At 44.5% G+C, this 50,490-nt stretch overlaps 1 protein-coding gene and 2 non-coding genes across 3 annotated transcripts; 1 reads left to right on the top strand and 2 right to left on the bottom strand.

Annotated features, from left to right (window-relative positions):
- Positions 1-13,192: 13,192 nt before the first annotated feature.
- TRNAG-CCC (transfer RNA glycine (anticodon CCC)) lies at positions 13,193-13,264 on the bottom strand. The gene has a single exon. It is a non-coding gene; the product is annotated as a tRNA-Gly (tRNA).
- A 10,075-nt stretch (positions 13,265-23,339) lies between these two features.
- TRNAG-GCC (transfer RNA glycine (anticodon GCC)) lies at positions 23,340-23,412 on the bottom strand. The gene has a single exon. It is a non-coding gene; the product is annotated as a tRNA-Gly (tRNA).
- A 23,163-nt stretch (positions 23,413-46,575) lies between these two features.
- On the top strand, positions 46,576-49,942 carry CCL24 (C-C motif chemokine ligand 24). The gene is made up of 3 exons (XM_061401939.1): positions 46,576-46,780; positions 47,250-47,367; positions 48,857-49,942. Exons 1-3 carry the CDS (start codon positions 46,717-46,719, stop codon positions 49,023-49,025), a joined length of 351 nt encoding a protein of 116 aa, XP_061257923.1. The 5' UTR covers positions 46,576-46,716; the 3' UTR covers positions 49,026-49,942.
- Positions 49,943-50,490: the final 548 nt, after the last annotated feature.

Genomic DNA, 50,490 nt, shown 5'->3' with positions numbered 1-50,490 from the left:
AAAAAAAAACTGAGAAAGTTATGTATCAGTATGGGATGATATGTGAAATATTTTCTTGAGTGGAGAGGCAAGGTTAATATCAGTGGATATACCGTGCTACCATAAATATAAAGACTTGGGGAGAAAAAGATACCCTACTCTGTGTGGAATAATTCTGAGGCTTCCAGGGAGAGGAACTGCATGACTGGGGACTAAGTTTGGGAGGGCTCATTCCTTTGTAAACTCTTGGATATATTTAAAATTTTAAACTATTTGCCATGGCCTGAATGTTTGTGTCCCTCCGATCCATATGTGGGCTTCCCTGGTGGCTCAGACAGTAAAGAATCTGCCTGCGATGTGGGAAGCCCAGGTTAGATTCCTGGGTTGGGAAGATCCCCTGGAGGAGGGCATGACAACCCACTCCAGTAATCTTGCCTGGAGAATCCCATGGACAGAGGAACCTGGTGGGCTACGGTCCATAGGGTCACAAAGAGTTGGAAACGAATGAACCAATGTAACACACACTTATGCACCTAATGATTAACTGAGATCATTTCTCCTTTTTCCCTTTAAAAATTATCATGGCTGAGCAGAATCTTCAGGATTGGTCTCTGAACTTATCAGTTCACCCTAAGTAAAATAACTTTCTTCTTGACCAAAGCTTGCCTTGTTGGCTATGGAGTGGTGAGTGGCCCAATCTGAGTCCGGTTACAGACCTTCACCAAGGCTCATTTTGCCTCAGTTTTTCTCTCCAATCCTGCTTCCTTCCCTGGCATAGATATTGATCCCAAGAGCACTCCCCAATAAATGACCACTTCTCTCTCAGAGTGTGCCTCCCAGAAAACCCAATGCATAAAGATAGAGTTAATTTTAGGAGTTTTCCAAAGTGGTAGGGCTACTTTATACTCCTCCCGGCAGTAAAAATGAATTCCAGTTGATTCACATCTTTGTCAATACCAGGATGTATTCATTGATTTAATTTGCATTTCTGTGATGACTGATGATCGTGGCCATTTTGTGAAATGCTTAAATACAAAGAAAATGTTAAAAATGAAACAAAAAAGATGCCTTAGAGAGAGATGACCATGGCTGGACACAGCAGCTGAGGTGGAGAAAAATAAATGGATTTGGAATACAATCTGGAGGTGGCACCTGAGTTAGCTGATGGAGTGGGTATGCAGAGTAAGAGAAGGAGAAAAATCAAGGGCAATACTTCCATGAATTATGGTACCCCATAAAGATCTGGGGCTTCCCTGGTGGCTCAGTCGGTAAAGAACCCGCTTGCCAATGCAGAAGATATGGGTTCGATTCCTGGGTTGGGAAGATTCATTGGAGAAGGAAATGGCAACCCACCCCAGTAGTCTTGCCATGGAAAATTCCATGGAAAGAAGGGCCTGGCGGGCTACAGTCCATGGGGTCGCAGAGTTGGACGTGATTGAACACACACACGGTATTGGCCAAAGGACTGGTGAACAGTGGAGTAAGACAGAGGACCCATCATATATAAACCCTCACATGTGGGCTCAACTGATTTTTTTCTAAAGATTTTTGATGTGGGTCAATTTTTAAAGTCTTTATTAAAGTTGTTACAATTTATGTTTTGGTTTTTTGACTGCAAGGCACGTGGGATGTTAGTTCCCCGACCAGTGAAAATCTGCATCCCCTGCACTGGAAGGCAAAGTCTTAACCATTGGATCGCCGGAGAAGTCCTCGGTCAATTGATTCCTGACAGAGGCACCAATCCCATTCACGGGGGAAGGAATAATCTTTTCAACAAATGATGCTGGGAAAGCTGGATGCCACATGCAGAAGAATGAAGTTGAATCTTTTTTTTTAAACCTCAGCACACTGGTTCCATATATATATATATATATATATATATTTTTTAAGTTGGATCCTTATACCAAAAAAAAAAAACACACACACACAAAAATTAACTCAAACTGGATCAAAACCCTAAAACTATAAAAACACTTTGAAGAGAGCATGGAAGAAATCTTCATGACATTGGGTTTGGCAGTTATTTTTGGATATGATGCCAACAGCACAGGCTATAAAAGACAAAATAGATACATTGAACCTCATCAAAATGTGAAAATTCTGTGCATCAAAGGACACTGTGAAGAGAGTGAAAAGACAACCCACAGAATGGGAGAAAACTCTTTGAAGGCAATATAGGTGTAAATCTTTATGACTTTTGATTATGCACTAATTTCTTAGTTTTTATACCAAAAACCCAAGCAACCAAAGAAAATAAAGATAAATTGAACATCATCAAAAATAAGAATTTTTATGTGTCAAAGGACACTATCAAGAAAATGAAATGACAATCCACAGAATAGGAAACAAAAATGTTTATACATTACATATATGATTAGGGTCTAGTATTCAGTTTATAGGCTTCCTCAATTGCTCAGTGGGTAAAAGAATCTGTTTCCTGCCAAGGTAGGAAACACAGGAGATGTGGGTTCAATCCCTGGGTTGGGAAGATCCCCTGGAGGAGGAAATGACAACCCACTCCAGTAGTCTTACCTGGCAGGATACAGTTTAAAGGATCTCAAAGAGTCAGATATACAAATAACTTAAGAATAAAAAGACAACCCAGTTTAAAAACTGGGCAAAGGATCTGAATGGACATTTCTCCAGAGAAGATATACAAATGGGCAATAAGAAAATGCTTAAGATCATGAATCTTTTGGGAAATGCAAATCAAAACCATACTGAGATACCACTTTACAATCCCCAGGATGGTTATAATTTTTTTTTTAATGGAAATTGCAGTGTTACTGGGGATGTGGAGAAGTCAGAACCCTCGTAACTACTGAGGAGAATGTAAAATACTAAAGCCACTGTGGAAAATAGTGGTAGGTTTTCAAAAAGCTATGCATAGAGTTACCATATGGCTAAGCAATTTTAACCCTATGTACCTAACCTGAGAGAACTGAAAAACCAGCGTTCAAACAAGAATTGGTATAGGCATGAGCATAGCAGTATTATTCCTAATAGCTAAAATGTGGGAACAACCCAAATTCCCATCTGCTGGTAGATGAGTAGACAAAGCGTGGTAGACAAAATAAATACAGTGAAATATTCAGCTGTGAAAAAGGATGAAGTACTGAAACAGTTGTAACATAGATGAGCCTTGAAAACATTATGAACAAGTCCGAAAGTAGGTCATATTGTGTGATTCCCCTTTTTTGAAAAGCCCAAAGTAGGTAAATCCAGAGACAGAAAATATGTTAGAGGTTGCAAAGGGATGGGGGAGAGAGAGGGGATGAGGGAATGAGGTATGGTGTCTCTTTTGGGGGGTGATAAAATGTGTTTTAGAGTTAGTGGTGGTGGTTGCCTAACTCTGAACATACTAAACACGATTGAGGGAGTTCCCTGCTGGCCCAGTGGTTAGGATTCAGTGCTTTCGCTGCTGGGGGCCTGTGTTCAATCCCTGGTTGGGGAACTAAGAGCCCATAAGTCACATAGCATGGCCAAAAAATTACAAATAATTAAAGAATAAAGAACCAAAAATAACTGACCTCTATACTTTAAATAGTGAATGAATTTTATGGTATGTGAATTATATTGCAGGGAAGAAAGAACGTGCTCAAAAAATGCAAATGAAAAAATAAACTAAAAATGGATAGGATTGTATGCCCCCCCAAATAAGTTTTCTTGTGTGTAAACTTAAAATATAATTTTTAAGTATGAAAGAGTTTAGGTTTCTTGCGGGCAGATCCTATGTCTGCATCAAACCGATAAATCCCAGAAAGCTGAATACATTGCTTTATGCTTAGTAGCTGTGGATTAAAGTAAATGATTATCAAATCCAAGTTATTTTCTTTGGGCAAGCATCAGCATGTTTGGGGCAATTACTCTTAGATTTACGCAGTTTAGAGCTGACAAAAGGTTCCTCTTTCTCTGTAATTGACACGTCTTCAATTACAGCGAACGCACATTGACCTGCAAAGTCACTTTCCAAGGTGTTGCCAGCTGCCAACTCGGGTCAATGTACCCTAAGCCTTCCAGAGAAATGAACCTCCACCCACAACTTTCCTTCTATGCTGTCTAACCCAACTTCCTCATCTCCTCCCCAGATCCTATACATGTGTAGATACTCAAACCCACAGTGGATTGTGACATGAACTAGAAATAAACTTTCATTGGGTCTAACCACTGAAATCTGCTGGTCTGTCTTTCTTATCAAGACTCTGGAGTAAAAGGATGACAGACAGACTCAAAATGGGGCCATGAGGCTCTTGGGACTTCCTTGATGGTCCAGTGGTTAAGAATTTGCCTGCCAATGCAGGGTTCAATCCCTGGTCTGGGGATTGAGATCACACTTGCCTTGGGGCAACAAGGTCTGTGTGATGCAATTACAGAAGCTTGCATGCTTCTCTAGACAACAAACAAAAACCTCCAAGACTCTATTTTAAAAAATGGGACCCTTAAGGGAAACTTGGTAAAGGGACTATTTGTAAAGATGTGGCCAGGTAGGCAGGTAGGTACCCCAGGGCTGGGAATGACTAAGAGCCATTAGACCTGCAGAGCCTGAGAGGCAAGAGGTACCAATAGAGGGATGACCCAATATCCACAGCACAGGAATAGACCAATCTCCCCCCAAAAAAGCAAGGGGGGTGTTTTCTCTCAAAACCCACCTGCAACTTCCTCACCCCCAGAAGTAACCCTAACTCTGAACTCCTCACTGTTGGGTCGTAGGAACCCAAAGGAGAAATCCGAGAGAGATCTTGCTATACAGGAGATGGCAAAGGTACCCACTGGCTGGAGGAATACAAAGTCGTAAGTGAGTTGGCTGGGGGAGATGACAAAGGTCAATCTGATCTCATAGGAGGATTCAGACTTTGAAAAATGAAGCAAAGTAAGAGAGAAAGGGAAGCAGAAGGATGGCTTGGTTTGCAATTCTTTGGGCAGAAAGAGTAAGGAAACCCAAGAATTGATGCTTTTGAACTGTGGTATTGGAGAAGACTCTTGAGAGTCCCTTGGACAGCAAGGAGATCAAACCAATCCATCCTAAAGGAAACCAGTCATGAAAATTCATTGGAAGGACTGATGCTGAAGCTGAAGCTCCAATCCTTTGGCCACCTGATGCGAAGAGCTGACTCATTGGAAAAGACCCTGATGCTGGGCAAGATTGAAGGTAGGAGAAGAAGGGGACAACAGAGGGTGAGATGGTTGGATGGCATCACCGACTTGATGGACATGAGTTTGATGTAAGCTCTGGGAGTTGGTGATGGACACAGAAGCCTGGCATGCTGCAGTCCATGGGGTCACAAAGAGTTGGACACTGAACTGAGCTGAACTGAACTGAAGAAGGAAAAGGGAATGGGGGAGGGGAGAACCCAGGGAAATTCTCCTCCGGTTGCCCTGGTAACAGACTCCATCCCCACTCCTGGGATGAGTCAGGAGAGAAAACTCATGTAGATGAGGCAACAAGAATCGGGAGGGATCACAACTCACATGTGTTACCTTGGCTCCATCTTGGGGCAAATCTGGGGAGACTTTTGAAAAGGGTTTGTGACTCTGACCCACTCCCAGGCAGTAGGTTCTGGAATTGCATGTCTGTGATGGTTTCCTGCCACTGTGTCTGCTTTGCTGCCTGGTGAACGCAGACTCCCCTTCCAGGCCCCTGGGGTGGGTCAGCCTGACACTGGCTTGGCATCCTATGATCACATCAGCCAGGAGGCCATCCTCCAGGGACTGGGGCGTGGGCCTCATGCACTGAGACATTTAAGCCCTCGTTGGAGGAGACAGTGTGAAGCAGAGAAGAAACCCTGCATGGGAATTACAAGACAAGGGCTTATATCCCAGCCCAGCCTCCTATGTCTGGCTTTCAGGCATCATTTCAGCTCCTCTGGGCCTATAAAGTAAGCCTAGTAAGTCCCAGCAAGGCTGTTCTTATTCAGAATCAACCAATTTTCTTTATTTTTTTTCGGCTGATTTTTGGTTTCTTGAATGGCCCTTCTGGGGAGTGGACAGGGGATGGTTTAAAACTATATAGTCTCATCAAACACAAAGAGAAGGTTTATATGGAATCAGCAGATACAAATTTGGATACATGAAGGCACAGATAAAATGTTCTTCAAACCTTAACCTTCCTACCCAGATGGCAAATTCCTCTCCATGAAGCACAGTCTGGTCTCTCTTGCTCTTTTTAAAAAATATCTATTTGGTTTGATTTATTTAGTTTTGACTGTGCTGAGTCTTCATTGCTGTGGGCTTTCTCTAGCTGCAGAGGTTAGGGCTACTCTTTGTGGGCGTGCCCAGGCTTCTGGGTACAGTGGCTTCTCTTGTGGAGCACAGGCTTTAATAGCTGTGGCTCATGGGCTTAGCTGCTCTGTGGCAGCATGTGGGTTCTTCCCGGACCAGGGATTGAACCTGTGGCCCCAGGCGGATTCTTAACCACTGTTCTACCAGGGAAGCCTCCGGTCTCTTAGGTAGAAATCAGTTCCTCCCTCCCCAAAGTTGAGTGATGCTCAGCTGCCCACTTGGGACTTGAGTAAGTTACTGCTTTTCACCAACTTGTTTCCTCATCTGAAAGGTACTTAACTTCATAAGCGTTTCTTGCCTACTCCTGATGTTTCCCTCCACATGGTGGAAGTTCATTTGCATTACACTCCTGGCCTTCCTCTGTCTGTCCACTTACTCTGTTCCAGAGAAGTTGGAATAACTCAGTTGCCTGGAAAGTTTGAAGGAGAATTCACGTGTCTCCCCTCACCGCCCACCCTCTTTTCCTTTGCTTTAGAGCTGGTTCTTTCCCTTGGAATATATTTTCTGTTCTTCTAAGAACAGGTTCCCTGCCTAAGCCTGCCCCATCCAGCAAAGCAGCGACTGGGCAGCAAGGTTGTTAACTCTGGGCTTTTATATCTGATCCCATTATAGCTCTTATACCAAGCTGCCATTCTCCAATCTAGCCTATATTAGTGATAAAGGAGTCATCTAAAAATATATATATTTACTTATCTATTTGTCTGCACTGGGTCTTAGTTGTGGCATGTGGGATCTAGTTCCCAGACCAGGGATCGAACCCAGGACCCCTGCAGTAGGAGCTCGAAGTCTTAGTCACTGGACCACCAGTGGTGTGTGCTTAGTCACTCAGTCGTGTCTGACTCTGCAGCCTCATGGACTGTAGCCCACCAGGCTCCTCTGTCCATGGGGATTCTCTAGGCAAGAATACTGGAGTGGGTTGCCATGCCTCCTCCAGGGGATCTCCCCAACCCAGGGATCGAACCCAGGGATCCCATATTGCAGGTGGATTCTTTACCGTCTGAGCCACCAGGGAAGCCCAAGCCCCTAAAGGAGTCATTTTGATTGTCTATATGTTGTCTCCTTTGTCTTCTGTCTTAGTTCAAAACTCAGACAGAAGGAAGGTTCTGTTATTTACAAAACAGAAACAGACTCACAGACTTCGAAAACAAACCTGTGGTTTCCAAAGGGGAAAGAAGAGAGGGGAGGGATAAATCAGGAGATTGAGATTAACATACACACACCGCTACATATAAAATAGATAAGCAACATGGCACAGGGAACTCTACCCAACATTCTGTAACAACCTGCATGGGAAAGGAATCTGAAGAAGAAGGGAAATATGTGTATGTATAACTGAACCACTTTGCTGTATGTCTGTGGAAGTTGGGCTTTCCTGATGGCTCAGATGGTAAAGAATCTGCCTGCAATGCGGGAGGCCTGGATTCGATCCCTGGGTTGGGATAAATCAACCACAACCCAATGTAGAATAAAAATTAAATTTAAAACAGAAGGTTCTGGAACTTCCCTGGTGGTGCAGTGGTTGAGACTCCGTGCTTCCAATGCAGGGGCATGGGTTCAATCCATGGTCAAGGAACTAGGGTCCCATGTGCTGTGAGGGGAGGCCAAAAGAAAAAAGAGTTCTGTTCATTGGCCCCGTGGTGGGTTGTATTATTGTTCCAAAGATTTACTGTTTTTCCCTAGAGGAGATTATTCTCTCCGCACTCCTAAAGTCAGGATGTGCATTTATTGAATGTAGCTAATGAACCACGTGGGTACAAGACGCTTACTCCTTGGAAGGAAAGTTATGACCAACCTAGATAGCATATTCAAAAGCAGAGACGTTACTTTGCCAACAAAGGTCCGTCTAGTCAAGGCTATGGTTTTTCCAGTGGTCATGTATGGATGTGAGAGTTGGACTGTGAAGAAGGCTGAGCGCCGAAGAACTGATGCTTTTGAACTGTGGTGTTGAGAAGACTCTTGAGAGTCCCTTGGACTGCAAGGAGATCCAACTAGTCCATTCTGAAGGAGATCAGCCCTGGGATTTCTTTGGAAGGAATGATGCTAAAGCTGAAACTCCAGTACTTTGGCCACCTCATTCGAAGAGTTGACTCATTGGAAAAGACTCTGATGCTGGGAGGGATTGGGGGCAGGAGGAGAAGGGGACGACAGAGGATGAGATGGCTGGATGGCATCACTGACTCGATGGACGTGAGTCTGAGTGAACTCTGGGAGTTGGTGATGGACAGGGAGGCCTGGCGTGCTGCGATTCATGGGGTCGCAAAGAGTTGGACACGACTGAGCGACTGATCTGATCTGATCTGACCATCCCTATTTGTCCTTTTTCTCTGCCACGAACCTGACTTGTTCAGATATAAGCTGTTCTTGCAGCCTGGGATATGTGAGCATAGCGGAGTTGACCATAGAATAACATGTAAAGTGAGCACGAAATCGCCTTTACTTTTTTCTTTTGGTAAGCAACTGAAATTTATGGGTGGTTATTGTAATATTATAGTGAATAATGACCTGTACAAAAATTGGTACCTAGAAATACGAAAATCTAAAATTAATTGCATTGGCAGTCATTGGAGATCCAGGAAAAAAATGGCAGTTTGTGTTGCACAGTGGCAAAACCTTTGTCAAAACTATCACCTGAACTAACTGGGAAGGAAGTTGACTTAGCTAATGAATTTTTGGCTTTGGGATAAAGAAATGAGAAGACAGAATTTGGGGCCATGACTAGGTTTCTCTCGGTTGCATCTGACACATATTCATGAAGCTAACTAAATTTTTGAGAAAGTTGTAGCATCAAAAGAACCATCCATCTGAACTAAAACGGAAGTATTTCAGTATTTGAAATAATCCTGGGACGCTTCAACATTCTAAGGCAAGAAGGAAACTGAGAAAGCTACTCAGCTTCCACAGACAACTTGTGCTCCAAAGTTTTCTTCAAATAAGGCCGCTGGGTGTAATGGTGTAGACAGAGCTTCTTCAGGAGCAGATTCAAGAGCCGCAGGGAACAATGGACTAGGGAGACCCTTCCAGAGACAGAAACGATACCCAGTCAAAGAATTTTCCCCAAACCCAGGCAGGCAGCCTTCCATCTTTCTCCTGTTTGAGTGGGAGTGTATACCATGATTAACCCTTCCTGTTCTACCATTGTGTGTTGGTGAGTATTGGGTTAGGAGGAAGTCCAGACATCAAGGAATTTCCCCCTATCCCAGTTAGGGAACTTTTGCCAGGAGGATTTTAGAAATGACTTAATAAAATGCTATTTGATTATGAAATGAAATTTAAAAGTCATCTTCTTTGGGCAAACATGAGCAACTTTAGGGCAAATATTCTTCCACTCTCGTGGCCCAGTGCTGACAAGAGGTTCACATTTCTCAGTTACCTTCACTGACATGAACACATGTTGACCTGGATCCGCGTCTGAGATGCTGCCAACCAAGTTCACCGTGCCTTACAGAGAAACAAACTCTCAATCTGACTGTGTCCCAACCACAACTTCTCCAATACATTTTGATCCAACTTCCTCTTCCTTTACCTTCTTTCCAGCTGCAACTGAATTTCTCAACACACACACACACAGATACACAGACACTCACACCCTTATCGCAATCCCTTGACAACTCCCCAAACCAAAACACACACACACACACACACACCCCTATCTCAATCCCTTGACAATTCCCCAGACCAAAACATACACACACACACACACACACACACAAGCACAAACACAAACACACACACAAACACACCCCTATCTCAATCCTTTGCGAATTCCCCAGAGCAAAATGTTCCCTTTCCACTAGAGTTCAGCTCTGTGGTAAACCTCAACTCTGCTGACAGCCTAAATTTAGATAAATTTCATTCTTGCTAAAGAGTTGAGAATTCCTGTTCACAAAGAGAACCCATCTTTATTTCACAGGAAGTCCCCTTTGAATCATGGGCAGAAGCACCAGGCTCTTCAAGGCTGCCCTCTATATGGACAGGCTGGGAGAGAATGTCCAATCAGAACAGACTTGGCCAATAGTGAGCAGAGCTTGTTATTTTTACTCTAAGCTCTTTGCTTTAGACATCTTTGCCACAAGCATTTTCCCTGCAAACATTTTCAACTTATTTATTTGTTTTGCCACATAGGGCTACTCACTGGAAAATACCCTGATGGTGGGAAAGATTGAGGGCAGGAGGAGAAGGGGGCGACAGAGGCTGAGATGGTTGGATGGCATCACTGACTCAGTGGACATGAGTTTGAGCAAAGACCGGGAGATGGTGAAGGACAGAGAAGTTTGGTGTCTACAGTCCAAGGGGGTCACAAAGGCTTGGACGTGACTGAGAGACTGAAAAAGAACAGATCTGTCATCAGGCAATTTTGCTGTAAAAGATAAAACAGTGCAAAATGAAAGAGGGACATTAAAAAGGACACCCTGAGACACGAAACCTGAATAACAAAATCCAACTAAAAAAACTTTATTGCGAAATATAAAACACTTGAATGAATTGAACATGTGTGTAAGTTTGTGACAAAACTGCACAAATAAGTTTTTGGGATTGTGCCTAAACCCTTGTCTCTCATAGTGTCACGTACGTCACGTCGTTCCTAGCATCATGCATTTTTCTGCTTGTTGATTTGTATTCTCATTATACTTTTTTTTCCTTTCTCACTAAAATTTCTATTTTCAAGGGAGGTGTCAGTTTCCAGACGCTGGGGTGTGTGTTTGTAACAGCTCCAGACTGCACTGGGGAAGCCTCTGCACTGTTTTTGTTCTTGGTGCATTGTCCATATCCGGGTTGATAGATGTTCCAAAGTTCTGTGGGAAATGGGGGTTCAACGCTGAGCCTTTAAGGCCCTCAGCCTCTTTTTCCTCCAACATGGTATATTTAAAAATAAGAAACCAGCTGTTGGGGAACTCCTTGGTGGCCCAGTGTCTAGGACTCTGCTTTCACTGCTGAGGGCACGCAAGTTCAAGCCCTGGTTGGGGAACAAAGATCCCACAAGCTTTGAGTGGGGGAGAAGAAAAAAAACCCCAGCTCTTGGGGCCAATCATTGTCATCGATCAGCTTGATAAAGCCATCAGTTAACATCATTAACTGGAAGAAATACTAACACATTTCAGCCAATTGAAACCGAAGCGTCACCAGTTACAGTAAGTCCCCTATATACAAACTGTCATGTTGTGAACTTTTCAAAGAAGCAGACGTGCCTCCATACGCCAGCTGTTGTGCTATTGTGCTTTCCAAGATACTCCACGATTAAAAATATTTTCTTTATTTTTTTGTTTGTTTTTTATGTACATATTATTTGTTTGAAAACTATTATAAACCTATTATAGTACAGTATATATAGCTGATTGTATTAGTTGGTACCTAGGCTAACTTCGTTGGACTTACAAACAAATTGGACTTAACGAACATGCTCTCAGGACAGAACCCTTTGTATGTAGGGGACTTACTGTATTTTATCTTTCAAAGCCAATTATCGATGTGGTGGCTTTCTGGATGGCTCAGTGGTAAAGAATCTGCCTGCCAATGCAGGTTTGATCTCTGAGTTGTGGAGATTCCCTGAAAGAGGAAATGGGCACCCATTCCAGCATTCTTGCCTGGGAAATCCCATGGACAGATTTCCATGGCAAGTCTGGTTGGATACAGTTCATGGGGTCACAAAGAGTTGGAAATACTGTGACTGAGCACACACAGGTGTGTGGTGAAAATGTTTGTAGCAAAAATGTTTGTGGCAAAGATGTCGACAGCAAAGATGCTTGAAGGTGAAATTACCTAGAACCGTTTCGAGGATAGATGGAATTCTGACTGTGTCTGGCAGGTGTGACACTGGTCAGTGATAAGTTCTCCTTACTAGAAAGGAAGCCTAACTTTCCACTCTGGGCCCAGGCTGCCAACACCTCGGTACTGCTCTTTGGGCCAAACATGGGCACTAAGACACAGAGCTCAGGCGTACAAGGGGAGGGAGGGCTGACCTAGCAAAATAAAGCTATTTTCTGATCACATAGCTATTTTCTGGATGGCATCACTGACACAATGGACATGGGTTTGGGTGGATTCCGGGAGTTGGTGATGGACAGGGAGGGCTGGCGTGCTGCAGTTCATGGGGTCGCAAAGAGTCGGACACAATTGAGCGACTGAACTGAACTGAAAGCTAAAGTAACACACATCTGTTGGACGTCTACATTGTTCTACAAGGTTCTTCTGTGTATTGAGTCTAGCAGGAGGCTCCAAGCTGGTGAAAAACCAGTCCCCACAGCAGAGCTGAAATGAGAATAAAGATCACTCTGACTCAGTACTAAGGAAGTGTCCTTTATCAGCGTCAGTGGGAGCTGTGTTTCCTCTGGAAGGGGTAGAAATTCCATTGTAAGACAACCTGGAAAAAGGCCAGTCCTTGGACAGTAAATGGTGGTGGGGGGTGGGGGAGACAGGGCTCAGACTGATGGAGAGCAAAGGTCTCTCTCTGTTCCCTGGCCTCAGGCCCGCTGAACCTACGCTCTGAGGCTCAAGCAACGGAATGGTTCATTTTATGTGTCAACTTGGCCAGGCTAAGATGCCCAGGTGTTGGTTGAACTCCTGTCTAGATGTGGCTGCGGAGGTATTTTTTAGATGTGGTTAAGGGAGGGATTGGGGGCAGGAGGAAAAGGGGATGACAGAGGATGAGATGGCTGGATGGCATCACCGGCTCGATGGACTTGAGTCTGAGTGAACTCCGGAAGGTGGGGATGGACAGAGAGGCCCGGCGTGCTGTGAGTCATGGGGTCGCAAAGAGTCGGACATGACTGAGTGACTGAACTGAACTGAACATTTAAAAAAATACTTACTTACTTTTATTTGTTTATTTGGCTGCACCGGCTCCTAGTGGCGGCACTGGGATGTCCGATCTCTGCTGCAGCATGCAGGATCTTTAGCTGCAGCATGGGAACTCTTAGTTGCGGCATGTGGGATCTAGTTCCCTGACCAGGGATCGAACCTGGTCCCCTGCCTTGGGAGTGCAGAGTCTTAACCACTGGACCACCAGGGACGTCCCTAGCCATGATTAACATTTAAATCAGTGACTGAATAAAGCAGATCGTTCTTTGTAATGTCATGTTGCTGTTCATTTGCTAAGTCGTGTCTAACTGTGTGACCCCATGGACTGCAGCGCATTGGGCTTCCCTGTCCTTCACCATCTCCTGAGTTTGCTCAAACTCATGTCCATTGAATCGGTGATGCTCTCTAGCCATCACATCTCTCTGTCCTCCCCTTCTCCTCTTGCCCTCAATCTTTCCCAGCATCAGGGTCTTTTCCAGTGAGTCAGCTCTTCGCATTACAACGTGATGGGCTTCATCCAATCAGTTGAAGGCCTTAAGAGCAAAGCCTGAGGATTCTGGGAAAGAAGGAACTCTCCTTGCAATACACAAATCCTCTCTGAGCTTCCCGTCTGCTGCCCTGTGAAACTTCGGCTTGACACTGTGACATCAGCCTGAACTTCTAGCCTGCCATCTTGTCCTACAGATTTTGGACTTGTACAGTCATGTGAGCCAATTCCTCAAAATAAATCTCTATCTCTGTTTATATAGCTATAGATAAACACTCTATTGTTCTGTTTCTCTGAGAATCCTGATTAACGCACACAATTTCTCCAGAAACCAGCTCCTGCGAGGCTGAGGCTGGGAGTTGGGCAAGAATGGAGTTGGAAAGGAGGCTGTGGGTGGATTGACCCCTGTGGATTTGGGCTGCCGTCCCTTCCGAGGCTCAGCTGGGAGGGTGTGGATCAGGGTCAGCAGATGATGGCTTGTGAGCCAAATCCCTTGCAGGCCACTGTGTGCAGCCCATGGAGTTAAGATGGGGCTTTCCATGTTTCAAAGGCTGTCAAAACAAACAACCAGTCAAAAAGACTATGTGACACAGATTGTCCGTGGCCCACAGTGCCTAAAACGTTTATTATTTGGCCTTTTACAAAAGCAAATCTGCAGACCCTGCTATGGATTATCCATTAATGTCCAATATGCTATTTTTAAATGCTTATTCATTTATTTTATTTCTGGGTCTTCTTTGCTGCATGGGCTTTTCTCTAGTTGCAGAGAGCAGCAGCTACTCTAGTTGAGGCGTGAGGGCTTCTCATTGCAGTGACTTCTCTTGTGGGGGAGCAAGGGGTCTTGGGCACTTGGGCTTCAGTAGTTGGGGCTCCTGGGCTCTGGAGCACAGGCTCAATAGTTGTGACTCACGGGCTTAGTTGCTCCGAGGCACGTGGGATTTTCCTGGACCAGGAATCGACACCATGTCTCCTGCATTGGCAGGATTCTTTACCAGGGAAGCCCAACGTTCAATATACTAGTTTTGTTAGAAGTTACAGTCTGATCACAGCTGCTCTGTGGGGAACTGAGAGATATATGGGGTCAAAGAAAAATTGTATCTTCTCCGGGAGTCAGAAAGCTGAGAGCTGTGGAGAATACTGTCAGAAAAGGGAGCCAGGGCATGGTCATCTCCTAAGACACAGATGTGGTGAGAAGGCCAGAGGGCAAGAAACTGAGAAATTCACCTGAGTCATGAGAAGCAGCGCTTGAGGAACACACAGAAATGACAGGTGAATAATACGAGGGGAACTGGGTCCCTGTATTGGTAAAGCAAGCTCTGGGTAAATCTCATTTGGGGGTGTTTAACGAAATACATGGACTTCATTGGGGGACTTCCGAACTTTTTAAAAAGTGTTTATTGAATTCGTTACAATGCTGCTTCTGTTTTATGTTCTGATGTTTTGGCCTGCAGGCATGTGGGTGGGGTCTTAGCTCTATGAGCAGGGATCAAACCTGCACCCCGTATATTGGAAGGTGAAGTCTTAACCACTGGACCACCAGGGAAGTCCCTGAATTTACCTTTTTTGTGGATGGAAGATCAGAATTATTCAGCACGAAAACCAAGTTGGTAAAGTGAGGTGGTTGATGGGCAAGGACGTGAAGCCAAACGGTTTGGCTGGTCTTGTGTCATCCAGGCTCTGCAGAAATATTCAGACATAGTTCTGCTCCAGGAATAAGGATCTCTTTCTAATGATGAGATCCTCTTGTTCATCACAGAAATACAGCTTAAATGCTAGGATATAGCAAGACCACACCAAGTTCTTCTGAAGAAGCCTAAAATAAAGTCTTTTTCCCAACTTGAATATAGAAACTTTTAGGGAGAATGATGCTTGTGTATAATATTATACTTGTACTATTTATAAAATATTATTTATTAATGTAGGTATATGCTCATTTTTAAAACTGCATGTTATAATGTATATTATATAGCAATTTATTAATTTGCAAATATTGGACTTCCCACTCTCTGATTTCATGAAACTAATTTTTCCAAATGCCTTCCTGAATCTTTGACACCAGTGGCTTTATTATTACTGAAATCCTCCTCATAAACACACACACACACACACACACACACACATACCTTTCTATTTCAGAACATTTTAAACTTGTATCACATCAAGAGAACAGTACAGTGAAACCTCAAGTACCCATCACTAGCTCCAGTCATTAACAGTGCCTGGACAATCTCACTTTCTTTGTGTTCACCTGTTCATCTCTTCCATATCATCTTTTTCTCTTTTAAAAATTGAGATAAGGGCTTCCCTGGTGGTCCAAAGGTTAAGAATGCGCCTGTCAATGCAGCAGACACAGGTTCGATCCCCGTTCCAGGAAGATTCCACATGCCATGGGGCAAGCAGGCCCAAGTGCCACAGCTACTGAGCCCATGTAACCTAGAGCCCGGGCTCTGAAACAAGAGAAACCACTGCAGTGAACACCGCCTCGCCTGAGCACCACAGCGAAGAGTAGCCCCCGCTTGCCACAACTCGGGAAGCTCACACATAGCACCAGAGACCTGCTGCTGCTGCTGCGTCGCTTCAGTCGTGCCCGACTCTTAGCGACCCCATGGACTACAACCTACCAGGCTCCTCCGTCCATGGGATTTTCCAGGCAAGAGTACTGGAGTGGGGTGCCATTGCCTTCTCCAACCAAAGACCTAGCACAGCCATAAATAAATATCTTAGAAATTGAAGTAAAGATTACATAAGATTAACCATTGTGAAGTGTATACAATTCAGTGGCATTGGGCATATTCACAATGTACAACCACGCATTCTGTCTCGCTTCAAACTGTTTTCATCAGCCCCAGATAAACTCCTTACTCCCATTAAGCAGTCTCACCATTAACCACTAATCTGCTGTCTGTCTCTTTGGGTTTACTTTTCTGAATATTTCATACGATATGTGATCTTTTGTGTTTTGCTTCTTTACGTCTTTAATAAATAAAGCTTTTGGGGATAATGTAATTATAAAGGCAGTCTTCATTATGATATAATCATAATGACTACTACAACATCCTTCAAAATCAACAAGTTTTTAGAATCTCGTAAGTTATCAGTTTTCCCAGTTATCTCAAAAATATCTTTTTATCATTGATTCGTTCCAGTGAGACCCCTGAATAGGCCCACACAGTACACTCAGTTGCAATGCTTCTTAGGTCTCTCTTTCTTATAATATTTCATCTTCATGTAGTTGTATTTATTATAGAAAATAATATACTGACTAAGAATACTACTGGAATTCCATCACCTCCACTAGCTTTGTTCGTAGTGATGCTTTTAAAGCCCACTTGACTTCACATTCCAGGATGTCTGGCTCTAGGTGAGTGATCACACCATCATGATTATCTTGGTCATAAAGATCTTTTTTGTACAGTTCTTCTGTGTATTCTTGCCACCTCTTCTTAATATCTTCTGCTTCTGTTAGATCTATACCATTTCTGTCCTTTATCAAGCCCATCTTTGCATGAAATGTTCCCTTGGTATCTCTAATTTTCTTGAAGAGATCTCTAATCTTTCCCATTCTGTTGTTTTCCTTTATTTCTTTGCATTGATCGCTGAGGAAGGCTTTCTTATCTCTTCTTGCTATTCTTTGGAACTCTGCATTCAGATGCTTATATCTTTCCTTTCCTCCTTTTCTTTTCACTTCTCTTCTTTTCGCAGCTATTTGTAAGGCCTCCTCAGACAGCCGTTTTGCTTTTTTGCATTTCTTTTCCATGGGGATGGTCTTGATCCCTGTCTCCTGTACAATGTCTCCCAAAGAAAGGCAATGCCAAAGAATGCTCAAACTACCACACAATTACACTCATCTTACACGCTAGTAAAGTAATGCTCAAAATTCTCCAAGCCAGGCTTCAGCAACATGTGAACCGTGAACTTCCTGATGTTCAAGCTGGATTTAGAAAAGGCAGAGGAACCAGAGATCAAATTGCCAACATCCTGTGGATCATCGAAAAAGCAAGAGAGTTCCAGAAAAACATCTATTTCTGCTTTATTGACTGTGCCAAAGCCTTTGACTGTGTGCATCACAATAAACTGTGGAAAATTCTTCAAGAGATGGGAATACCAGACCACCTGACTTGCCTCTTGAGAAACCTATATGCAGGTCAGGAAGCAACAGTTAGAACTGGACATGGTACAACAGACTGGTTCCAAATAGGAAAAGGAGTCCGTCAAGGCTGTATATTGTCACCCTGCTTATTTAACTTATATGCAGAGTACATCATGAGAAACGCTGGGCTGGAAGAAGCACAAGCTGGAATCAAAATTGCCGGGAGAAATATCAATAACCTCAGATATGCAGATGACACCACCCTTATGGCAGAAAGTGAAGAGGAACTAAAAAGCCTCTTGATGAAAGTGAAAGAGGAGAGTGAAAAAGTTGGCTTAAAGCTCAACATTCAGAAAACGAAGATCATGGCATCCAGTCCCATCACTTCATGGGAAATAGATGGGGAAACAGTGGAAACAGTGTCAGACTTTATTTTGGAGGGTTCCAAAATCACTGCAGATGGTGACTGCAGCCATGAAATTAAAAGACGCTTACTCCTTGGAAGGAAAGTTATGACCAACCTAGATAGCATATTGAAAAGCAGAGACATTACTTTGCCAACAAAGGTCCGTCTAGTCAAGGCTATGGTTTTTCCAGTGGTCATGTATGGATGTGAGAGTTGGACTGTGGAGAAAGATAAGGGCCAAAGAACTGATGCTTTTGAACTGTGGTGTTGAGAAGACTCTTGAGAGTCCCTTTGGACTGCAAGGAGATCCAACCAGTCCATTCTGAAGGAGATCAGCCCAGGGATTTCTTTGGAAGGAATGATGCTAAAGCTGAAACTCCAGTACTTAGGCCACGTCATGCGAAGAGTTGACTCATTGAAAAAAACTCTGATGCTCGGAGGGCTTGGGGGCAGGAGGAAAAGGGGATGACAAAGGATGAGATGGCTGGATGGCATCACTGACTCGATGGATGTGAGTTTGACTGAACTTCGGGAGATGGTGATGGACAGGGAGGCCTGGCGTTCTGTGATTCATGGGGTCGCAAAGAGTTGGACACGACTGAGCGACTGAACTGAACTTAACTGAAGAATACTACTTCCCCCACTCTTACATTTCATGCAACAATTTTATTCCAACACAGCAATGCTTCTTAAGTCTCTTTTACTCTCTCTCTTTCTTACAATCCTTAATTTCCATGTAGCTGCACCCTTCATAGGAAAGAATATACTGATCAAGAATACTGCTTCCCTCACTCTCACATTTCATGCAACAGTTTTATTCCAACGTGTGTATATCTAGAGCAGTATTTTAAATCTTTCAGGAGGGTAGCTGCAGTACATCCACAGCACATACATATTTAGGATGTCTCAGGATTTTAATAGAGCACTTTTGGAAACTGTGTATGACGTCATCGTTGGAAATCTTATCACAAGCCAGAAGCAAGCATCTGTGACGTCTACAAAACTTCCATACTGTTTATTTTTGCAATATTTTTATCGCTAAGTACTGTATTGCTTTTGTCTTCCTTTGTATTATGGAATATTTTAAACATGTGCAAAAATAGAGAGAACAGCAGAGTGAGCTTTCAGTTACTCACCACCCAGCTCAACAATCGTCAGTTTATGACATCAAACTTCACATGTGTGTCCTTCCATCTCACCCCCTCTCCAGTCTGTAGTGTCTTGAGGCCATTCCCAGGCATCATATCATTTCAGCTGTAAATATTGTGTAAAAAATATAAGGACTCTCTGTAAAAGCACAACTATAATACCATTATAGCTGAAAAAATTATTAATTCATTAATGTTACTAAATGTCCAGTCCATGTCCAATTTATCCAATTACTCCATAATATTTTTTTTAATAGTTGGTTTATCAAGATTTTAACAAGGTACATACATAAGTGGTTGATATGTCTTTTTTGGGAGAAGTAAAGATTTTTTAAAATGAATCTTTATTGGAATATAGTTGATTTACAATGTGTGTTAGTTTCTGCTGTACAGCAAAGTGGATCAGTTATACATATACATATATCCACTCTTTCTTAGATTCTATTCCCATGTATTGAGTAGAGTTTCCCATGCTATACAGTAGGTTCTTGTTAAATATCTATTTTATATATAGTGTGTGTATGTCAATCCCATCATCCTAATTTATTCCTCCCCACCTCTCCCCTTCACGCAGATGTTTTCTGCATCCGTGCCTCCATTTCTGTTTTGTAAACAGGCCCATTTGTACCATTTTTTTTAGATTCTACATATAAGCAATATCATATGATATTTGTCTTTCTCTGACTTCGCATGACAATCTTTAGGTCTGTTCATGTCTCTGCAAATAATTAATCATTCCTGAATGTCATCAGATGGCCAGTCTGTGTGTCAGATTTCCCGTTAGCCCTTAATCTATATGCATCCATGCATATATCTTTTACAGTTGGTTTATTTGAATCAGTATCTAAGCAAGGTCCACACATCGCAGTGGTGATGTGTCTTTTAAGTCTCTTCTTCCGTCAACTACTGTTTGTCCTCCCTCCTTCTTTATTTTTTTCCCTTGGAATTTGTTGCTTGAAGAGACTCGGTTGTTGACCCTGTAAAGTTCCTACATGGCAGATCGACTACCTGGGGTACTATTAATATTTAATGTATCCCTCTGTCCCCTCTAGTTCCAGGAAACCTATGGTTAGTGGCTTAATCTGTTTCAGCTTTAAGTGTTTTGCAAAGACTACTTCCTGGGGTCACTGTGACCTTCCATTAGGAGGAATCTCATGCCCCTGTCTTTCTCTCCCTTTGTGATATTGAACGAAATGATTTTTGCCTGGATCCATTATTTCATTAAGAGGTTGAAAAATGGAACATTATGATCTCATCATTTCTTTCTTATTTATTAGGTGAAATTCATGGAGGGGAAGGTTCCCTTGGCAACTACTCGGTTGCCCTGGATACAGTTTGCACAGGAAAGCCAGATTAATTACTTGATTCGTTTTTTTGGTTTTTTTTTTCCTTTAGTTTTCTGGGTGAGTTTTTTCCTTTTTTCCTCATCCCTTAAATGACTGTTAGGGGTTGAATTGTATCCCACTGCCCAAAAGATATGTTCAAGTTCCAACCCCCCAAACCTTGTAATGTGAGCTGTTTTGAAAATAAAGTGAAAGTCGGGGTACTCTTTCTGCCCCCTTCTGATGCCTATGTCAGAAGCTTTCTCTATCTCCTTTATACTTTAATAAAACCTTATTACACAAAAGCTCTGAGAAATCAAGCCTTGTCCTGGCCCCGGATTGAATTCTTCTCCTCCGGGGGCCAAGAATCCTGGTGTCTTCGCGTGATTCAACAGCACCCTTTCATCTTGGGGGCTCGTCCGAGATCCTTCAGGACAAGATGGGAGCCAACAATTCCAGCCTCATTCCTTTGAACTGTATCCTGAAAAATTGGGATAGACTTGATCCCCAGGGCTTAAAGAAGACATACCTGGTCTTCCTATGTGATACTGCATGGCCATGGTATCCACTGGAGGACGGTGAACGGTGGCCACTTGGAGGGTCTTTTAAGTATAATACTGTTCTACAATTAGACCTGATACTGGAGCAACTTATTCTGTGCTTACTGAAGCCCCTGGCCCACTTTCTTCCTGATCCGCTTCCGTAATGGGACTGTCTGGACGAGCCAAAAGCTTGGGAGGATCTAAAGGATACCCCATTCGACGATCCTGACATGGAAATATTTACAGATGGCAGTTCTTTTGTTCGGGATGGAAAGTGTAAAGCAGGTTACGCCGTGGTGACTGCTAAACAGGTTTTGGAAGCAAAATCTCTCCCCCAGGGAACCAGTGCTCAGTTAGCGGAGCTTGTGGCTCTGACCCGAGCTCTAGAATTAAGTAAAGGGCAGCGGATGGGCCTGATAATCTATGTGAGCCTACTTCTGCTGACTCCAAAAATCCTGAGTCTGCCATTTGATCCTCAAGACAATGTCTTCCTGTCCTGGGCTCACTCCTATGCTGCATTCCACAATCGGTCTAACTGCTGGTCTTCGGAGCGCTCCCCTCTTCATCAGTGGAAGGCTTCCCGTGGTGGACATCCCCACTTCAAGGAAAAGACTTTCTCCAAGTCTGTGAATACCTTCGACAACAATCACATGCGATGCCTCTTCTTCATCTGATGACATCTACCAACCCTAAAATGGACTGATGCAACACGTTGCACTTTAACTATGGACATAATGTGACTTTTAATTTCGATTTTAACTTGTTTTAATGACTATGTTGCCTGCATCTGTAATTGTATAACTGGATTTGTTTCTAGCCGCATAAAGCTTTTAAGTTACAAATGGTTGCTCAAACCCCTGCTACTGCTGTAGCTTCCTCCAACTACTATTCGGGGCCCCTGGATCAGATATGCTCAATATGAGGATTAGGAGAATATGTTGCCTCACCAATTTAGGGACAACACCCCTTGTCAGCTCAGAAGCAGTTATGGAACAAGAACGACGCCCCTTTTCCCTAGGCAACATAAAAGAAAAGGGGAGAATGAGAGAGTCATTTCCTAGGCAGGTTGATAGGGAGTCTAGGGGTCCCCAAGGAGAGAGGGGTCTGGAATTCTCAAGGAGGAAGAAAGGACAAACTTTTTTTTCTTTCTTCACATTCCTTAGGATTATATAACAATAATGTATCCTGCCTAAGGACAGTCTCTGGATTAAACCTTCTGTTATCTTAAAATGTAAATTATGGGAGTAGACCTGGTCTTTACAAGGATGTATCCTGCTTGAGGACAGTGTTATCTTAAAATGTAAATCATGGGAGTAGGTCTGATGAGGTCTTTACAACCTCCAGACATTCTTTGGATTATATAACTTCATTGTTAACACTAGCAAGCGGGTACTCTTTCTGCCCCCTTCTGATGCCTATGTCAGAAGCTTTCTCTATCTCCTTTATACTTTAATAAAACTTTATTACACACACACACACACAAAAATAAAATAAAGTGAAAGTCACTCAGTCATGTCCGACTGTTTGCAGTCCATGGAATTCTCCAGGCCAGAATACTGGATTGGGTAGCCCTTCCCTCTCTAGGGGATCTTCCTAACCCAGGGATGGAACCCAGGTCTCTGGCACTGCAGGTGGTTTATTTACCAGCTGAGCCCCAAGGGAAGCCCTTTTTGGAAATAAGGTTGTTGCTAACCCTAGGACAAGCCCTTAATCCAATGTGACTGGGGTCCTCAAGGGAAGGAGAGAAGATGGCCATGTGGTGGTGGAAGCGAAGTGACACTCCAGCAACCCGAGGGGTACCAAGGAGTGCCGGCAAACACCAGAAGCTGGAAGAGGCAAGGAAGGAGTCCTCCCTACAGGTTGGAGTATGGACCTGCCAACACTTTCATTTTGGACAACTGGCCTCCAGAACAAGGAGACAAAACATTCCTCTTGTTTCGAGCCTCCCAGTTTGTGACACTTTGTTACGGCAACTCTAAGAAACTAATAGAGTAACTGATGAAGTTTTACATTTTTTAGATTATTTTATTTGTTTATTTTATTTTAGCTTTGGCTGTGCTGGGTCTTCAATGCTGTGTGGGCTTTTCTCTAGTTGCGGAGGGTGGAGGCTACTCTCTAGCTGTGGTGCGAGGGCTTTTTGCGGTGGCTTCTCATGTTGCAGAGCACAGGCTCCGGGGCTCGCGGGCTTCCGCATTTGTAGCACGTGGCTCAGTAGCTGCAGCTCCTGGGCTCTAGGGCACAGGCTCAGCAGTTGTGGTGCACGGGCTTGGATGCTCCGTGGCATGTGGGATCTTCCTGGATCAGGGATTGAACCTGTGTCTCCTACACTGGCAGGCAGATGCTTTACCACTGAGCCACCAGGGAAGCCTGAAGCTTTATTTTTTAAGTGCCACTGTGAACTCACAAATTTGACCATATTTTTTGTTTTAATCCGTAGCAGTTCATAATTTTTGATGCATTTCAAATTGTCCAATCTTTAGTCAGTGAGGCCCTCTTCACTTTGACTCCTGCTCCCCTTTAGCACAATTGCAGTCATCTTTGCTTTTTTGCTTATCTTGGATATTTCCAATCCCAGAACTGAAATAAGTCATTTTCTTCAAAGTTCTCTGGTTTCTTTAGTGGGAAATAGTATTTAGAGACCACATTCTGGGCCTCTTAGGATTGCTCATTGCTACGGTAAGTGGTCATTTTTCTGGGCCTTTTCAGTGGACAGAGCTAGGAAATATGAATTTATTTTTCTTTTTTCTTTATCAAAGAATAAAATCTTTACTGATAGAACAGTTGGTCTTATGATTTTCCTAGTACCACACATATTTCAAAAAATATATACAGACAGCTATGATTATTATTGTTATCAACTTCAGATATGCAGAGGATACCACTCTAAGGGCAGAAAGCAAAGAAGAACTAAAGAGCCTCATGATGAGGGTGAAAGAGGAGAGTGAAAATGCTGGTTTGAAACTCCATATTCAAAAAATGAAGATCATGGCCACTAGTTCCATCACTTCGCAGCAAATAGATGGTGAAAAAGTGGAAACAGTGATAGATTTCATTGTCTTGGGCTCCAAAATCACTGTGGATGGTGACTGCAGCCACAAAATTAAAAGATGCTTGCTCCTTGGAAGAAAAGCTATAACAAACCTGGATAGTGTATTAAAAAGCAGAGATATCACTTTGCCAACAGAGGTCTGTATAGTCAAAGCTGTGGTTTTTCCAGTAATCACCTAGGGATGTGAGAGTTAGAGGTAGAGAAAGCTGAGCACTGAAGAATTGATACACTGAAACATGTATAATGTTTCAAACTGTGATGCTGCAGAAGACTCTTGAGAGTCCCTTGGACAGCAAGAAGATCAAACCAGTCAATCCTAAAGGAAGTCAACCCTGAATATTCATTGGTAGGACTGATGTTGAAGCTGAAGTTCCAATACTTTGGCCACCTGATATGAAGAGCTGACTCATTGGAAAAGACCCTGGTGCTGGGAAAGATTGAGGGCAAGAGGAGAAGGGGGTGACAGAAGATGAGATGATTGGATGGCATCACCAACTCAATAGACATGAGTTTGAGCAAACTCCAGGAGATAGTGAAGGGCAGGGAAGCCTAGCAGGCTGCAGTCCATGGAGTCAAAAAGAGTCAGACACGACTTAGCACCTGAATAACAATATTCAATTACATGGGTATTTGTTGTTGTTGAGTCACTAAGTCATGTCTGACTCTTTGTGACCCCATGGACTATAGCCCACCAGGCTCCTCTGTCCATGGGATTTCCCAGGCAAGAATACTGGAGTGGGTTGCCATTTCCTCCTCCATGGGATCTTTCTGACCCAGGGATCATGTTTGTGTCTCTTCCTTGGCAGAAGGATTCTTTACCACTGAGCCACATGGGAATCCCTACTACATTTTATTTAACGATTCATCAGTTGATAGATGTTGGGTTGTTTCCACTTTGGAGCTATTATAAATAATGCTCTAAACATTATGTCAAAGTTTTGTGTTGATGTATGTCTTCATTTCTCTTGTTATATACCTTAGAGAAAAATTGCTGGGTTGTATGCTTGACCTTTTGAAGAACTGCAAGACTATTTTCCAAAATGGCAGTGCCATTTTACATTGCTACCAGCACTGCATGAAGGTTCAATTTTCCCGCATCCCCATAACACCTATTTTTATCTGTGTTTTTGATTAGAACCATTACAGTCAGTATGAAGTGCTATCTCATTGTGGTTTTGAATTGCATTTCTCTCATGACTAATGATGTTGGGCATCTTATCACATGCTTATCGGTCATTTCAGTACCTTATTTGGAAAAACATCTGTTCAGATCCTTTGTCTATTTTTAATCAGGTTATTTGTCTCTTTATTATTGAGTTATAAAAGTTCTTTACATATTTGAGGTCCAAGTCCCTTATCAGATGTATGATTCACAAATATTTTACCCTTTTCTGTAAGTTGTCTTTTCCCTTTCCTTTTTTATTTATTTGCTTGTTTTCTTAGTATACATATTTTATTGAAGTATGTCTCAGGTACACAGCAAGGCAATTCAGTTATACACACACACATATATTATTTTTCAGATTATGTTCCATTATAGGTTATTACAAGATATTGCCTATAGTTCCCTGGTCTTTTCACTTTCTTGATAGTGTTCTTCACAGCACAAACTTTTACATGCTAATGAAGTTCAATCTATCTGTTTTCTCTTTGGTGGCTTGTGCTTTTTTAAATATAATTTTATTTATTTATTTTTGGCTGTGCTGTATCTTTGCTGCACAGGCTTTTCTCTCGTGGCAAGCAGGGTCTACTCTCTCGTTGTGGTGTGCAGGCTTCTCTTTGCTGTGGCTTCTATGGTTGTAGAGCACAGGCTCTGGGGTAAGTGGGCTTCAATAGTTGTAGCACGGGGGCTCGGTAATTGCAGTTCCTGGGCTCTAGAGCACAGGCTCAATGGTTGTGGCCCTATGGCATTTGGGATCTTCCCAGATCAAGGACTGAACCGTTGAACCGGTGTCTCCTGCATTGGCTCTTTACCACTGAGCCGCCATGGAAGCCCTGTGCTTTTCGTGCCATGTCTAAAAACCCATTGCCAAATCCAGAAGATTTACCCCTATGTTTCCTTCCTATGTTTCATAGTTTTAGCTCTTATGTTTAGGTTTCTCATTCATTTTGAGTTAGTTTTTGCATATAGTATGAGGTAGGCGTTCAGTTTCTTTCTTTTGCGTATGGATATCCAGCTGTCCCAGTACCGTCTGTTGAAAAGCCTGTTCTTTCCCATTGAACAGACTTGGTACTTTTGTCAAAAATCAATTAACTGTAAGTGTGCTGTGTGCTTAGTCACTCAGTCGTGTCCCACTCTTTACGATCCTATCAACTGCAGTCCGCCAGGCTCCTCTGTCCATGGGATTCTTTAGGCAAGAATACTGGAGTGGGTTGCCATGCCCTCCTCCAGAGGATCTTCCCAACCCAGGGATCGAATCCAGGTCTCCCGCCTTGAAGGCAGATTCTTTACCATCTGAGCCACCAGGGAAGCCCATGAATACCAGAGTGCATACCTATCCCTTCTCCAGGCAATCTTCCCAACCCAGAAATCGAACCGGGGTCTCTTGCATTGCAGGTGGATTCTTTACCAGCTGAGCTACCAGGGAAGCCCTTGACTGTAAATATGACGATTTATTTCTGGGCTGTTAATTCTATTCCACAGATCTATACATTGATCTTTATACCAGTATCAAACTATCTTGATTAGTTTGTAGTAATTTTGAAATCAGGAAGTGTTAGTCCTCCAATTTTTTTTCTTCCTTTTTGGCTATTCTGGGCCCTTTGAATTTTCATATGAATTTTAGAGTCAGCTTGTCAATTTCTGCAAAAAAGCCACCTGGTATTCTGCTAGTAAATCAACTTCTGGAATGTTGTCATCGTAACAATAATAAGTCTCCAACCCATAGACATGGAATGTTTTTCCATTTATTTAGGTCATTTTAAATTTCTTTAAACAATGTTTTATAAAATAAAAAGAACATAATATTTTGTAGCTTTCAGTATATAATTCATTCACCTCCTTGGTTAAATGTATTCCTGGTTATTGTATTCTCTTTGATGCTACTGTAAATGGAATTATTTTTTAATTTCATTTTCAGATTGTTCACTCCTTAGTGTGTAGAAATAAATAATCTCCCCCCCACCTGCTGGGACATACCATCCAGAGTGTGGGACCTTAGTTCCCCAATCAGGGATTGACCCTGTGCCCTTGGCAGTGAAGGTGAAGTCCTAACCACTGGACCACCATGGAATTCCCAGAAATATAACTTTTGTATTTAATATTGCTCTTGTATCCTGAACTCATTTACTAGCTCTAGTTGTGTGTGTGTGTGTGTGTGTTGTGTTATTTAGGGTTTTCTATATATAATGTCATGTAATCCACAAATGGAGATGCTTTTATTTCTTGCTTTCCAGTCTGGCTTCCCTTTATTTCTTTTTCTTGCCGAGTTGCCCTGGATAGAATCTCCAGCAAAATGTCTAATAGAAGCGATGAGAACAGACACCCTTGGTTGTTTCTGATCTTAGGGAGAAAGCATTCAGTCTTTCACTATTAAGTACATTGTTAACTGTGGGTTATTTGTAGATGCCCTTTATCAGGTGAGGAACTATCTGCCTAGGTTTTGAGTGGTTTTTCATGGAGGTGTTGAGTTTTGTCAAATGCTTTTCCTGCATTTATGAGATGATCGTGTTTCTGCCCTTTATTCTATTGATATGGTGTATTACATTGATTAATTTTTTATGTTAAAATGACCTTGCCTTCTTGGGATAAGTCCTGCTTGGTTATGGTGTATAATAATTTTCTTATGCTACTAGATTCAGTTTGCTAGCATTTTGTTGAGAATTTTTGTGTCTATATTTATAAGAGATATTGGTATGCAATTTTCTTTTCTTGTGATATTTTTGTCTAATTTTGGTAGCAGGCTGATACTGACCTCATAGAATGGGTTGGAAAGTGTTTCCTCATTTTCTATTTCTTGGAAGAATTTGTGAAGAATTGATACTACTTCTTCTTTAAATGTTGGGTGAAATTCACCAGTGAAGTCATCTGGGACTCAGCTTTTCCCTGTGGGTGGCTTTTGATTACTAATTCAATCTCTTGTCATAAACCTATTCAGAGTTTCAAATTAGTCTTGAGTCAGTTTCGGTAGTCTGTGTCCTTCTAGGAATGTGTTAATTCTGCTTATCTATTTTGTTGACATATAGTTATGCGTATTATTCCCTGTAAGTACTACTTTAGTGGCAACCCGTAAGTTTTAGTGCAGTATGTTTTCATTTTCATTCATCTCAGAGTGTTTTCTAATGTTCCTTGTTACATCTTTTCTGACCCATTGGTTAATTTCCTTATGTTCTTAATATGTATAGACTCTGCAGTGAGAACACCTCTTTTGTTCTTTATCCACCTAGCTAGGATTACTATCAATTTTATTAATCTTTCTAATGAGCAACTTTGAGCTTTGTTAATTTACTCTACATTTGTTCTCTATTTGATTGATTTTTGCTTTTATCTTTATTATTTGCTTCTTTTTGTTCACTTTGGATTAATCTTTGTATTCTTTTTCTAGCTTCTAAAGATAAAAATCTGGGTCACCTATTTTAAACCTTTCTCTCTCTCTCTAATATAAGCATTAAAACTATAAATTTCTCTCTAATCGCTGTTTTAGTTGAATACCACAACTTTTGATGTGTTGTATTTTCATTATTATGAAATAATATTTCATATTATTTTTATCAATTCAAAATCTTTTCTAAGCTCCCCTGTAATTCCTTCCTTAATCTATGGATTATTAAGAAACATGATGTTTAATTTCCAAATACATTTTTCATGGATTTGTTATCATTACTGGTTTTAATTTAATTCAATTTTGGTCACAGGACATTTTCTTTAATATTTAAGTTTTTTTTTAAATTTATTTATTTTTGGCTGCTGTGGGTCTTCCTTACTGCAAGCAGGCTTTTTCTAGTTGCAGCAAGAGGGGGCTACTCTCTACCTGTGATGCATGATTTCTCATCACTGTAGCTTCTCCTGTTGCAAAGCAAAGGGCACTAGTTTTCAGGCTTCAGTAGTTGTGGCACATGGGCTTAGGTGCCCCGAGGCATGCAGGATCATTCCAGCCCGGGGATTGAACCCTTGTCCCCCGCGTTGGTAGGCGGGTTCTTAACCACTGTACCACCAGAGAAGCCCGTATTTCAGGTTTTTGAAATGTACTGAGCAATTGGCCAAGCACATTGTGTATCTCAACGGCCATATTATATGCATTTGGGAAAAAATATATTCTGCCTTTGTCGAAGGTAGTGTTCTATAAACGTCAGTTAGGTCAAAGTTATTAAGAACTTCTATGTCCATACTGATTTTGAATCTACTTCTTCTATCAATTACTGAGAGAACTGTGTTATAATCTCCAACTATAATCGTGAATCTGTCTGTTCCTCTCTTTAATTCTGGCAGTTTTTCCTTATGTGTCTTTAATTTCTTTTTATTTCTTTGGTTGTTCTGCACTGTATGCAGGACCTTCATTCCCTGACCAGGAATCAGACCCATGTTCCCTGCATTGGTAGTGCAAGTCTTAACCACTGGACCGCTAGGGAAGTCCTTTTTTTCAAGTATTTTTAAACTCTATTAACAGGCATATACATATTTATAACTGTTATGTCTTCCTGATGAATTATTACAAAATGTCCCTCCTTATATTTATATGTCTTCCCCCATCTATTTATTTTCAACCTATCTGTGTCTTTATATTTAAAATTCATCTTTTGTAGACAGCATGTAGTGGAGTCTTGCTCTTTTATCCAGTCTGACAACCTCTGCCTTTTAATTGGAAAATTTAGTCCTGTGCAGAAAAGAGTTACTCATAGCATGGTCAGCCTATCCTTAGACCTAGCCTTAGAAAGACCTGCTTATGAGTTTGGTCTTTGGTTGGCATCTGGGAACTTGGTCCTTGGAGTGCATGCACGCTAAGTCACTTCAGTCCTGTCCAACTCTTTGTGACCCCATGGACTGTAGCCCGCCAGGCTCCTCTGTTCATGGGATTCTCTAGGCAAGAATACTGGAGTGGGTAGCCGTGCCCTCCTCCAGGGGCATCTTCCCGACGCAGGAATCGAACTTGCATCTTTTATGTCTCCTGCACTGACAGACGGGGTCTTTACCATTACTGCCACCGGGGAAGCCTGGTCCTTGGCGTGTTTTCCTAGTCAATAGTTAACTGATAAGGAAGATTCATTCTGGCCAGAACATTCGTTCGAGCAGTATGGTTTATGCTGAACACCTGCCTTCCTTCTGGGATTCTAGAATTTGGTATGTTCCTGCCAAAGAGTGGGCTTCCCTGGAGGCTTGATGGTAAAGACTCCACCGGCAATGCAGGAGATGCAGGAGACATGGGTTTGACCCCTGGGTTGGGAAGATCCCCTGGAGGAGGGAATGGCAACCCACTCCAGTATCCCTGCCTGGAGAATCCTCTGGATGGTGGAGCCTGGTGGGTTGCAGTCCATGGGTTTACAGAGAGTCAGACACAACTGAGCAACTAAATACACACACACATCTCACACTTACTAACTCAGCTGAGTCTTTGACAATGCTTTTGGGCTGGCAAACAGAGTGGAGATCTCCATGCCCATCTTACAGGTGGGAAAACTGGGGTTCAGGGAGAATTAGTGAACTGTCTGCTCTCACTACGGAGAAGGCAATGGCACCCCACTCCAGTACTCTTGCCTGGAAAATCCTGTGGATGGAGGAGCCTGATGGGCTGCAGTCCATGGGGTCGCTAAGAGTCAGACATGACTGAGCGACTTCACTTTAGGAAATGGCAACCCACTCCAGTGTTCTTGCTTGGAGAATCTCAGGGATGGGGGAGCCTGGTGGGCTGCCGTCTCTGGGGTCACACAGAGTCGGACACGACTGAAGTGACTTAGCGGCAGCAGCAGCTGCTGCTCTCACTAAGCCGCTAAGTAGCAGAGCTGAAATCAAAATCTATCAACTGTTTGTCCAATGTCTTCCCATGTTGCTGCATGACTGCAAAATAGAACTGCTTGTGCTGTGCAGACAGAGTCTCCTCTTGGCATCATCATATTATGGGAGACTCTGTCCATCAGGAAGTCATTCCTTGTAAGAAGCCATTTGTTAAGGTCCTTGGTGGCAGAAACCAGGGGAAAGATGAGCAAAGTGGGCTTTCTCGTGTGCCCTGTCTTCCTGCTGAGGTTGTAAGCCTCCTGAGGACAGAAGGGGTTCACGGGCAGAGTGGTTTGTGCGGAAACTCTTTCCATCTCCTCTCTCAGTGCCATGATCTGTTTTGGTGCCTCCTACCTCTCCCAGGAGCTCATTTAGAACCCCATCTCCTCCAGACTCCCCAAACTTGCTGGTAGCTAACTACCCAACCCAACGAGGACTTCCTTCTGTGGCCTGAGCCACTGAGCCCATGAGTAGGAGCCACTGGCCCCACTCATGGTCTTGGATGGATTGGGCATCACCATAATTCCATCACTCATTTCTACTCTTGCTTTGCAATTTGCAAAGTGCACTTATAACTGTCATTCAAGCCTCCTACTGGTTCCAGGAAGTAAGACAAGCAAGTACATACCAGAAGCATATGATTTCCGATGATTCCAACCAATCCCACGAGATTTGAAGTCAAGCAAGTGGGAAAAGTGTGTCTGATCCCAGACCCACCTCTTCAGTATCCTTGGGCAGCCCAGTGAAGGAGCCGGGCCTCTGTGGCTCCAGCCTCAGTATCTTTCTGTCTTACGGAAGAAATCCAGCTGTGATAATCCTTCAGGAAGAATGCCCTTTCACTTCTCCTTTTACTGAGGTCCTTGACCTTGAGCTTTTGTGGATCAGCAGAATCTGATCCTTCCTTGACTTCCAATCAGGAGCTCTTTCTACAAGAGAAGGATGGGACCTGGCCTTGGGCAAGACAGGAAAACCGGGTGGCTATGGCTTCCTGTCCGCAAGCCTGGGGAAGCCTTGCCTTCTTAGGTGTGGCATCCTTAGCCGTGGCCCATCCGAGGGACCCTGTGCGCATGCCCAGAAGCCTTCCCTTCCTCCTGCACCCACCTGCTTTTGGTGAGCCTCCAGTTAGTAAATACCATCCAGCCTCCCTCTCAATACCACTGTTTCCCCTCCTTGCATCTCTCAGGACTTAAGGACCATGAGTCCCCTAAGTCTTCATTCTGCGTTCCACCCAGTAGTACACCGAAGCTAGCTCCTCCCACCTGGAACAGCATCTCTTCCCAACTCCATGTTCAGGTTGAAAGCCTGGAATCAGGCATGTGAGGAGTATTTACATCATGTGTTGTTATTGTTTAGTCACTAAGTCACGTCTGACTCTTTGCGACCCCATGGACTGTAGCCCAACAGGCTCCTCTGTCTATGGGATTTCCCAGGCAAGAGTACTGGAGTCAGTTGCTATTTCCTTCTCCAGGGGATCTTCCCGACCCAGGGATCCAACCCACATTTACCACTGAACCACCAGGGAAGCCCATTTACATCATAGGAATGAGCAAATGTTGCAAAACAGAGCTTTCCTCTCAGAGCCAGTTAAAGATTTACCAGTGCGTCACTGGGCTGCATCTCACCTGTCAACCAAGAGCTGCCAAAGTATTTGCTGATAACCACTGGTGTTGGTATCAGTTACTTCGTTGGAATTTCTGAGTCCCCTTTCCCAGCAGGTCAGCCTGACCTCAGGGGGCAGGGTCAGCCAGGTACTGGCAGATGGAAGCCAGGCCATGTGCCCTGAATTGATAAGAACTAGGGGATACGGGCAGACCACGAATAGTTTCACACACACACACACACACACACATACTCACTCCTGGTTTACTTTAATATTTGTGGGTTTATTTCAATGCATATTGGGAAAAAATATAGCCAGTACATTAAATCTGTGATTTCAAGGACTTTGTGTGTGTGCTTTTTTCTTTTTTTTTTTTGACTGTGCATGCAGCTTGAGGGATTTTAGTGGCCTGACCAGGGATCAAACCCAGGCCCCTGGCAGTGAGAACTCCAGGTCCTAACCAATGGACCGCTGGGGAACTCGGTTGTGGATATTTTTGGATGAGCTCAATTTCTGTTAGGTGTAAGATAGATTGGGTGGTGGGTAAACATTCTGGAGATGATGGAATGGTTGAAAGTTTAGTTGTTGGTGATGGGGTCCTAGTGAAGAAGTCTAGGCAGGGGAGTGAGCCGGGCAGTGTGCACTGTAGGAGGAGATTTCTCGCATCTGTGTGCAGAACAGATGGGACAGAGGCAAGTTGGGGGGCAGTGGGATGGGGTTGAGAAGGAACAGGTGGGTCTGGGAGTTAAATTGGTTCAATCAACAAAATTAGAGACATTATTAGATATGGGGAAGGGGACAATGGTGACTTGACTGGACGTTAAGAACAATACGTGAGTTGCATCTGGGGCAGGACGATTGAGGTATGTTTGTGTTATCTCTGCCGCCAATCTCCCAACCTCATCTCCTCTCATCACCTTCCAGAACTCAGTCAATCCGTTGCTCACCAGGCTTCCCATTGGCTTAGAATACCTTTGACCTCCTCATCCTGTGGGAGTTCCTGTTGTCTTCTTTTTGTAAAAATTAATTAATTTTTATTGGAGTACAGTTGATTTATAAAGTTGTGTTAATTTCAGGTGTACAGCAAAGTGAATCACTTACCTGTGTACATATACCCACTCCTTTTTTAAGATTCTCTTCCCACACAGGTCATTACAGAGTATCGGGGTAGTGTTTCCTGTGCTAAACAGTAGGTCCTTATTCTCTATTTTATATATAGTGTGTATATGTCATCCCTGTCTCCCCATCTACCCTTCTCCCTGTCCCCCTTGGTAATCATAATTTTGCTTTCTACATCTGTGACTCTATTTCTGTTTTATAAATAGGCTCATTTATACCATTTTTTTTTTTAGATTCCACATATAAGCAATCTCATATGGTATTTGTCTTTCTCTGTCTTACTTCACTCAGTATGACAATCTCTAGGCCCATCCATGTTTCTGCAAATGGCATTATTTCCTTCTTTTTTATGGCTGAGTAATATTCCATTGTATATATGTACCACATCTTCTTTATCCATTCCTCTGCCAATGGACATTTAAGTTGCTTCCATGTTCTGGCTATTGTAAACAGTGCTACAGTGAACACTGGGATATATGTATCTTTTCAAATTACAGTTTTCTCCAAATATATACCAGGAGTTGGCTGCCTTTTTTCCTGAAGCTTCCGCATCCCCCACATACAGCCATGTTTTCCTTTGTGCTCCCAGAGCCCTTTGTCTCTTTGTGCCTGGCAGGTCCTTGGCACTAGCGAAGACTCCCCCTTGTTAACATTTATTGCAGGTCAGACACCCTGCCAGGAACATTATGTACAGCTCATGGTTCACTCTCTTCTCCTAATACCCCTGGGAAGCAAAGGGTTTCATCCCCACTTCACAGATGACAAAATCGAGGCCAACAGAGCCAGGATCTGAACCCTCGCTTAATCACCGCTAATGTGCGTGCTCTTAATCTCTCTGCTTCCTATGCCTTATCATGCTCAAGTGTAATCATTCATTTGTGTGTTTGTCTTTGCACTGGACTTAGAGTTCTAGTGGCATTGAGTCTGAAATGGGTCCTTCCCTGGATCCCAGAACCTCAGCGCTACATGGGACTTCTTCATCTAAAGCTTGAATTTCCCACTAGGGAGGTCTGCCAAGAAGTGCTTGCATGGCCCACTTGTTGGGGAACTCGATACCATCCAAGATGTGCAGATTTGTCTCTATATGGCTCTGGCCACTACTAATATCTTCCTTTGTTGAGTTTTACCTCTTGACCCCTGCTTCTGTCTTCCTGGGACCTCCAGTGTCTAAGACAGAACAATGTGCCTGTATGCTCAGTTTTATCCAACTCTTTGCGACTCCCTGGACTGTAGCCCACCAGGCTCCTCTGTCTATGGAATTCTCCAGGCAAGAATACTGGAGTGAATTGCCATCTGCTACCCCAGGGGATCTTTCCAACCCAGGGATCAAACCTTTGTCTCCGGCATTGCAGGTGGATTCTTTACCATCGGAGCCATTGGGAAAGCCAGATTGTAGCACTGACTGAGATATGCCAGGGGATCTTCTAGTTCCCTTTGGTTTAGAGTTGTCCCAGTTCACTAGGCAGACTGGGCTAGCTGGTTAGCAGTACCACTGTCTCTGCTCCTGCTTCCATTAAGTTGAGCTCTGATCTCCAGTGCTATAAACATATGCGTTAGTTGCTCATTCGTGTCTTTGCAACCCCATGGACTGTGGCCCATGAAGCTCTTCTATCCATGAAATTCTCCAGGCAAGAATACTGGAGTGGGTTGCTGTTCCCTTCTCCAAGGGATCTTCCTGATCCAGGGATTGAACCCAGGTCTCTTGCATTGCAGGTGGATTCTTTACTGTCTGAGCCACGAAGGATTCCCTCCTATAAGCCTGATGTATGATAAAAACAAATAGAGTGAATGCATAAATTCATATCGCAAGAATGATTATTTTAAATTTATGAGACTTTAATATTTTTTATTTTTGAGTTCATTTTATGCACTGAGCCACTGACATAATCATATCTTTAGTTTTTATTCCTTGGTCAAGAAGCCTATTTTACCAGTATATTTATATACATCATCAATAAATAGGCCTACAATTAGATTTTTGGTTTATTACATAATATTTCCTAACCCTGTTTCAGTTGGAAACAAACATCTTACATATTGGTGTTGTGTGTTTGCTGAAAGACTCAATGCAGTTTATTTTATTCACTTTTGTTAAAGATTAGGGTTAAAGATGAGGGTTAATTTTGTTTCTCCTTCTTTTTCTTTTCAGGAAATGTAGAAAAATTTTTATTTTAAATTCCTGGAGTCAGAAGTAACCATTGTGAATATTTTGGAGTTTTTTTTTAAATTTATTTTTAATTGGAGTATGATTGCTTTACAAAGTTGTGTTAGTTTCTGCTGTACGACAATGTGAATCAGCTATAAGTATACATATATCCCCTCCCTCTTGAGCCTCCATCCTCCGACCTTCCTACCCCTCTAGGCCAACAGAGAGAAGCAAAATGAGCTCTCTGTGCTATACACAGAGAGCTGTCTATTTCACACACGACAGTGTATATATGTCGATGCTATTCTCTCAGTTCATCCCCCCTTCTCCTTCCCACCCTGGGTCCGCAAGTCTGTTCTCTTCATCTGCATCTCTATTCCTGCCCTGCGAATCAGTTCATCAGAACCATTTTTCTAGATTCCATATATATGCATTCATATATGATATTTGTTTTCCCTTTCTTCTCTTGAGGGAATAAAAACCATTTTGGGGGAGGAATTGAGGAGTGGACATCTCTAACTAGGAAATACTTCTTACTCCATCCTACCTCTCTGTTAGCACCCCATCCGCCGGCCCTGTTTGTGTGATCATTACCATGTGGTCCTTTATCTCCCCCCAGCCTTGGCCACAGACCTTTATTTTTACCTTGATGCTTGCCAATTGACACCTTCACCTCTATTAACTATTTATTTGCCTTTGAGATTACCTCATATTCACTTTTCAAGCATGCCTCAGTGGTAAAGAATCTGCCTAACAAGACAGGAGACTTGGGCTCGATCCCTGAGTCAAAAAAGATCCCCTGGAGGAGGAAATGGCAACCCATTCCAGTATTCTTGCCCGGGAGATCCCATGGAGAGAGGAGCCTGGCAGGCTTATAGTCCATGGGATCGCAAAGAGTCAGACAAGACTTAGTGACTCAACAACAGCAATTTTTTTCACAGCCCAGTAAAATAAAGGTGTTTGAAAAAAAAAAAAAAAGAAAAGTTGAGTTCTGGGAAGTCCTCCTATCAAGAGATCAAAGGGCAAGGTGCTTCATAGCTGTCACCTGTCTCCCATTGCACTGCCCAGGGCCACTTCTCTTCCGGGACGGGGCTTAGGGTATGCGAGGAGATGACCGCCCCGTCAGAGCTCCCCCGGTCTATCAATGGGCTGGCCTCTCTCTCCGAGCACTCACCCCCACCCCATGCAATGAAGCCATATTCTCAGATGTCCTCGTGAACTTTGGACTTTTGAGTTTTCAAGCCAAGCCAAAGTGAAATGTACAGGAGGATCCCCTCCCTGCCCTCGAGGCCCCTCCTCCCCGCCTACTCTCCCAGACACGATAGGAAAGGGGAAACATTTCTAGATTTGGTGCTACAACTTGTCACTTAGCCACCTCCAGGTAAGTGGCTCCCAGGACCATCCCCTGTTCCCAGTCCTTTGGGACCGTGTGTGCATTGGGTAACGGGCGGGGAGGGTACCAGGGATAGCAGTGATACCCCCAGCCTGCTCTCCCCTGATACTCTGCATGTCTTACCCCAGTGCCCATCCATCCTCCTGGCTCCTTCCCACATCTCCCTCACTTTCCACCCCAGACACTCTGTCTTCAGCCACTTTCAGTTAGGAGGTCAGGGCAGGAATCCAGGAGAGAGCTGATGGAGCCTGGTGCCGTGGTTCTTCAACAGAAGATGGAGGACCAGTCCTGCTGCATCATGGCTCTGGGGCTTGAGTAGGTCATTTAACCACTCTGAGCCTCAGTTTCCTCACCTGTGAAATGGGAATAATAAAGGATCAGGTAAGAGCTCAGAAAGGGGCTTCCCAGGTGGTGCTAGGGCTAAAGAATCTGCCTGCGAATGTGGGAAATGCAAGAGACATAGGTTTGATCCCTGAATCGGGAAGATCCCCCTGGAGAAGGGAATGGCAACCCACTCCAGTATTCTTGCCTGTAAAATCCTATGGATGGAGGAAGCTCAGGGGTGGCTCAGTGGTCAAGAATCTGGCTATCATGCAGGAGATGCAGGTTTGATCCCTGGGTGGGGAAGATCTCCGGAGGAGGAGACGGCAACCTACTCCAGTGTTCTTGCCTGGGAAATCCCACGGACAGAGGAGCCTGGAGGCTACAATCCACGGTGTCGTAAAAAGTTGGACAGGACTGACCAACTGAGCTTGTGTGCACGCCTAAGGACACCAGTTATATCGGATTTTATCTCTTCTGAATGACCTCATTTTAACTTGATTTTCTCTGTGAAGACTCTGTCTCCAAATCAGGTCCCATTTTGATTCTGGGGGTTAGGACCCCAACACTCATTTTTTTGAGGGAGACAAAAATTCAACCCCACACTTTATTAATTGATTGATTCTTATTTTATTCAGTTCATCACTATCCACTATTACTGATCAACTGTCTCAGACTTGACCAGTGTGAGCTCTGGCAAGCTAGCTCCTGTGTCCTTTGGACATAGGATTCTTTGGGCAATTTCTTTCTTTCTGGCACCAAAAGGATATTCCAGTTTCTGCTTTCTTTGACCCAGCACTGGAATCGTTTATTTCTCCAAGGAGAAATATCTTTGCCAGGTATGCTCATCACTACTGGTGTACTACCGTTTCTGAAAGATGATATTTACATGGACACCTCTGCTTTCAATTCAGCACCCTTGGGTTCACGCACTCCTTCCCCTGCTGCATATTTTCTTTTTTGAAACAATGTATTTATTTATTTATTTATTGTTGGCTGTCCTTGGCCTGTCCTTGCTGCACTGGCTTTTCTCCAGTCGCCACAAGCGGGGGCTACTCTCCAGTTGCGGTGCGTGAGCTTCTCATTGCAGGGACTTCTCTTGTGGTGGAGCTCTAGAGTGTGTGCAGGCTCGGTAGCTGTGGCACACAGGCTCAGTTGCCCTGCGGCATGTGGGATCTTCCCGGATCAGGGATTGAACCCGTGTCTCCTGCATGGGCAGGCAGACTCTTAACCACTGGACCACCAGGGAAGTCCCCCCACCCTTTGCATATTTTCAACACTCTTCTCCAAGAAGGACAAACATGGCTTCCATGATCCTCATTTCCAGAGGCCTAGAATACAAAAACAACCCTCTTATTTTAAGCTATTGTGTGCGTGTGTGTGTATGCTCACTTAATCGGTTGCATCGGACTCTTTGCGAACCCATGGACTACAGCCCATCAGGCTCCACTGTCCCTGGAGTGGGTCACCATTTCCTCCTCCGGGGGATCTTCCCAACCCAGGGATCAAACCTGCATCTTCTGAGTCTCCTGCATTGGCAGGTGTATTCTTTACTACTGGCACCACCTGGGAAGCCCATTGTAAGCTGTTAAAAGTCACTTGTGTGTAGAGGGAATGAGTGTCTTTTATTGCCTTTTTATACAGTAGGCTTTGATATAAGAAGGGACAGAGGGAGTCAGGAAGTACTGGGGTCTTAGGAGGGTCGGGGGAGGAAAGAGAGAGAAGGAGGCCCTCAAAGCTTCATCTCTCTGAGGACTCGGCCACGGAACCCGCCTAAGGAAGCTTCCTTTTCTGCCTGTTTGCCAGGAAGTGTGCCCAGGGTCGGGGAGAGCCGGGGGAAAACCCACTGCTTCCTGCCCACCTGTGTGCCCTCTCAGATTTCACTCTCATTAATCAGACCCTGGATGAAAGTCAGGCCATGTGAGGGAGATAGACGAGAGTTTTGAAACTGGGTGTGGCCTTTATGAAGCCTTCAACGCCCCACCACTGGAACAAACATTTGGAAGGTGTCCTCGGCAGCTTCTTCTTTTTTGGTTGTGCTGCAGGACTTATGAGATTAGTTTCCCTGCCAGGGATTGAAGCTGAGCCCGTGGCGGTGAGAGCACAGAGTCTTAACCACTAGATCTCCAGGGAATTCCCTCCTTTAAATTTTAATTTAGATAAAATCCACATCACGTAAGAATTCACCATTTTAACCTCTTTAAAACATACGTGTGAGTGGTATACTCACAGTTTGTACAACCGTCACTACTATAAAATTCTAGAACATTTTTATCACCTCCAAAAGAAACTCTGTATCTCCCTACTTTCTCTTCCTACCAGGCCCCCAGCAGCCAGTAATCTGCTGTAAATCTTTCTGGATTCGTCTGTTCTGAACATTTCTTACCAATGGAATCATAGTGTCTGGACTGTTGTGCCCGTCATTTAACTTAATGAATATATCGGTACTTCGCTCCTTCTCCCGGCTGAATAAAATCCCGCTGTACATTGCACTGGAGCCTTGTCCATTTATCACTGGAGGGACATCAGGCTGTTCCCACTTTCCAGCTACTACGAATACTGTTGCTATGAAGGTTCAGGTGCAAGTTTCCATGTGAATGTCTGTTTTCCGTTTTCTAGGGTTAGGGTGAGGGTATGAAGTTATTGGATCATATTGTAACTCTACATTTAACTTTTTGAGGAACTGCCAAATTTTTCCATAGTAATTATACCATCTTACATTCCCCATGAGTAATGTGTGAGGGTTCCCATTTCCTTGGCAACACTTTTTATTTTCTGTTGTTTTTTTTTTCATAGCCATCCTTGTGGGTGCGAAGTGATATCTCATTGTGATAGCTCATTGCTTTTCCCTATTGACTAATGATGCTGAGCATCTTTTCATGTGCTTATGGAACATTTGTCTCTCTTCTTTGGAGAAATGCCTAGTTAAATTCTTTGCTTATTTTAAAATTATATTTTTTTGTCTTTGAATTGTGGACTTTGTATATTCTGGATGCTAGAATTATCAGATAATTTCCAAATATTTTCTCCCATTATGTGGGTTGGCTACTCACTTTCTTGAGAGTGTGCTTTGATTCACAAAAGTTTTTAATTTTAAAGAAGTCCAACTTATTTATTTTTTTCTTTGCTTGCTTGTGCTTTTAGTGTCATATCAAAGAAACTGTTACTTAATCCAAGGTCACAAAGATTTATACCTATGTTTTCTTCTAAGGGCTTCCCCGGTGGCTCAGATGGTAAAGAATCCGCCTGCAGTGTGGGTCACCTGGGTTCCATCCCTGGGTTGGGAAGATCCCCTGGAGGAGGGAATGGCAACCCACTCCAGTATTCCCGCCTGGAGAATCCCCATGGACAGAGGAGCCTGGCTGAGAGTTTTATAGTTTTAGCTCTTTCATTTAGATTTTTGCTCTATGTTGAGTTAATTCTTCTATGTGGTATGAAGAGGGGTGTCACTTTATTTATCTGCTTATGGATATCCAGTTGTTCCAACACAACTGTTGAGAGACTGTTCTTTCCCATCAAATGAACTTTGCACCCTTGTCAAAAATCAACTGACTGTAAATGTAAGGGTTTCTTTCTGGACTCTCAACTCTGTTCCTGTAATCTACATATCTATCCTCATGCCAGTATCAATCTATCTTGATTACCTTAGGGTGCAATAAGTTTTGAAATCTGGAAGTGTTAGTCCTCCAACTTTGCTTCCTTTTTCAGGATTGTTTTGGCTGTTCTGAGTTCCTTGCACTTCCACGTGAATTTTAGGATCAGCTTGTCCATTTGCCTTCTATTTCTTAAACTTTTTTCTTCCTCACATTCCCTCTATATTTCTAACACCCTACATTGTGGTTGAGGTTTCAGCTGCAAATAAGATACAGTCAGGGACCGTGTGACCAGGAACAAGTTACTTCACCTCTGTGCAACAAAATTAATAATATCTACTCCATAGGGTCATTATCGTAGAGATTAGATTAAATGACATGATATACGAAAGGTCACTGGAAGAGACTAAGATTGCTTAGTCAGTTCACCAGCTTGTAAACAAGTTGTAATAAAAACAACAAAACAAGATGACCACCTTTTGTTTGCTGAAATGTTCTAATAGGTATACACTTTAGTGAACTACTTCTTTGGTAAATAAGCCAATATTTTTGTAAAATTTTTAATGCTTCCAAGTCAATGAAGAGTTTATAAGAGGCTCCTTACAAAAGGCATTTTATATGTCATTGCCTGGTAGATTATAAGATACAATTATCACTGTTTTGTACTTGATATATTATCTCCCAAAGAAAGACTGGTCTTTCCATGAAGAAATGGACTTTCTGAGTTGTGTTCGCTCCTGGATCCCTTGTCCCTAGAACTTACCTGCCACTTAGTATAATAAATATTCGTCGGGAAATAAAGGAAACACATAACCATCTTCTCATGGGAACTTGATCTATCCAGACGGGGAGCCAAATACTTGACATGAGTTATCTTACTGAATCCTCATAATAACCTACGAGACAGATATTGTCACTATGTCCCATTTTACAGACGGGGTGTGGATGCTAAGGTTTGGAGGAGTTAAGTAACACTGGCCACCCAGCTGAGTTAAGATTTCAACCCTGGCAGGTGACTCTCCAATCTAGAAAGGTGGTCATCTGAGCCATGGCTCCTGGTCCGTCTTCTCAGGGTTTAGGGAGGGGCTTTATTTTTTTTTTAACTGATGCAAAATGTTTATTCCAAGTTGGGAGGGGCTTTAAAAGATGGGTTCTGGACTGGCTTCCATGATGTGGGTCTTAGGAAACCCGCAGGTGCTTCTTACCCACAATCCAGGACGCGCCAGGGGTCACACCCAGATTCCGTATCGCCCTCTCCTCTAGGCACCTCAGGTCAGTCTAATGTGTGGAGCAGAGCCAATTAAGCTCTCCGACCCCTGATCGTCCCTCCCCTGGGAAGCTACGTGATCTCCAATCCCTGCCCCCGGTCCCTTCCTATCACACCTGCCGGTGGATCCAACCATGACTCGAGACCACAGATCTGACCTCACTGACCCTGACCTCAAAACTGAGTGGCCCCCCGCCAACAGGATCACGGCTGAGCTTGCCTGGCGAGAGGCACCGCCTGAACCTTGAACTCAGGTAGAACTCAGTTCAAATGCCAGCTCTCCCCTTTCCTAACCTTGGAGTTTCAGTCTCCTTGCTATAAAGTGGGGAAAATTAACGCAGACAAGAGCTTCAAAGTACTTAGCAGCTTCATCGGCAGGTGGGGCTCTGCTCCGTTGGTCACCTTTCCTACCCCATGCACCCCAGCCGAACATCATAACCCCTGTCTGTGGTCTGCTTTTGCACCACTTAGGGTCTTCAAGGCCCATTCTTTCTTTCTGGGACTCGTCTTTGTGTATGGAGTTGTTTCTAGTCCAAGGTAACAGCTCACCTCTTCTGATCGGTTCTTATGAGGATGTGCCTTGGAGCGCCCTCGTCCATTTGGCCGCTGTGCGTTGGCCCAGCTTCCCTTTGAATTCTGTGCTTCATCGTCGCTCATGGTGTGACCCACCCAGGAGAGGCAACCAGGACAGCACCCTGGCTACTGTTCATGAGGGCAGGACCACTGCCACCTGCTCCCTGCCAGGAACAGCTCTGATCCCCCCAACTGCTCAATTCCTCCCCAGGGCCAGCTCCTCTGAAGAAAACATCGGAAGGGAAAGGCCCTCAGCAAGGACCTTGGCCAGGCTTCTCAGACTGCAGATATTCTTAGATTTCAGATATGCTGTCTCTGTTTCTGTCGTATTTACATACCATTTGTTCTGTGATTTGCTTTATTTCGTTTTTTTAGTCAAAAAAGGCTTCCCTAGTGGCTCAGTTGGTAAAGAATCTGCTCGCAATGAAGGAGAAGTGGCTCAGTTGGTTAAGAATCTGCTTGCAATGCAGGAGGCCTGATTTCATTGAAACATGTATAATATCATGTATGAAACGAGTCGCCAGTCCAGGTTCGATGCACGATACTGGATGCTTGGGGCTGGTGCACTGGGACAACCCAGAGGGAGGGTAGGGGAGGGAGGAGGGAGGAGGGTTCAGGATGGAGAACGCGGGTATACCTGTGGCGGATTCATTTTGATATTTGGCAAAACTAATACAATATTGTAAAGTTTAAAAATAAAATAAAATTAAAAAAAAAAAAAAAGAATCTGCTTGCAATGCAGGAGGCCTGATTTCAATCCCTGGGTCAGGAAGATCCCCTGGAGAAGGGAATGGCAACCCACTCCAGTATTCTTGCCTGGAGAATGTCATGGACAGAGGAGCTGGGCTGGCTACAGTCCATGGGATCTCAAAGAATCAGACACAACTTTGAGACTAACTTTCAGCCCTCAGTTTTTTTAGTCAACTCATATTTTCTCTATCACTGTCATAGATATAAAACCCCTCATCATAGACCCTAACATTTAAATTAAAATGAAAAGCACCCATTCTTGTATCCCTTGTGGTGGTGTGACTGCAACACCGGGGGAAATGCAGATCTGGCCAACACCCCAACTTCTCAGATGGACAAAGCACAGCAGGGGAAGGGGCAGGGTCTGAGCTGGAGTGGAGGGGCTCTGGGTGCTTCATGGAGCAACCCCCTTTCTTTTTGGCCACCTTGCAACATGTGGGATCCTAGTTCATGGACCAGGGATTGAACCTGGGCCCCCAGAAATGGGAGCTCGTAGTCTTAACGAATGGACTCCTTCCCCAAGTCTTTGCATCCACTGTCTTGCCCTCCTGCCTTCCTTCTCTTTCTCTAGCTATCTCTTTCTATTCTGCTTTCTTGGAACCTTCAACTTATCCCTCTCTTACTTTGAGTAATTGCTCCGGCTGTTGGATTCCCCGTTTCAAGCGGGAACATGCAGGTCCCCGTGATGGGAGTCGGGGTAAGTGGCTCTGTGGTGGTGTCTAGTCATCTTTTGTAGATTGAATTTTTCCCCTTTGTAAAACAGGTTGGTAATCCCTGCCTTACCTGCTTCCCCAGACAGAGTAGTGAGACTGGGTATCGTGTTTCGTTTTGTCTTGAACCAGCCTTTCTTTTATTATTTTAAAACTAATTTTTATTGGAGTGTAGTTGTTTTACCATGTTGTGTTTGAGTGGGTTTTTGTGTGTTTTTTTTTGAAGTGTCTTGGGGAAGTCTGTAATTGGTGTTAACTAATTGGGGTGAGGCACCCCACCCCAAACCCTCCCACTAGATGACCTTCTGCCGTCCCACTCCGGTTGCAACATGTGGTCAATGCACGAAGGCTTCCCACCCTGCTCAGTCCAGTCCCCACTCTTCTCTGGCGTGCTACTTCCCTTCCCAGTGCCCCCTGAGTCATGAAACCCAGACAGACAACAGGGTGTCCCCTCTGAATCACTGAGGAGCAAGGATTAGAAGGGGTGCCCTAAAATGGACTTGTGAAAAGCTCTTGCACATGTAAAGGGCTCTCATTGAATGCTCCCATCTTCTGTCCAGTGAGAGTTGCCACTGCTGGCTGGGGAGGAGCTGAGTGGGGTGCTCAGCAATTTTCACTCTATGAACAAGGCACTGCTGATCAAGGCCTCCCCGACTTCAGCCCTGTCCCCATCAGAAGACCTGCCACGTGGCTCCCCTGTGTACCCACTGACCCCAGTCGGGCTGGGCAGAGATCCCATGGGAGTCCCTGATCCAGAGGAGAGTGACCCAGAGTTGGTCCATCATATATTCATTCTACAAATACTGGCCATGGAAGAGGTGACCTGCACGGGACTTGGTGGAAATGGGACATTGATCTCAAGGTGTTCATGGTCAACTGGGAGGCATAGACACACAGCTGGTCACCATCAGCCAGGTGATGTGGGCCACTGTCGTGCCCCACAGGTGTGCTCTTGCAAGACCAGAGTGGAGAGGCTGGAGAAAGCCAGCTGTTCCTGTGAGAAATGGAATGGAGAGGACGGAGTAGATTTGGGAAAGGAAGCAGCAGTCTCTAAACATGGGGTCCCAGGCTGGGAGCCAGGAATGGGGGACGGAGTTGGGTGGGTATCATGTTCCATTCAGTGTGACAACTGAGCTGAGTATTACGGGTTACAAAGCTCTAGGACAGTCCCCACTGCCTTTCATCCTCCAAACCTCAGCACAGCCAACCTCACACCCTCCACAAGGGCATCCCCTACTTTCCTCCTCGCAGTACTGGCCAGTCCTTCCAATGTCCCCTTGTCTCAGGTTTGGGTCCCTAAAGGAGACCCTGAGATGAGGATTCATGGGCCAGTGGTTTATCCAACAGTGCTTCCCGGGGAAACCAGCAGGGGAGAAGGGAAGCAGACACCGAAGGGAAGGGGTCACTCAAGCCTTGTCTCACAAAGAGAAACTGACTCAGCCCTGACAGGAACACTGGAAACAGTGTAGATCACACTGGACCTGGAGTCTGTACCCCTCCAGCCAGCATTGGTCAAGGGCTTCCCTGAGGATGTAAGTTTCCAGACACTTCCCACTTTCCTAGAGCCTGCAGGCTAGGCAGCTCTGGCAGCTTGGGGGCTAGAAAGGCAAGGTCACCAAGAGGCGGTGTGCATGAGCATGGGCAGGGGGTCTGAGGGGCTGGAGACGGATGATACTTGACTCTACGCCCACTCCGCCAGCACCTGCAATAGCTGATTCTATGCACTTGATCTTATATGTGCCTCCCCACTTAGAAGCCTGGCACAGGGTACATGCCTAATAAGAGCTGCTAAATGAGTGAATGGATGATAGTGTTACCCATTTTCAGATGAAGAAACTGAGACTCAGAGAGGTGAATGACTGACCCAGAGTCCCACAGGCAATGGCCAGCATAGCCAGCTCCATATCAGCCTTCTGACTGTGCATCCAATGTGTTTGCTCTTCACCCTGGCAGGGGAATGCCCTCCTCCTCCAGCTCTTTCTTAGCATGCTCAGGATAACCCCTGACTCAGCAGGCAACAACTTCCCCTTTGCAGATCTGAGGCTTCTAGGACTTTGAATGGGGGGGGAGGCTTCCCAAAGAGAGGCCGCTATATAAACCGATGTTTCCTCCTAGCTGCCTGAAAAGGGCCAGAGGGTAGGTCAAGTGCTCTCATCCCAGCCGTTCTCCTCCTGCCTGCCAGCACTGAGCCCTGAGCTGCCCTCTCTGCTCTCCAGAACATGGCAGGGCCCGTGACCATGGCAACCAGCCTCCTCCTCTTGGCCCTGTGCATTGCCCCTGCAGGTAAGACCTCTGACCCCATCCTGGGTCTCCTGTTCGGGATAGCCATCCCAAGGGCATGACTGGGATGGCACAGCAGAGCGTGGAGGACTGAGCAGCCTCGGTCTGCAGGGGAATGGTGAGAAGGGGGGCAGCCCAGTGGCTGGACCGGAGGTGTTTAACGCAGGGTGCGTGTATGCTAAGTCGCTTCTGTCACGTCCGACTCTTTGTGACCCTATGGACTTTAGCCTGCCAGCCCCCTATGACCATGGGATTCTCCAGGCAAGAATACTGGAGTGGGGTTGCCGTGCCTTCCTCCAGGGGATCTTCCCAACCCAGAGATCCAACCTGTGTCTCTTGCGGCTCCTACGTTGCAGGCGGATTCTTTATCCCTGAGCCACCAGGGAAGTCCTTAGGGTATGGGCCCTTATTGAAGCTCAGAGTCTAGGGCAGGCTAGTGGAGACCATGGCTCTTTTCTCTCCTGTCTTCTAGACTCCGTGACACTTCCCTCTTCCTGCTGCATTACCTTCATTTCCAAGAAAATTCCTGAGAGCCGAGTGATAAGCTACCAGCTTACCAACAGGAGCATCTGCCCCCAGGCAGGAGTGATGTGAGTAACTATTACTCAGGAGGGGAGCGGGGAGAGATGAGCCTCCAGGCCCACTGAGGGCCCTGCTCTGTGATCCCGGACAGGTCACCCCACCCCTCTGAACCTCAGCTTCCTCACCGTGAGATTAGCAAGAGGATTCAGAGTTGACCATCATAAATATACGAGGCAACCTCTGGGGCCTATTTTTGTTGTTGCTGTGTAGTTGCTTACTTCTTCCGACTCTTTGCCATACCACGGACTGTAGCCCGCCAGGCTAGTGTCCATGGGATTTTCCTGGCCAGATTACTGGAGTGGATTGCCATTTCCTTCTCCAGGGGATCTTTCCCGACCCAGGGATCGAACCTGCGTCTCCTGCATTGGCAGGCAGACTCTTCACCAGTGAGCCACCAGGGAGATCCACTGGGGCATATAACATTCCCCTAACTAACCCGCTCAGCCATTACATCAGCTGCAGTTGATTATCCCCATTTGACGGGGGGCAATCGAGGCTAAAAGGTGACCTACTCAAAGTCACTTAGGACTTGAAATAAACTTCAGAGTTTCGAGACAGCAAGTGGGAGCTCACTTCGTAAACAGCAACAGAAATGTGATCTTTTCTTAACCCAGAAGGTAGTATTTATTATGCATAACCATTTCCTTGTAGTGAATTGTTTAAAGCTGCTAACACTTGTTCAAATTGTTTTGCATGCTCAGTCACCTCAGTCATGTCCAGCTCTTTGCAATCCTATGAACTGTATAGTCTGCCAAGCTACTCTGTCCATGGGATTCTCCAGGCAGAAATACTGGAGCGAGTTGCCATGCCCTTCTCCAGGGAATCTTCCCAACCCAGGGATCAAACCCATGTCTCTTATGTCTCCTGCATTGGCAGGCAGGTTCTTTACCCACTAGTGCCACTTGGGAAGCCCCCAAAGCAAGCGTTTATGCAATGGTTTACAGAATTCAGAGAACTGCTTTTATCAGTCTGGAAGTTAATTAAAACTTTGAATCTTTATTTTGTCTGCATCTTTGAGGGACATTAAAGAAAACCATTGTATTATTATTGGTAATTTTCTCCATTGGCACCAGACCCAGCTCCACAGCCTGGCATCCCTGGCTTGGAAGAGGGCATTCCACTGCCTCCTCCCAGCTCTGGCATCCTTATCAACCGCCTTTCCTTGCACAGCGTGTGAACTGGAGGCCTTTTTGTCTTGGGGGTTTTCAATGCAACTTTTCTCATTCCCTGTGAGTAGACACTGTGTCTCTCCCTTCAGACCCAGTGTTCTCTGCAGGCAGGGCTGGGCTTCCCCACCTGACAAGGAGGTTACCGAACATGAACATGAAGTTTTTGAAACAAAGGGATGCAGACGCACAGAAAGAAGACATTGTGTTCAGAGCCTGCCAGGAGGCTGGGGCAGCGCACGTTCTCTGGGCTTCCGCGTGCCCTCCTCAGGAAGGGAAGGGATTCCCCGGCCCCGCCCGGCTTCATGGGTGCCCTGTCTTCTCCCCACAGCTTCACCACCCGGAAGGGCCAGAAGTTCTGTGGCAATCCCAAGTTGCCGTGGGTCCAGAAGTATGTAAAGAACTTGGATGCCAAGCAGAAGAAAGCCTCCGCTAGGACCAGGGCGATCAGCACTACAGCCCCCTTCTGGAGACACCTGGCCAACAGCACCTTCATCTAAGCCCGGCCCTGGCCCCCAGTCCTGAGCTGGGGACTGGGTCCCGCCTCCTGGCAGGCTGCTCTGGGCCTGGTGAGCCAGCGGTGGTAGGCAAAGGACTGCTGTTGCCGTTTCTTTGCATCATTCTCAGGGGATGTGTCTAGTTTATTTAAAAAACCCAAGGCTCCAAGGATCCCAGCCTCTTGCTTTTCCTGGGCTGGGGAGAGAAGGTCCCAGAAGCAGGGCCGTGGCAGTCCTTTGTCCTTCCTCTGAGCTGGAGCCGGCCCTTCTCCAACTCACAGGTTGCATAAGAGTCCCGGTGGACGAGGCCTGACCTACAGACAGATTCTGTTTGTGCCTTAGCCTGCAGGTAGCTTCGATGGGCCTTCTGGTCTTGTAGTGAGGCCTCCAGGCTGTCTGCCTGTCTGTCTGTCTGGGGATGGGTGACCTCTCAACACCTGTAGCTCTCCATCATGATGGGGATGCTCCTGGGTTGTCCTACTCACAGGTGAATAAAAACCCAACAAAAATAGAGGGCTCTTGGTCACAGACACTGCCAGATCCTGGCCCTCCTTGCACACCTCTGTGGGACATGATTAATAACGTTTTTAGGAACTCGTTGGTTTTTGTAATGAATGGACCTGGAGGACTTGGGTGAGGGGCCAGCCTGGGGAGCTGCATTCTTCTGTGAAGATACGGGATTGAGGAGATGTTTTGCTTCGTGGTATGTTTTGGCTTCCCTGCTGCTTTGGGGATAAAGACCCACTCTGCCTTTGAGGCTGGCCTTTCCCCTACGTTTTGCTGAGGGGTAGATGAGGTGGGAGTTGAGGGCGAAGAGGATCCCAGTTTTTTCCCAGCATCATGTCATTTGTCTGTCAAGTGTAAAGGGACACACTGGATGTTCTGAAATGACAATCCAAGTAAAATAGAATCTTTCCTTCGAGGTTGGTCCTGTCTTTCCTGTTCTCATCTCCCTCGGGCGGGAGGTTTAGGGTGTGAACAGTTGAGTGTGTGCCCAAGAGATCACCCTGAATGAGTTGTCCATTCAAGGCTGGGAGGGAATGAAGGCAGCCTGAGCCCAGGGCATCCCAGGAGTGGTCTTGGCCTGCCCTTGGGAATCCTGTTATTAACTTCGAGAAACATACATGCGTGACTGGATTCAGTTAAATTTATAAACAATTTCCACAGAACACATTGTTGCACAACAAGCTGTTTAGGCTTCATAAGACTATTAAATTATAAAAGATGGTCTCTGGATTCAAAGGATCAGGGAGAAAAATAACACATCAGCACTTACAAGTCAAAAGCAGTATGGCTTTCATACCAATCCTGATTGATAAACTGCAGGAGCTTGAAATATGTCACTTAACTTCTCTGAGCCTGTTTCCCTCATCTGTAAAATGTTGTTGTTGCTGTCGGTGTTCGGTTGCTAACTTGTGTCCTATTCTTTGCAACCCCATGGACTGCAGCACGCCAGGCTCCTCTGTCC

The sequence above is a fragment of the Bos javanicus genome, chromosome 25 (genome assembly GCF_032452875.1).
Source record: "Bos javanicus breed banteng chromosome 25, ARS-OSU_banteng_1.0, whole genome shotgun sequence".
In the NCBI taxonomy this organism is placed as follows: Eukaryota; Metazoa; Chordata; class Mammalia; order Artiodactyla; family Bovidae; genus Bos; species Bos javanicus.
Note: the sequence above shows the minus strand (reverse complement) of the source record. Positions and strands in the feature narration are given on the sequence as shown.

Excerpts from the sequence above, each read along its gene's own strand:
- CCL24 (XM_061401939.1), top strand. The coding sequence starts at position 46,717 with ATGGCAGGGCCCGTGACCATGGCAACCAGCCTCCTCCTCTTGGCCCTG. Across the intron at positions 46,781-47,249 it reads CCTGTGCATTGCCCCTGCAG|ACTCCGTGACACTTCCCTCT; the intron begins GTAAGACCTCTG and ends CCTGTCTTCTAG. Across the intron at positions 47,368-48,856 it reads TGCCCCCAGGCAGGAGTGAT|CTTCACCACCCGGAAGGGCC; the intron begins GTGAGTAACTAT and ends TTCTCCCCACAG.